Below are 72,089 nucleotides of genomic sequence, written 5' to 3' on the forward strand. Positions count from 1 at the left end.
CCAATATATCTCCTCTGTAAAAGCTAACAAGAAGAAAACACAGGACTTCTGCCTTCTAAAGTTTCCTTTAGAAATACAGCTGTTTATGATTCCACTATCAGTCCATGATAGGTAAGATTCGACCAATCAGACTGATAATGTAAATTCTTAGACTAAGACACAGTAAAGAACTGGACCAGGTGTTGCCTTTGTCAGCAGGGTAAGAAGGAAGAACCAAAGACTCCTCAGGCCGATCCTTCTAAAGGAGGACATGACGGGTTTGTGAAATTGGAATATTCCTCTGAACAAAGTTAGACCCTGCAAGACTTGACAAAGGTGGTAGGATAGAGGACTCCTTCAGGCAAAACCAGGCATCATATAATACGAAAAGCAGGTTTCCTGTTCAACAACACAAACCTACACAGGGCTGGAACGAGATGAACCGCAGCAGCTACTGAAGACGAAGGCGGAAGAAGCAGTAATCCACAAAAACACTTGAGTGTTTCCTGTGAGACTCAAGGAGGTGAGCTGAGAGAAATACGAAATGAAAGTCAATCAGAGAATAATTGAATGAGAAAGAACACTCAACTCACACAAAAATGAGTGGCAGAGATGTCAAAACACAAGAATGGAAGTATCAACCTGCCTGCTCAGATTGATGACAACTTATTATTATGAATTAATCTCACAATTTAAAAGGAAAATTATTTACAATTATATATAATTTACACCCATATTCTATTATAAATGAGGGCATCAATACTCTTCGCCTGTATTTTATTAAACAACACTTATGTACAAATATATTCGTTACAGGACATCTCAACATGGTGTAAATGGCTTTGGGTGCATCTAGTACAAATATCCAAACTCCACTATGATACTGTAGGTATTCACACAACATTGAGTAAACACACTTGTGAATTTCAAGCATTTGCAATATTTTTTTTTTCCAAACAAATGTAACCGTTTGAGTGTTCATGGTTTCTGTGCTAATCTAACTGAACCATCAAGTGAGACATTTCATCATGACTTTAGTGAGGACCGTGCTCCTAATGCAGCCGTGTAAACCTTTAAACTGAGGCTTCAAACCCAACACATTCAAAGTACAATCATGCAGCTCCCTGAGAGGTTAAACCGCCGTAGAGTGTTGGCAGCCGGTCCTTGGTCAGAAGTAAAGGAGTCGAGTTCATGTATCACACCTTCTCACCGTGGACTCTCCTTTCCAAAGAGATCTCGCCGAGTGTTAGAAAAAAGTCTGCATCCACATGTCCTCCTCTAGTCATAGGCAGTCTCTGCACAGCGCCACCTGGCCGATGCGGTAGTCTCTGCAGGGGCAGAGGCGCCGGTATTTGGACCCGGAGCCGGCACAGCTGAACAGTAGTGGATCCTGCTGCAGACCACATTCTGCATGCTCCGCTGAGAAGGCAGGGAAGAGGTGGTTCATCTCCGACTCCACTCCGTCACACTGGAGGTCCAGTCTGGAGACAAAGACGGAGATTAGGACGCAACTATAAAGACTTTTAAAGGTTATTAGTTAGTATTCCACTAACACATCACAGTAGTATAATTAATATTAATGTGACAGAGCTGCCCCTTTAACCTGAAGGAATGAAGAGAAGGAGAGATACGAGAGGAAGAGGGCGAGCTGGTGTCTTCCTCATCATTTTGAAACTAGAAGTGCCAACGAGCCGTGACACTGTGTGTGGAGGGAAAGTTACTTAAACCAATGTATTATTTAGCAGAATGAGCAATTCAAGAAGTCCAGAACTAATCAAGAAGTAATCAACAGTGTGGATAGTGCATTGGGCAAGTTCAGAGTTAAAGTTTCATTTTGTATTTGAAGCGAGTCAATGTTCTGTAAATCACAATCACGGCTTTTAAGTTAAGTTGAAAATGGCAAATGGACTTTTTCACTCTCTCCACCGTTCACACATCCACTCACACACTGATGGCAGAGGCTCTAATCTATATGCTAAATTCACACACACACACACACACACACACACACACACACACACACACACACACACACACACACACACACACACACACACACACACACACACACACACACACACACACACACACACACACACACACACAGAAGGACTTCAGGCAGCAATTTGGGGTCCAGTATTTTACCCAAGTACTCTACGACATGCTGTATGGAGAAGCCTGGGATCGAACCGCCGATCTTCTGATTAATAGATGACCCACTCTACCTCTTAAAAAAAGAGCTGCCTCATGTACATCCAAAGATCACGGGCAAGTTTTTCTCATGTCATTCAAAAAAAACTTTATCAGCACATTTTACTAACTTTTCATTTCAAGTATTTTGTCTTAAAGTACAATTTTTTTAAAACTCTGATACATACTGATTACTTTAAATGATGTTCAGTGTTATTTACCACATGCATTAACAGGAGCAAATTAATATAGGCTATATATATAATAAGAAATATTTTTGGGCCAAATTGTCAGTTAATAAATTCTCCCTCCTCTTACGCGTTGAAGGCCTCCTTAATGTTGATGAAGCGATACAGGGCAGGTTCACACATGAGTCCTGCGCTCTGACACGCCTCCACACACGACTGGCCCTCCAGCGAGGCCAGAAGACGCAGAGCGCTGAGTGGCGGCCAGGACGAGTAGGAGCTGGCGTTGGCGGCCCACGCTAGGACGCTGGAGTTAGGAAGGAGGACGAAAGGACCGGCAGCACCGCTCAGCCAGGACGAGTTCACCGCAGGAAACGGAGCTTCAGGGGAACAGAAGTCCTGCAGGGGAAAAGATAAAGTGACATCAGAAATATCATCAGTGTTGCATTGCAAATGCTTTGACCGGTCAGCTGCAATAAACTCTACACTCTGACAAATTATGCATTCAGCTCTGGTACACGGTCTGGAAATAATAAAAGAACCAATGTGACACAGAGCTGTTTATCACAGCTGACAAGTCCTCGTCAATCTTCCAGGAAACGATATGAATGCAGTTATGCCACCCAGTAACAGATGATGTTTGGAGGCAGAATTAGGCTCTGGTGAGGGGTCTGATTAGATCCCCCCCTCAAGCTGGGGCTATTCATAAGACCCAGGTAATAACATTTCTCTGACATGTCCCACTGGCCTCCAGACCCGTTTATTAAAACAGGCTCCCAGGGCCCGCAGGCAATAACCAGGCCTCCGATCTCTCAATCTCTGCTGCTCTTCCACTCCTAAACACAGACGGCATCTGTGACACACACACACACACACACACACACACACACACACACACACACACACACACACACACACACACACACACACACACACACACACACACACACACACACACACACACACACACACACACACACACACAGTGACACACACACATAGTGACACACACACACTCACACAGCTCATCAGGAATTTAACGAGGCATTGAGAGGGCCAAGGTTAAGAGACAGAGATGGATAGCAGGGGAGTTTAGAGGTACTGCTATTTGTAATTATCTTTCCTTTTTAATTAAAATAGTTAATTTTTCTTTTTTTTTGTGGTGCTTGTATGAAAATTCCCACAGTTCTTAGGATTTTATCTTTCTGGTAATCATTGACAAAGTTCTTGTTTATGTGATGAGAGCAACTTTAGAATTATATCTTTTTAACACCACCACTCTGAGTCATAAAGTCTATATAAAGTATTTTTGTAGATCTGAAGGGTATATGTTTTAGCTGAGGTCTGTGCTTTGTGCATAATATGACAATGTGCAGGTGAGTCTGTTTTAATCACACATGAGACCTTGTTACTTAATTCTGCACACTCTATAATGCGATTGATGACTATAATGGACATTTTATTGACAGGCTTTTTTCACAGCAGACATCTTGACTGGTCAAAGTAGCAAAAGTACAAATGCTCATTAAAGATAGCTCTGTTTGATTCAAGTGACCCAGTAAGACGTGACAGTAAGCCAGCTTGCACAACACCCTGAAGCAGCTAAATGGAATTCAGCCATCACTAGGTGACCTCATCAGTAGGTTTCATGTTCATCCAATCAGGTGTCTCAGATCTATGATGTCTAGTTGGATCAATCTCCTGCTGGGTCAGCGGGTCATTGTCTCCATAAAAATGGACGACGCCACAAGAAATCATCCTCACCTATTGTTTTTTCACAAACATCTCTTAATGTGTGTGTTTGACCTCCACCAGTGTGTCTCTGGAGCTAAATGAAGATGATTTTTCAGTTGAATGCCTTCTCCCCGGCTACAGCGACACAACCAAACAAATGTGTGTCATCATCACATGCACTCATCCAGACAATGTTTACAGAGGAGGAGACTGAGCTGTCATAAGAGTCGATTGTATAAAGGGTAAGAGTGTGACGGGAGGTGAGAGGATTATTGGGGGAGATAACGAGGAGGAAAAGTTCAGACACACGCTAGAAAAATGAGGGTAAGAAGATGTTAGTGACTTGAGTCTGACTGAGTGACATAAAACTTGAAAGGTTGAAAATAGTGGAAGAGAAGGTTAAGAAAAGTGTAGGAAAAGAGAAAGAGGAAAGTCTGATGGGAGTCTAAGAATACATGCAAGACAGGTGTGTGTGTGCGTGCGTGCGTGTGTGTGTGCGTGTGTGTGTGTGTGTGTGTGTGTGTGTGTGTGTGTGTGTGTGTGTGTGTGTGTGTGTGTGTGTGTGTGACAGCCCGTGAAGAGATGGTGTCATAGCAGAGGTCACTTTCCTCCAACCTGCCACGGTCGGACACTACACCAACCATCACATGACGGATGTACAAAGAAGAGACAACAACATCCGTAAAAAGACAGTAAAGAACTGTGTGTGTGTGTGTGTGTGTGTGTGTGTGTGTGTGTGTGTGTGTGTGTGTGTGTGTGTGTGTGTGTGTGTGTGTGTGTGTGTGTGTTTAAATGAACAGGAAGTGATACAGATGGACAGGTGAGTCGTTGATACATATGGTCTTAAATATAGATCAATACCATTACTTCCTGAACAGATTATCTATTCAGCAGATGGATTTTGAAATCTCAAAATCTTGCTAAAGACTTTGGATTTCATTAAAACACACAATCATTTATATCTTATCTCTGATTGATTCATTCACATTGCCATTTGCATAAAAGATTGGATAACTAGTCCATTTTTATATAGGAGTATTATTTTTCCCTTCCATCGACATCCTAGAGGACCATCATCGCGAAATATGAGTCACGTGTTCGTCTATTGAACTCACAGCTGCCGCATGCAAAGACTTTAATAGCAGGCAGAGTGGCCGAGGAATACATATTGTGGCTAACCAAATAAGAAATCTCAGAAAGGAACTCCCTAAATAGAAGTTCAGTTAATTGGTTGAATATAATGAGTCTATGAATGCTTCAAAATCATTTTGCTGTTTCTGTTCTTAAAGCTACTATCACTCATTTATCCTTCCCACATTTCTTGGAACTTGTGAAAACGTTTGCTTGAATCCCTCCAAACAGGCGGAAATAAATACAGACACACATTTGGACCAAAAAAAACCCGCAACCATGAAGGTAAGCAGGAGGACAAAAGGTGTGGTGTGTATCTGCTCCTAGAGATGCCTCACAAACACTTTGCTGAGGAACAAGAAACCAACACGTCAGAGAAAATCTATTTCTCTCTCCCGTCGACAAAGAAGCCGAGGCGCCTCACAATGAACACTGACCTAATGAGCAGAGGTGAACACACATTTCCTTTTGTCTCCAATGGCAGTGCTTGGATGCAATGGCTTCCTTCCCTCATTCATATTCCGTCCTAGTGTTGTGTTTACTACCATCTAGACACATCTCTTGAAAATGGGGACGCTGTGGGTGTTTGGAAAAGCTGATGTTAGGCCTGTTCAAATTCTAGAAATGCACCCAAACCACTGCCAACCCGTTGCTTAGTAACCGATTCACATTTATCTGTAATCAGCTAATCAGATAATTGTCAATTATTATGTATGTTCTGTTCTGTAGTTTATTAAAGTTATACTCAGTACTATTATTAGATTTGCACAGTAATGATTATCTCCGCCATGAGAATCATACGTTTGTGTTTGTGTGTAAGTGAGTGAGTGAGTGAGTGTGCAGCTCTGTGTCCATCCACACAATAATTATTCTGTCTGTATATATAATATTTTATAATATTTTAGTTATTGTGGATTTTTTACTTACTTATTTAATATTCTTTACTGTGTAATTACTTATTTAAAATACTTGTTTTGATCTTGTTTTTTACTCTCTGCTGCTGTAATCCTGCAAATTTCCCCGCTGCGGGACTAATAAAGGATTATCTTATCTTATCTTATCTTATCTTATCTTATCTTATCTTATCTTAGATAGCCTCGTAGTCTGGTGCCCAGCTTTGGCTGCATGCTCAAGGACCTCTCATGGTCGTGGTGACTCACCCTTTCTCAAAACAACTTTTACAGCCTGTGTTGTACTTCCATGGACTGCCTGCTGAGCCCTCACTCACTACTCTGAACCGGCCGATAGCGATGAAACAGCTGAGTGAACCGCTGAATGCCTGCTGCTGCTGCTGCTCTGCACCCAGAGACTCAGTGGGGGGGAAACAGTTTGTTCACTTTTACTGTTTTGGACTGCACGTAACGGAACTACTCACAGCTGACTGCATCAATGCCACTCAGACATCTGCATATTTATAAAACCAGAGCGTATCTTTTGTGTGAGACGTGCGAGTGAGAAACACCTCACGTACACTTGTGGTCTTGAGGAGCAGTCAGTCGGTTGTGGTGTGTGTTCGTTCAAACATTGCAGCAGCAGCAGCGTTCGTTGCAAAGACGTCTGGCTGATATCTACAAACGACTGAGTGCACCTTTGTAGATTGAAAAGTCTTTGAAACTGTCAATAACATTTTGTGTCTGTGTCTTTACTTGATATTCAGGTCATACATATACAAACGTCAAAAAGATGGTAATCTGCATGACAAATACAGCTAAATATAATTTTTTTAATGAAAAATGATTCTGCTTATAGTGATCAATTTGACCTAGACAGCTCACTATAAGTAGTTTCCACTGTATTAAAGATATATACTGAATAAAACACACATATTAGGACACTCTGCCTACTACTACTTCTACCACTACTGGTATTTAACCTAAACTCCCTTTGTAGCAATGATTACAATGGTAATTTAGTAACATTATTCATTAACTAAGCTGTTATATTTTCAGTAAAACATTATTGCACTGCACTTCTTTTCTTCTTTTAATAAAGAGCCACATTGAGCCAGGCTCAAGCAGCTGAACAATTAATCTGGTTCCTATTTCTGTGTTTGATTCACACCACCAAACTGTGACCAACCTGATCTGCTTTAAAGGAACAAATACACCTAGAGATAATACTTATTCATTCATTATGACCTTTCCCAGCATGCTCGCTGACTTAGTTGAGTTTTGAGACCCACCTGGTTCTGAATGTAGGCGTGAACTCTTTCTAGCATCCCCTCACAGGTGTACTCGTACGGCAGGAAGGGCTCCACCTGCAGACACAGATGTTCACACAGATGAAGAAACAGTGGGGGAGTGTGTGTGTGTGTGTGTGTGTGTGTGTGTGTGTGTGTGTGTGTGTGTGTGTGTGTGTGTGTGTGTGTGTGTGTGTGTGTGTGTGTGTGTGTGTGTGTGTGTGTGTGTGTCCCAGAAGTAAGACATTATAATTAAAGGAACAGAGCATCTGATAGTTAATCACAGCTGACATATTCATTAGCATGATTGTGAGAGGCTTATATCATGCCACACATTAAAATCAATGGCCTAATACATCACAGGTGACAGCTCTGAAAACTGATTCCATTATGTTTAGTGACGACGACATCAATATGTCAAACAATGGATTAAACTGACGGCCGACCACAGGTCATCCAGGACTGAGGGGGCGGATGTTTTTGGGCATTCTTGGTCCTTTGGGTGCCGTTATCAGTGTCGCTCTTCAGGCCTGTCACTCATTTGTCTGACTCTCTGATGACAGGAAGTGGATTCTAATTCACTGAGACGCAGATCAATAGCTTTCTAGTGTTTTATGCACACAGTGTGGAGGAGAACGCAGCCGGAACAGGAAGACGTTCTGCTGGTGCTGTAGAAGAACGACTGCAGTTTGATGTCTTTGGATGTAAGGAGGTTTATATGACTGTAATCACTACATTTCAAAACCCATTGTGTTTTTATGATATCAATTATTATGAAATATATCAGGATGCATTCTCTCATGAGTCTCAGTGCAGGAAGTGACTGTGCAATGAGTATCTCCGTGGTCTTTAAAGTGAGATCTCATTGTTTACTATTGGGCCACTGAAGCACTCAGGCTTTAAAACTGATAAATGGTTCCTTTTAGTGTTGTGTTCCTTTTAGCACTTTCTTATTACTTTATTTCATCTGAGTTTAATGAAATGTATCTGGCACTTCATCAGATATTCCGCAATACAATTTGCCTTTTGGGCATATTTATATAATAGAATCTGAGCGAGAGAGAGAGAGAGAAAAGAAATGCTTCGACGAGGGTGATTTGAATTCAGCAGCGGAAAAAACATTTTTAAAATGACTGCATAAACTGATGGCATTGCTCTGCCACAACAAAAAACATTCATTTTTTCATGCCATCATCGATGTGTATAAATTTAAACTTGAGGTGGGTTATGCTCGGAGCAGCCATGTCCAGAAAAAAAAGGCACCAAACCCAGCTAGAGGTTAAGATCGGGCAGGTGTCTCAGACAGTTTAGTGCTTCTTTATCAGCCTGTCGCCTCATTTCCATCATGCACTGTTGCCATGGAGCCATTAGAATCTGAGGCAACAGTGTGTCAGACGGCTCTGGAGCTTGCTGACAGAAGACGGTATCTGACATCAACAACATGAGCAGCAGCAAGAACAAACATTATGTGCTTTAAGTATATATATATATATAATATCAGTAAACTAGGATGCATCTCATTAAACTTAAACATTGCATCACATATACCCAACTCCTAGTATCAAAACACGACAGAAGTTGAAGAAAAGCTTTGTTAATTTGGAAAAAATGCGCTTATAGGTTGTTTTAGTTATATGAGAAGATTGACCCCACATGTTTGTTCTGTAACTATAAAGCTACAGCCAGCAGTCCATTAGCTTAGCTTAGCACAAAGACTTATTTATATGATATATGATTATCTATACTATAGTTAACATACAACAGCGATTCCAAATCACAATTTTTTATTCAACTGTGTCTGAATCAAATATACATGTACTTAAATGCTCGTTAAGATGATTCATTTAATCCTTTACATAGAAGGTGAAAGGTGTGATTGCTATAGTTTTTCCTTCCACTAGGATCCACCTTTTAAGCACTTAGCAGCCTCACATGTGGTATTTCATTTTGCCTCTGTCAGCAGGACACACAGGGTATATTTAACACCCCTGGCATGTAGAGGCACACGTGCGTCGTGTCACCGCCGTGTTGCCTCGGTGTTGTTCTGGCGACAGATTGAGCACAGCGTGATTGATTAACGTGATCTGCTTCGGACAATGCTTTCTCTCTGCAGGGCCGGCCTCTGGAAGGCTGCCATGTAAACCCAGGTGTGGGCGCAGTTTACCTCCTGAGCCTCGTATTGTCTCAATCAATTAGCGGTTCGGAGAGCGGAGGGCGGGCCAGCTAAGCATTTTGATGAAGAAGAGGTCAATTAAAGGCTGAGGGCTTCAAAAGTGGGCCAAGCCGGAGAATAAAGCGTGTAAGAGCAAACTATCATCATCATTATGCAGCCGTGTACTCTGGTAGACTAATATTAGAAGGCCATTATTTTGTTGAATGAGTAGTGCTGAGCTTGAATGGTAAACACCAATAAATGAACATACATTGATCCTCATGATCTCACGGATGGTTGCATCAAACTCTTCGGAGTTATTGAAGTCGATAGTGATGACATGCGGCCTGCCAATGTACTGCTCTGCATACGGATGCTGAGAGGACACCTGGGGAGGAATGAATGGAATATATTATTCACAATCGCAATAAAACGATTGAAGTTGAGATCTGTGTAATCAATATTAATTAGTTTTTTAGAAGCGGCATCATCCTCATGCTTAAGATTAATTATAAGAGCGTGTACCTTCCTGGAGGTGGGCTTCCCTCTGAAGAAGTCATGATTGAGAGAGCTGTGAGAGGGATTAAACTTGGGTTGTAGGAAGATGCAGCCATTGGCTATGGCCTCCAGAGGGGCGGGACCTTCGTAGGGGAAGCCAAACCCGATGAACAGCTTGACGGGAAAATAAAAAGGAGGAGGAGATGATGAGTCTATACACTGAGCTGCTCATATCCAGGTCAACACACACCTTTTCTAAGCTCATGAAGGCCTCAGGGATGTTCCCACCTTGGCCTTTCTGAGGAGCTGCTGCAGCTCCTGCTGAGGCAGCAGACCGTGGTTCTTCACAAAGGCAGGCACCTCTGGAGGACGCTGGGTCTCGTAGTAGACCGTCCCGTGGATCTCCATGTAGCGATGCAGAATGGCCAGGAACTTTTCCTTTCCCTTTGACACATACAGGCACAAAATGAGATGCAAACTAAAACATGTTTGGTTACTGCTTTATCATCGCAAACACTGCTACAAGGGTGGGCCTATTTGTTTCAGTGCACCAGATCCGTATTGGTTGGTTTCAGCCTTTGATTGCTCACTTTGTGTTTGGCAATATGTTTGCAATGCCAATACTTTTGCCCTCAACGTATCAAATAATGATCCGACCGGCAGTTTGAGCAGATTATTTGGCAACTTTGTCGAGCTGTTGTTGTCTTATGTTGCTTTGAAAACTCACATATCAAGGAGCAGACGTCTATGATGTTCTTATTGGACTGAACAGGCATCCTCTTATTAGCTTTTTCTTGTTTTTATGTTGGACTGTTGACGTTACACACTGAAGTTTCCGCTGCTGCACCGACACCGCTATGACCGGTTAAATGATTTGAGTAGATTCATCAGTATTACACACGACCACTCTTTAAAGGGCAGAGGAGAAAAGCCCAAAGGTGTTGGGGAGGGCAGTAGTATCACTGCAACCTGAACAAAACTATCGGTTAATGGAAATGAGCCGAGCAGATCCAATGAGCTGAGTCAGCTGTTGTTAGCTCTAACGTCATCATTTTGGTAACTGGTAACTGTCCGGTGCCTGTAAAGTTCTAAAAGCTTAAATCAATGTTTATCTTCTTTGTTGCCCCGTGGAAACAATTTACTTGAATCATTTCACTGAGTTTATCTCAAAAAAAGTGTTTCTGGGGGAATGATATGAATTATTCACTAATTATGTGTCTTCAAGGCATAAATCATTTATAAATGTCATCTGAGTGTTATTCCTCATTTTTCATCCTGGGCCATTTTAATGTCTGCGAGAAACAATGAAATAAAAATCACACTTTCTTCTTCTTCTACCTACATTCTTGGATTCATGTGAGTCCCAATGAATTACAATTATGACCCATTTTATAGTGAAAAGGAACGTATGACAAACATTCTCAACCTTATTCCTTCATATATCCAAATCTGTTTTAACATTTTTATTTTTATGAAGCTCCTCTGTGCTACATTACAGAATTCATGTTTTAGTAACAGATCTAGATAATGGGAGATATTTTACATAATTGAAATACTTTTGAATGTCATTTCAGGAAACAGAACTGACATCCAAAAGTTGGGCTATGATAAATTCATGCGTTATGAAAAAAAGATTTTTTTTTTGCTATTCGAAAAATCAATAATGCCAGTGAAAAGCAGGTGTACTTACTTGAAGCTGTGGGAATGCATCAATGATGCATCATGGGATGATGAATGTAGAATAGTACAGGGTGAGAAGAGGGAGGGCAGCGCAGTAGTGAGAGGAAGGTGTAGAGGAAAAGACAGAATATGTATGTATCAAGTATTAGTCGTTTCTCCTCTCATAGGACCTTCACAGATCCCAAATCCCTCATATGAAACTCAGAACCATAAAAGGTGGAGGAAGAGACCGCTCTCATCGAGGGGGGGTTCATTGTCTGCAGAGACCCCGACACTACCGGCTTCATGGTGCAATCTGTCGGATGCACAAATGTTACACTGCAGCTCAAGTTGTTGTGAGAAACAGGGAATGTTGTGTTGGTGGAGGAACAAAGCTGCAGTCAGTGAAGAGAACCAAACCTTGTGGGAGGCTGCAACACACTTCAAAGATACAGCAAGAACGGGAAACCTTGCCAGCAGCTCGGAGGGAAAATTTACTCTCTAAACAAAAACGATTGTTCCTCTACCATCACACCTCAGGCCAGATTCCTGGAGGACAAACTTGTTTGGAGGAAATGTAACAGCCAGTGGGCGTCGTGCAGGTTTGATTAGGAAAGTGAGATTCAAAAGTTCTCCAAACTTTACATTTACCTTGATTTTATCAGAATCAGAGAACCTCATGAATGCAACAACTATAACGTTATGATCTCACCTTTGGGCTACAACTTGAGCTCTGTTTTTATCCTATATTTGTTCAAATTTAAGCAAATAGCAGTTCCTGTTTGCAATGAAACAATCAATGTACAGACGACTTTCACTGATACAGGAGAACATTTAAAAAAGTGAGGATTCTCAGGCATGTTATGGAGTTAAATGACTGGATTTTGTGTTTGATTTCTAAGCTGATTTCTTTTATAATTTAATATCGATAGTGGTAATATCGTAGGTTGTAGGTGACACTGAATCACTGTAAGTATCGTGTGAGTGTTCTGAGTTAAGACTCCCAGGAGGAGGATCATTTTTGACTCAAACTCCCTTCATGCAGTGTCTTTGCGTCACGCTTCTCCTTCCCCACCTCCCCTTCATCTCTCCTGAGCCCCACTCACAGTTTGAAAACCTCTGCCCTTAATCATGGTTCTATTAATACTTTGTTGGTGTCGCTACCCAACGGGTGCCCTAGATCGTGGCCTACTGCACATTTAAACATTAAGTTTGTCCTAAAATGATTTTGTTTACTATAAAGTAGTGTATTTGAAGCTGAGGGATTTGATTTCTAAGGAGAATGTACAAAAACAACCAAACACTACATTGTTAAACATAATCGGAACAAAAGTACAGTGTTTTGTATTTGTGGGAGCCGTCTGAGAAATCACTCAATATGATAGACGATGTATTGTTACCCTCTGAGGCACATGGCATCTAGCAAGAGGAATGGGACTCAATATGTCATTTTTCTGTGCGTTTAGACGGCATTATCCAAAATGGAACCTGATAAAAATCACTTCTTCTCCCAGCATTTTGCATCAAACAAAGTCAACATTACAGAGATTCCTGATTGCAGAACCGCTTGTGTATGTATGAAAGATCAGACAGTAGTGATTGTGATCATGTTCGGTTCTTTGTTTTTCTATGTGTGCCTATTAAATTTATTTGTAATTTTTCATTAGAAAGCCACAAAGTAAACATTTTAAAGTTACCAAATAACACAAAGCATGATAGATTACAGGTTCTCTTTTTACATTTTTGCAACTAAACAGCCTCATCGCACAAATGAAAAAACGTGCAACAAAAAACAGATGATTTGTTGACAGTGTTGCAGGGGTTACTGTGTGCTACTGACCTTCCACATGCTGGCTTCTTTGCCGTACACAACGGCCATATTGTTAACCTTGTTCCGCTGAATGTTCAGTCTCTCCGTCTCATTCAGCTCCTCCGCCACAAAACCCATAAAGGAGTTATCTGGAGTGTGGGCTGCCAAGGACAAACAAAGCAATTGGCAACACAACTGTTAAAGTCCAATTTCATGTCTCCAAAACATACGACTGAACTAAAGGACCTAAAGTGGAGATCCGGGCTGCTGTGCATGCAGAGAATACCGAACGAAAGGAGAACTGTGCGGACTCTGAGAAGCTGCAATTTATAGTGTTTTATTATGAATAATTGTTCCATTCATTTTTGAATCAGTTAAATAAACAATACAGTGTATTTGCAATCACATCGATTGGCTGGTTGACTTGTGTCGCAAATCAAGAATGAGGTGAAACAACTTTACAGAACACTTCCTTCTCCGTCATCTTTGCTGTAGTTTTAACCTTCAAAGATTTTTGGGATTGCAGCTTTAAAGTGCCGCAGTTTACAACTCTCAGGATAGGAGACAGCCAGATGAACGGTAACACACAAAGGAGGTCTACTACAGCAGGGAGACATCAAGTGGGAGGGAGAAAGAAACAGTATTTTCAGTCAATGTTCAGGCCCAAGATGAAAGCTTTCACAGCGTCGGGCTTTGTGATGAAAGTATTGTGGAAGCAGCGGGGCTGCCGATTGTCGCTGAATTAATCGGAGGTTACACAAACAGAGGAAGTTTCTCCTGTCACCAATTTCAAAAATGCGCCATGAATGCTTATGTTTGTTCCAGAGTTCTCTTCTTAGTCTGACTGGTGGTGCTTGGCCTCGCTGTTACAGTCTGAAGACTTTATAAACTCGCAATCTGCTCGCACTTACAGTCACATAGACACATGCACAAAGTTTTTGAGATCATCTGTGAGAATTATGCAGATCATTTCACTTCAGCAAAGAGACAGTCTGTCTGAGAGAAATGAAAGCCCACATACGGAACATGGTCATGTACTGCTGGCCGTGGAGGTTCCAGTAGCCCCAGTTGGTCCGGTAGCCGTGCAGAGTGGCGTACTCCTCGTGGTTGTAAGCAGGCTCCGTGCCGAAGGTGTCAATCACTCGGATGTGGCACCTGAGACAAAATAAGAATTACGCTAAATTAAGCTGAAATGAGATCAAAGTTTCTTTCAAATAATCCCCTGATTTAGTGAGACAAATACTTGCTAAAGCTTGTTTTCTTCCACCTAATGAAGCACATAAATGCTTTCTTGGAAACCAGGCGAAACATTGGAAATTGATACATCCATCTGTTTCGGAACACGACTAGCTGCCCCTCTGGTGTGATTTCTTCCACGAGTGTGTTTCGCTGATGGTTCAGATGGTGAGTAGCTGCGACTTGGGTGTGTGACACAACTATGTCACAGCAGGTGTTTTGCTCAGGAGCCAAAGAAGCGCAGTGTCGATTGTGAAGTCGTATAAGCGGTTCTCAAGAAACCTGAGGCAGCAATACCACAGGCCCAGCCATCGGTCCTTTTCCGAAGAGGCATATTGTTGCACTAGTTCTGCTACAAGAAGAACAATCAACTGCACCTAAAGGTTTTCTTCAGAAGAAAATGTGTTGTCTGTACTTCCAACAGGATTTTGCAAGTACCAGCTCATCTCTTCTTACTGTAGTACGTTTACATTTTTCTGTCGCTCAGGCCTATTTTCTTCCACCCTACTCCACCCAAGTTCCGCCCTAATGCGCTGTCATTGCCTGCTACTAAACGGCTGTGATTGGTCATCTACATCGAGCGGACCTGGTCACTAAGTGCTACAGTAGGTCACATGTTTATCCCGTTGATAACGCTTCTTGAAAATGGAAAATGAGCTGAGAGTTTTCCAGAGTATTTCACATGTGAGGTTTGGGCTGTAGACGTCGTTCTACATAAACAGGATGTAAAAAAAACTGTCAACAACATGACAGCCATGAAAAATGCTTTTCTCATTTTGAGCTATGAGAGTTCATTTCAGCACGATAACTGTCTTGCTGTCAGACTGTTGGTTTGCAAAGCTGTCAGTGGTGATGGATATCAAAGTCCCCCCCCCCTCACTGAGCCGAGCCTACGAGCCTCAAGGTGAGACGTCAGAGGCTTAAATCACAGCCTTGTTTCACAGTCACCACAAGGCCCTCTGCTGGAACAGATCATGACACAAACTGGACAAATCTGAGATGAATTTGAGTCAAACACTTGGACGAATCTCTGAAATACATTTGAAGGAGATGCAAAGCTTTCTTTCCGCGAGTGAGTCTCTTTGGATAGACTGGAAAATGCTTAAAATTCCCTCTGATAATGTGAAGGCTACGCTTCAACAGGGAATAGATTACATTCCTTTGACAGCATCAACACTAAAACATCTTGAAACATGTTGTGTAAATGTCCTCCCAAATCAAAATCACACAGAAAAACCAAGGAGGAACAGAGGAGAATTGATGCTTTAAGTTTACAACCAGAGAAGAAGAAAATTACATTAGCACTTTATCAACAGTGAATATTCACACTGACAAGTCAAAAAATCGATTGATGTAATCCGATCTGAGATTTATCAATGCCTTGCCTCTCTAATCAGTGTCAGGGCAGGAGAGGGAATTAAAGCATTGGTCTTTCACTCAGGGACAGCTGAGGAGTGCTGGTCGATCAGCTGACCTTGGACTGATGCTGAGTGGAATCAGAGGAGGTTTCCACTGCCGCTCTGCCAGGACCTCGTCTTACAGAGCTCAGAAAGCAGGAGAATCACCATGAAATATTGTGAAGCACCTTTCTCGTCTCATGAGTAAAATGTGGAATAAAAACAAACCGCAATCCAGCTCCATAATACCGTCTAGCAACATGACACCCAACATGATTATCATTATTTACACACTGCTGTGACCTCTTTCCTTCTCCGTAAATACATTTTCTTCCCAGAGTTGTTTTTCTGTGTTTGGATAAAACTGAGGATTTGCTTTTTACACTGCTCAGCTGGAGCTAAAGATCAAAAACTGAATTTACAGAAAGAAACAAGCCTAGAACCAGCTTAGAATTGTGGATTGTTTTTTGTTTAAACATTTACAAATATATGATCTATATTTTAATGTAGTTCATATCTGTGTAGTTTGTGTACAGGCTTCTTCAACTTTCCTAAGTGATGCATATAAAGAGCAGAGTTAGTGATGAAGCCTGCACCTGGTTGATTGATCACTGTGTAAAGAGGCCAAATTGGATCCTCCATAAGGGAGAATTCTGCTGATGCACAGTGAAGCTACCGGCCCAGTGTCCACCAGCCTGCAACACCAGCCAGTCAATAAGCCAATGCTTAAGTATTTCAGCATTAAGGCAATTACTGGTAACGAAAATGAATGCAACAAACAAGCACTGCAAATGGGAATGAAAAGACACACTTATATAAACGAGAGAGAGCGAGAGAGGGAGAAAGAGATAGAGAGAGACTGACTTGTGCTTCCTCAGTGACAGACCCATGTGCTGCTTCATCTGCTGTAAGCCGTGGTAGTCGGTGTAGATGAGGTCAAAGGGCAGAGGTCCCGTCAGAGGGCAGCTTCCTCTTCCTGGAGGGACACCCAAAAACCTGCAGACAGGTCGGGTGAGGTTTAACCGTTGAACTGAGCCAAACAGTGTGCACAACAACAACAACAATCACTGTAATCCAACAGAAGAGATGAAGAACACAAAACTTAAATAACCATTGTACAGTATCGATAGAGGCTGATCCATGTGTGGACAATTTCAAGTTGTTTTGGGATTTATAAAAGGAAATTGCACACACGTACGTTAGGTTAAATTAAACATTTGTAGTACTTACATTTCCTCATTTGTATGGATGCAAACATATAGTGTGAAATCTAAGAATCCAAGGTTTTTACTGCTGTACTGAGACATTTCTCCCATTTCTCCGTGTGTGTGTGGGTGCTTGTATCACTTCTCGCTTGCATTGTTAGCTTTTTTTTTTCTTGCTAGTGGCATAGCTATGGATGACATTGTCACTCTGTTGGTCGGTTGATCTATTGCCTATGGACTGAAATATCTCAGCAACTATGACTGCCATGAAATTAGTGCACATATTATTGCTCCCCATAGATTGATCCGTAATAACTTTCATCCTCAGATTCTTCATCGTGCACCACCATCGTGTCTAAATTTCAATGTGTCAAATACTTTGGTTTATAAAAAATGGCAAAAAAGTGAGGGATTTTGGACACAGCACTGCTTACAACATGTATTAATCCAGCCTGAGTATTATTTATTTTGTTGTGTTTTCTGATATAATTTGCCCTGTGCTGGTTTTCTGTTACTACAGTGAACGAGACGGGTTTGATCAGTCGCGATAAAGCAGCTGCAGCCTGAAGAAATAAGACATGAATAACACCCAGACGAGAGCGGTTACAAAAGAGCCTTATCTTACCAAAACCAGGAGAGACAGAAGATATAAATGTATCGTCCGCTATGACAAAGTACGGCGCGGCTTCAGAGCGCTCTGCTTTCAGTTGGGATAAAGGTAAAGTGCTTTGTTTGAGGAAAAACCCAATCAAGTGTGTCTGTTTTTATTACAAGAGGAAGAGCCGCTTTGTCAAACTTCAGTATTCCTTCAGAGACACATACCAGTACAGCAGAGGAAGAGTAAGTGGATGTGCAGATCTGTAAAATACTCTGCGGTGTGCTAAATGTAGTTTACTGGAAGTCAAGATAATGTAACATGAGGCAGTTTGTAAAAGCATTTGTTTAGACATGATAATAGAGCTCTGGGGGACCACTAAACACACACAAACAGACTGGTACTACAATATTTTTCCATTTACTTTGACCGAAAACGTAATAAAAACGTGAGAAACTTTAAGCTCAATATCTAGACACATGTACTGCAGCTTTCTACATGTGTAACCGAACAAATTAAAGGCAATAGAAAAGGTACTTGAGGTTAAATATCTAAAAAAATAACAAAATGTAAACTTTCTTTCATCAAAGCTCTGTCAAGGCTTCGTATTATGTCTCATATTTCAAAGAAAAGCAAACCAAAAGCATTGAAAGCATCTCTGTAAAGGATAAAGTATTCAAACATTGTCTTCAGTCACTGTTTGCTGGAAAATATGAAAGCGTTCAGTGTTTTCAAAGTGCATGTAGTCCATGAAAGTTTTCGCAGTGGTAGTCACAGACCTATGACCTCACACTGCACTCCCTCTTTCTCTCACTACCTGGCTCAGAAACACATCCTGCGCAACCCAGCGTCCACACACACACACACACACACACACACACACACACACACACACACACCTACAAAACAAAAACCTGTATCGATCCTTCTTTGGACAGTGAACATATTCAGTCAGCACCGCAGCCTTTGGAAACAGGCATAGCGGCCGGTTCCCCTACAGTAGACGGGATAATGAGAGAGTGTGTCAGCCGACGGGGCTTAAAGCTGCGGTTTCATCAGTCAAAAGGTGCACACTCTGGCAATTCAGCGCTTACACAAACAAACCTGCTCTTCACTTCTTCACGCTGTTTTTCTGTTCTATATATTGTGTGAAGTACGCAGTCAGGTGGATACAAAACAGTCCAGATTCCAGGTTCTGACCACAGTAAGGTCACATAATACAGGAAACTGCAGCAACTTTGATCTGCTTTAGTATGAACCGTGTTTTAGGGCTATTTCAGAAAAAAATGATAATTTCATAGCTGGGGAGGGGGAAAATTGAATTGTTGTTTTTTTAATTTAAAAAAATAAATAAAATAAAAAATAAAAAAATCTTTTTTTCTTTTAAAATTCAGAGATTAAAGTTGTACCTTTACGTGAGAAAAATCTGAAATTTCCATATATTTCCAAATCCCATATTTTTAGAAAGAATTCTGTAAGAATTGTGCTGTTATTGTCATAAGGATGACATCTGAGAGAGGTGATGGTCCTCACTTCTGTGTTCTTTTATGAACATGGATAAATACATATATATTGTTAAAGTCACACGAGAGTAGAAACAAACAACATGTATCTTTGACTGAACTTTACTTCAACACATTTACCACTAAAAACCAAACCTTGAGAAGACATAACCCTGAACACACTGCTTTACTATAGTTAAAAAGTACATAGCAGATGAAGCTCTTAAGCGTCTGTACCCAACTGTCTCTGTGTCCATGTGAAGAGAAAACAGCACAGAAAAAGGCAGATAACATAACTACTCTAGTTGAGCCACAGATTACGGTGAATTATGTCCTTAGAGTTTGAGGAGAGGGATGTTCAGAATACCCTGTCGATCCTGCTGCTGCGACTCATCCCTGGATAAGTGGATGAGAATAGAGGATGGATAACGAGAGTCTGATCCAATATAATATTTTCCACTCTTTAACGGAGGCATCTGTGGTGTGATGAGGTTGATCCATGTTTGCAAAGTGAAGAAATGTGCTTCCTTAACAAGCTCTCCCACTATTTATTATTACCACAGTTTTGCACTCTTCATTTTACACAACAATGTTTTTTGTCTACAGTTTTTTTAAATAAAAACTGTATGACTTTATAATCTCCAATATTATTATTTTTTTGTAAATTAATTTAATTTATTTATTAATATTATTATTATAACCTACAAAGTCCCTAATACTCTGTTGTAAAAGGATTCAGACAATTTTAAATCTTATTTTATACATTTTTACACCCTAATTTAGACCTTTTCTCCAGATGACAATGCTAACATGCTGATGTTTATCTGGTATAATGTTTACCATGTTGAACATCTCCCTTTAGTGTGCTAGCATGCTGGCAATTGCTAGCAGTAAACACAAAGTACAGCTGAGGATGATGGGAATGTCATAAGATTTTAGTTGTTCATAAATCCAAGTATAAGACAAATAGTGATTTTGACTTTATGATGGGACGAAACCAAAAGATAAAGAAAAACCAAAGTGTTTACAATTCATTCTGAGGTGAACATGATTGTCTGTACCAAATTACATGAAGATGGATCCAATATTTCTTGAGAAATTTCAGTCTGCACCAAAGTGTGTGTGTGTGTGTGTGTGTGTGTGTGTGTGTGTGTGTGTGTGTGTGTGTGTGTGTGTGTGTGTGTGTGTGTGTGTGTGTGTGCGTGTGTGTGTGTGTGTATGTGTGTGTTTAAGGTTGAATTATGGCCTGTATAGCCTCTCATGGTTGAATGGGAGAGCAGATGTATTACAGTGACTCTACGTGACTCTGCTCCTCACAGATCCACTGAAGCTGCTGCCGTTCAGAGGTTTAATTGGATATATGCAAATCCGGGCAAACTTTAAGGGAAGAGTAAAGGGATTAAAGTGCATTAAGGAGCCCTGAGTCTGGAAACGGGAGCACACACATACTGTAACACACAAGCACACATACATTATACAGTTCGCACACACAAGCCCGGACAAAAAACTCCATCTCTCGTTCTCTCTTTCTCTCCGTCACAGATGCACACGCAGGCTGGCTTTATTTAATCTTTTTATCACTATCAACAAATCCCATGAAGAGAACACAAGCAGCAGTGAATGCATCCCACTAACAAGAACCTGACACAGCCTCAATGATTTACAGCTCCAAACACACATAAAAGAGCCATACTGTGGGTGATATGTATTGATATACGGTATAGTGGTGTATAGTGGTGTATAGTGGTGTATAGTGGTGTATAGTGGTGAAAATGTAGCATAAACATGTCCAGAGTTGCTCTCTTTAAATATTAAAAGATGAAAAAGAGGCCATTTTATCACTGTGTACAAATATGTTTCTAAATGTGTTTTTTAAAAGTATGAAAGTGAGCCCAACGGAAGACCAACATCTGTTTTAATGACCTAAAAATGGAGAAATAAGTTTCGAGAGACGGATTGCAAAAGAGAAAGACTGCAAAAAGAACAACAAAAGGCGCAAGACCTGCATATTTCTCGACACCATTTGACAACCATTGGGCCTAATTTCTCTGTTTCACAGCTGGGCACTGGAACCATGGCAACCCAGCAGTTTGGGGGAAAAGGGAGAGAGTCAGACAAAAGAGTCAAACTGCATGACAGGGCGCATATGTCCAACAGTGAGGGGAATTGGCTGAGGCAGAGCCACAGGTGCATATGAGGGCTGAGGCGGAGGCTGTGGGGTTTACTGAGGGCTGCAGGCCGGCCTCGCAGTGTGAGCTGATGTGCTACTGTGTGTGAAACCAGCCTGCAAGAGGAGACAGAGTCTGGCATGCTAATCGACCACTTGAGACTGCAACTCACTTACTTTTGAACCGCTCCGTTAATGTACAAAGAAACTTGGAATATAACTGCATTCATGAGGAAAAGAAAAGATCAGATTTCTTTTGTTGTTTTTGTGTTGTTTTTTTACTTCCTAAAAAAGGGACTGCAGTGCAAAATCAGCAGCTCATTTGTGTTTGCTCCCCATTATTCTCTTCAGTTTCGATTCTGCAAGCACTTTATGAGCTGTCAACATCGCAAGAGAGCATCATTTTCTTTAAGAGCGGTAAACAAAGTCCTAATGCTGCAAAAAAAATTCACAATTTTTGGGTGCGTAGGGAATCTGTGGGAGAATTGGTTTAAGCTGATCTTGTCATTTAAAAGAAACTAGTGTTTTTCTGTGAAAATCTGTAGAAACAAAAAAATCTAAGCCTTAAAGGCAACATATAATCAGAAACACTGACCACAGTTGCACACTAAAAGCTCTATTGTAAACGTAAGGACTATCACTCAAGCACTGCACTATTAACCTCAATTAGTCACCACGTAACACGGTGCTGAAGAATGATCCTGAAGATGTTACCTAACGGACGGCCTACACTGGCTATTTTTATCAATGCTGCTGTTTTTGCATTTAATCTCAAAGTGTAGAAACAAAGGCACATCAATCAGAAGGCTGCAGGGCGAGAGAGCATCAGCACTTATGGAAAGGCTCAAGCTGAGACTGGCAGCACAATAAGGCTCTTTGTCGGAGCTTCGAGGGAAATGACAGCTTTGATTTCAAGTTTTTTTTTTAACACTTCAGAAACCTCTGCACATGCCTGTCATTACTCCCACTGTTCTGGCTGGTGGATTACAGACACAATTGACCACCTCCAATTTGTTAAATCATTTCTGAGGATTACTCATCACGCAATTTCAGGCGCGTCTGTATGTTTGCAGGGAGAAACCAGGAGAAATCACCTGGTGTTACATTACATTACATTGATGTCATTTGAAGACGCTTTTAGACACAATTGATCAACTGAAGCCTGCTAGACACAATTGATAAAGAAACGCCATCGGCGAAATGTCTACGCACACAGCAGCACTCACATGTTGCATGTTAAACCAGAGCCAGAGATACAATCGTGTGTAAAGACAGTGGCGTTAGATGAGCATGAGTGAGAGAGAGAGAAGGTGGACAGAGTGTGACAACCATCTGGGGATAACAACACGACTAGGTGGCAGAGTGTTCCAAATTGCTTCTCCACTCTGCTGACAGAATTGGCTAAACCTGAGAGGCTGCAGCTACCTCCACCCTCCTTATCCTCTCCCTCTGTTTTCTTACTCCATCCTCCCCCTCATCCACTGCTCCTCAGGTGTTTAGATGCCATGCTCTGTCGCCGGCTAATTACCCACGTCCCTCTGGGAGAGGATGAGATCCCCAAGCGGAGGTGACAGCTGTCTTAGTCGCCCCGCAAACTGCCGAAGGGCCTCCCTCCTCAGTGTGCTGGTGTTCCTGTGATGTCACAGCCACTTCAGCCTCCACCTCAATTACAGCGAAACAGGACTGTGCTTCTGCTCTTGATCCTGTTACCGCTCTCTCTCTTTGCATGGATCTTCCTTCTTCCCTTCACGACTGAATATCCTGTCAACCAGTTTCTAGTTTCTCATACCTCAATGCTACCATTTCTCTTTTTATGGATGATGCTTTTAGTTTAAGAATTACACAGAGGATGAATGATGGTGCAATAAAATCTAAATTGTATTATGGTTACATCATAAAATGTTTTATGTTTTCCACATTCAAGTGAGATGTATTTACTTTGGCAGGAAATATGATGAAGCTGTCAGAGTATATCAAGACTAGGACAGCCATGCTAGCACCTCTGTGAGGCACAGTTGAGCTAACATCAGCATGCTAACACGCTCACTGATAATGCTAACATGGTGATGCTAAACAGGTGCAATGTTTACCATGTACGCCATTTAGATTTAGCGTGTTAGCATGCTAATATTTGTTAATTAGCAGTAAACACAGAGCAAAGCTGAGGCTGATGGGAGTTTTGTTAGTTTTGCAAACATTAAGATTTGCTAATATAGATTTTGACCTGATGGTAGCCCGATATGAAAAGTTAAGGGATCACAAGAGTTATTAAAATCATTATATTATCACATAAATGTGAACATCTTGTTGAGGAAATGTCAGGGGATATATATAGTACATTATGTATGAACCTTGAATCTCTGAACAACATTTCTTGGCTGTTCAACCAAAAGTTGTTTACACTTTTCAATGTGGACCAACTGAACGTCATTGCCAACCAAACAGTGTATCATTTATTGTGTTACCATCAGCAACAGGAGAGTAAGGTCACCATTCATCAAGGAGACATCACGGTTTATAGACAGCTATGCAATCTGCTATGTTGCTTCTGCTTGTTTGAGAGAAGTCTATGATTGTCATCGGCTATGTTAACTCTGCAAAATCATGATTTCTATAAACTGGTCAAGGTCCTAAACAGGAAAATATCAAAGAAGTGACATGAAGCACGCTGTTGTACAGACATAAACATGGAGGCCACTGAGGTCTTCGTTTAGAGTTGAAACCAGCAGAGTCGGAAAAAAGGCATTCATTCAGTCATGGCTCTTTATGTGGCAGAGCCAGAGGTAGTGGGATTGTGACATTAATGGCTTCACAGCGCAGAATTGTGACAAATGTTGATCTAGAGTGACATAAAAGTCACATTATTCCGTTAACTGCTCAGACTCACGTTGCAAAAAAAGAGTGTGTGGGAAAAGGAAAAGACTGTTGCGTGGTGGTTCAAAGACGACACCTCAGTGGAGCATCTGCAGGATCTTGAACGGACAAGACGGGCTTGAAGGAGGGATATGTGAGCATAACTGATTTGAAAGACGCCGGCCAATGTGACTTCTCAGTGAAGCCACCGGAGAGAATGACGGATGCCAATTAGAGGCAATTATGTGATGCAAACCAACAGCTTGACTCCCACCACAGCTAAGCTCCCGTTGCGACTAATCAGTCTGTCGAACGCTAAACATATCAACTATCCTGTCCACATAAGAAGCACAGCAGGCCGTTCAGTGATATTAAACTCCTTTCGAAAGCCTGGGTAGGAAAGTGAAGAGCAGGAAATGTAAATAGATACAAGCCTGAGGGAATCTGTAGGAGCACAACCCACATAATGATCTGTCAATTTGATAGCGCGTGGGAGAGTAAGGGATGGAGAGAAATGTTCCCTTTTTTATATTCGTTAATAGTCACAGAAAGGGGATTTATGGATGTTCAGCATCTGCCATTAACTGGCCAATTCAAGATATCCATAAAAAAAAGAGTAGGATATGTACACTGGGTTGCGTTTCGTGGGGGGAGTGAATTTGGTCTGAGCCTGATAATAAATCCAGCCTTCCATTTCAGCTTTCCATCATATTTTTCTCCAAGGCTGAACATTTCATTTCATGATGAATAAAGACCAATATCAGCCCTAATGGAACGCCACAGCACACTTATATACATGTACATAAACCATAAGAATCTCTCAATAAAGCATATCTCTCTGACCTAAATGCACACACACCCACACACACAAACGCATACGTCTATATTCATCTGTTGGAAAGTATTAGCCCTAACCATGGCCGATGTTTCTTTGTGAGTCTTTTGCAATTTTTGAAACATTTCTGATGTTATTCCCAATGGAGACAGTCTGCAGTGATTCAATACACCATGACACCAATTAGTGGGGTAAATAATAGCACGGCTAGCGGAAGCATTCCCACTGCGGCGTCTTACCCCCCTAACTGATCTCCATGGTCCATTCTTATCAAGGCAGCTTTTCTTCACACATTTCAGATCAAAGGGCCGCTCTCGCTCGTCAATGCCCTTACCTCTCGCCTACAGCAATGGATACGGTGCTCAACAACAAGCGCACATTATAATCAGCCTGTCTGCTTCGGCTTCACGTCACCCACTGGCAGAAAAGAATCAACAGAAAACTTTCTAAACGGTCATTTTCCTTGACCAGCCAGCGTGAAGCCCGAGCCGCTCTGAAAGATCACAACGGCGAGAAAATGTCCTAGACAGGACTGGACCCGTCTGAACTGCACCTCGGCAGCGTGACAATCAATAGACTTTTATTTTTAGATGGAACCGTCTCGTCTGCCTGACTGGATGGCACTTTTGTGTAAACATATGTGTGAGTGTGTGTCAGCTGCTATGAGCACTTGTGTTTGTGAGGATGAGCAACAAGCCCGTTATCGCTCTGCAGCCGGCGAGCTGCGGTAGGAAGGAGGTGCACAAACTGTAGAGATGCTATCAAGCCCTCGGGCTGGAACAGCACTCTGCAGAAGGAGAGATAGCTTATCTGTGCGGCCAAAGGTGATCGGAAACAATGTGTGAGCAGCGGTGCCGTGATTGGGCAGCCGATCCCTAACAGAGCGCACAGAATGGACAATAAAGCATTTTGATTCAACGCATAAGAATAATAAGAATAAATCATAAACCAACGGATGGTTCCTGCACTGATGCCCCACAGAAACTCACATTAAATATGGATGTGAGAAACATCACCACACAAAGCTGAGTATTGTACAATGACTGCAGAAGCTCTGCTGACAGCTCGAAAAATATCGAAAAATAACACGATCAGAGAGGAATAAATCAAATCTAAACTCACCCGTGCAGCTCCTTGAGAGAAACCGAGATCTTGAGGTTGTGTCCCAGCACATGGAGGGCTGTGAGGATGTCGGCCCATTGCACCATCTCACCCAGAGGTCCCCCCTTCAGCACTTTGGGACTGAAGACATCCCCAGACTCCTCTGTCAGAAAGCCTACATGAACTAGAATCTGAACGCATAATGAAAAGGAGAAAAGTCAAGGCAAGAGAAGAGTGCAGCGAACTCCAGCATTGTGTTTCATTAAGCAACGTTTGAACTATTTCTGCACTATTGTAGAGAAGTCTATATTTCCATAATTCTTTTCGATTTCATTATTCGGATAATCTCGAGTTTTGGTGACTAACTGAGGTTTTGTGGGAGCAATTTTCACAAATTCTTTAAAGGATACACATGGGAATAATTTCATATGTTTGGCATGAATCAGTGATGGCACATTTTAAATATAATTGAGTGTTTAATGAAAGCGAGAAAGCAGAGCGGCAGCAAAGTCACACTACGCGCCTCCTAAGAAATACAATCAACTGTGCATGGAGCTGAAATGAAAATTGACCTGCAGAGAGCTAATTAATATGCAGAACGATGCACGGGTGGTTTAATTGCTGATGGGGAAGGATAGAATTTCCAGGCTGTTAAATATGTAATGAAATTAGATTTTTTTTCTCAATCATTTTTCTCTTGAAAAAACTTTCCATTTAATTCATCTATTTGACACACATTTATTCATTCCGTGACAGTGAGTTATCTCCACCTCTTACTCTAGATATCAACATGAACCCCTTTGACACCTGTTTAGACAGGCAGCCGTCCCTCTCTCCGTAGTCCAAATGGCAAACAGAAAAAAACTAATATGTTATCAAATTTCCACTGAACTATCCCCCAAAATCAATTTTTGAATAGAGCTGCATATTAATGTTAAGTTCTGTATCAACAAGGCCTGTTTGAAAAGACTTTCCCCATGTTTCACTGGCTGGTCTAGTGTGTATCGGACTGGGCTAAATTGGTTTTCAAATTGGTGTTTTTCAGATTTAAATCAAATCACTAGAAACATCTAAATACTTTGTTGTTCAGTTCTGATACCAATCCAATAGAAAGTGTGATCTCCACACTGCTGACACAATGGACTTCCCCGTGTGTGAGCCACAAAGCTGTTTAGCCTGCAGTGCTGTACACATGTGTGAGTCCCACGTGTCAGATGTAAAAGCCACCCCCCGAACCACCATGCCAAATGGGGTCGGGCAGAAATCTCCGTTTGGTGATTCAGGAAAGGGAATTCAAAGAGCATATTTATATATATATATATATATATGTTTGACAGCAGCTGGCAGGTTGGGAACAAGTCCTGTGTCGAAGGCTGTTTTACCCACAAATAGTGTCTTTCTTTGTCTTCTTTCCCACACCGGCACCAGACAAAGTAAACACACTTTGGTTGTAGCCTACAAGCCACGGGCAGACAGATTGTTGTTAGCGGTGGGACCAAAGAGTAAGGATTTATAGCTCCAGCATCTAAATGGATGGAAGTGAAGATTGCAGGTATCTTTACAGTAAATGCTGTTTAATAAACTGAGCAGCTAATTAGCTTCCTAGTCTGCAAACTGACATTCACAGTGCACTTTTCCCTGGCTTGGTACAACCTGATAAAACCAACACAACACTGATGATTCATACCTCAAACATCACTGATACCAAGTAAAGAGTAGAAGTTATTATGGGTAATTAAGTGCACACTAAGAACAGCAAGACCGAACAGGAAGTAAGAAAAACAGGCTGTCTCTCCTCTCTACAGATCTTTCTATTGATGTTTCAGCGATGGAAGCCCAGACTGCAGCGTCTGGTTAACGGACAGTAACTATTACTGTCAACCACACCATTACAATAGACAAAGCCCTCTCCCCAGTGGGGAAGAAGAAGGCATTTTGGAAGAGTGAATTGTTATTAACAGAACGGGCTTTGATTTATCCAACTGTTCAAAAGAAACGACACACACACACACACACACACACACACACACACACACACACACACACACACACACACACACACACACACACACACACACACACACACACACACACACACACACACACACACACACACACACAGCAGAATGCCAGGATACAAAAAGCAGAACACTACAAATGAATGTCTTTAATTCCTCTCGTTTCATTTAAGCTTTTGGAGTATTAAACAGCTTTCCAGCTACAGAGGGATCTGTACAATTTGGTGAAACTGATATCTACAGTCCTCTTCCTCTTCACTATTGGAAGAAAACACACATAATGACACTGGTGTTTATCAATATACTTTACTCCTTTGAGACACGCGTGTAAAAGAGTCGCAGATATCAGGGACGAATGTGGCTTCAGGCAAAAGAAACATGAAATGAGATAGTAGAAGTATAGATACTGTATATTGTCTCTTCTCTTTTCACCTGTTCAACAGATATGAAGGTCTATCTTTTCCATTGCTGAATGTCTCATTTACTGCTTATGGGTGGGTATACAGATAGTGTTGCTACGATGATGGTGTTGTGTGCGCCAAGATTTTATGGTTAGCCATATTAAGTTCAACAGCAGAAATGATCCCACATGTCAAGCAGTGTAAAGTACGTAGGGTAGAGAACGGCCATGAAAGCTGCACACATTTTGGTGGAGCTATAATATATACTCATAATCTCTGTGGGTCAGCCCGTTTAATATATTCTGGACAAGAAAACTAAGCAGCTCAAAGTAAAAGAAGACTGCCGGTACACCCACTGACAGCGTTCAGAACAAACAAATCAGTATGTGCCACCAACATATCAAAGAGCCCCTAAAGGCAAAAATAACTTGGAAATCAAGGGATGAAAGTGTAGCAGTTAGGAACACTGACTGTGTGAAGATCTGCAAAATACAGTATTTTTTAATGTTACATAAATCTCAGTGATAGAAAATGAAACATTTACTGTATGTTTCCCCTTTTTTTCTGGGTTAATCCCTTACAAGTCATAGTGTCTGATAAAGGTTTTAACATTTACCCCAGGAGGGGTCTAATGTCAGTTCATCAAACGTCTGTTCCAGCAGGCCGCGCTGCAGGGAGTTACTCTGCATCATCCACTATGTCTGTAAGTCAACATTCAGCCATTCACGCCAACTGGTTCAAGATAAAGGGAGATGTTAGTCCAACAAACTGATCACTTAGCAGCCTAGCATGTGGGCATTAATGGGCTGTCTGGCTTTCTGATGTTTGATGCAAAACATCCTGAGCTAAGAGTTGTTTTTTTTCTCTCTTTAATGCCTAAATTTGGAGCTGAGGAATATGTTTCCAGAGTTACAGAAAAAAATAAAAAAACAAGAAAGAAAATCTGTTGAAATTGAGAAAAGCACTTTTTACTGGCTCGTCCTCCGCAGTCTGTTTGCAACCACAAGGCTTTGAAAAGATGAAACCCGCAACACAGACTTGTTCTCTTATCCCACACTTTCATCCTCCAGCGTATTCGTGTGTGTGTGTGCCTCATAGTCACCCTTTTCTGCTCTCTCCAGTGGCTGCGGAGCTTGTCATCCAGCCGTCGAGCAGCGGAGGCCCACTGTGCTGCCATCCTGCGTATGCGTCTCTTCATGAAGCTCAGTGACTCTTTGCCGGTGCCCACCTGCTCCAGCAGAGCCCTGATGTCAGACTGGAAAACAGCCTGGATGACAGGAGAAGTAAAAATCACTGGAAAGAATCAGAAGCGGAGAGAACTTCTCATGTGTTTTTTCCATAAGCCAGTGCTTCATTTCTTTATTTAGACCTTGTAGAGAGGAGCTACACTAGAAAAATACTAAAGAACAGGTGATTATAAATCTGAATATTACTGGATACTAAAGAAGTGTAACTCTTTTCATTAGAGGAGACTGTATAGAGCACCGAGAGCCTGTCACATCCTGTTATCTGCTGAGTCCTGGGGCTAGGCCTCTCAGACAGGTTGCCCGAGGGATTCCTGGATCATCCTCATAAATAGTCTGCTCTCATTTTTACATCTCCTCCTCTACCCGCTGTAATCACTGCATCACAGCCCAGCACCAGCATGCGAGTGTTAATCAATCGAGTAACTGCATGTGGGAGCACAGACGACTTAAAAATGAACTGACGCTCACAAACACACACCGTCTGCCTCTCTCAAACGCATACACACCTTAAAGGAGGCGGAGATTCTCTCAAAGATAAAAATCAATATGCAGATCTGAACTGTACTCTCTCAATGCAGGTGAATAATCGCTCTCAAGAGCAAGTTGTGTGCGGCACAGCAAAATGCAGAGTACTCAGGGGAAGCCCTGGGATTAGTGTCAGTGAATGCAGGCTGGCAATTAGAGCAGGAGGTAGAACTGCAGAGTGACTTCACATCAGGGCTCGTACTGCCGGCGGCACATTACTCTGGGGAGAAGGGAGGGAGGAGGCGAGCGATGGGACGGACCTTCAGGAGTGATTGTAAGCAGTACAATGCATCATGTGTTGATGCAGAAAATAAAAAAGCAAATGATGCCCGAAGGTAAACAGTAATGAAAACTGGGAATGACAGCCAGCGCCCTGTGAGAGACGGTGTGCAGTTGGGTGTTCATATTCTCCCGGGAGCTATTGATCTAAAAAAAAGGAAGTCATAAATGCTCTCTTTGAACTTGTGGAATAAGTTAAAAGCATTCTGTAGCATCAGCGTCAAGCTACTAAAAGTTATAGTAGAAGTTTCTCAACAGCACCTTGGTGTCAATCATTGTTCGTTGTCATTCTAAATTCTCAACCAACTATGATTTATTTTGTCAATTAAGTTACAAATCTGAGTTCACGAGTCTGTGTGTCTCCTCAGACGTCTCTGATGTCGTCTTCTCACTGCCAGCTGATATTTTAAGTTTCATTCATTGAACAGGTGTGAAACTAACCAGCCGTCTCTCGTGCAGAGACGAGGTCATGCTCCTCCCTGTGGAGAAACAGGCTGTTGTGCTCCAGGCTACCTGTGCTTTCGAGGAACTTGGACTTAAATCTCTGGAGTATTAATTTGACCTTTATATCAAACTGTTGCCCTGTGTTCTGTTCCTATTTTTCCCTTCAGCTAGCTGCAGGACAAATGACTGATAAGGAGATGTTTTGTTACCTCTCTCTTGGGTGGAGGCTTCAAGGTGGGTGTGGCAGTCTGGTTCCTCCAGGCCAGCGGGGGGCAGAACCACTCCACCTCGCTCAGGTAGACCAGGAAGGAGCAGTCTGAGCCGTCCACACCATAAAAGGCATAGCAAGGGTCTGAGGTCCAACGAGCCCGCATCCACTGGAAGACAAAAACACCAAAAATAATGATTTGTATATAAGCAAACCCTTACATTTGACAAAAAGCTGGTTTAAAATTGAACTCTTGTGTTCTCTTATCGTTTTGAAACTGACTGGGCAGCTGTCATTCTTACTCACTCTGTCATTTTAATTTCAATTTAATGCCTCCGGTCCTTTATTGTGAGGTAATGCACAGAAGAAAAAGCAACGTATTAATAAGATGTTATCTGGGTTAAGCTGAATACATGAACCTTTGAGGCTCTGTGGTCAATTACCCCCCAAAATTGGCAGAGTTATCGTGGCTTCATGCTCACAAGTGGAGTCAATAAAAACAGCGGCACCACCCAGCGCTGTAACGTGATATGGATGTTAAACAGGGGGCAGAATTTGTTTGTGGCGCTCAGGTCAAATCATTTTCCGACATGCACTGCAGGCTGCAAAGAGTGGACATCCGAGGTGAGGAAGCAGGCAGAATGCTTAAATAGTGCAAACGACTGGTTTTGTTATGAGGCTGAATGGTTTACATAAGATAGTTGGGAGCTAAAGGAAAATCTCCCCCTCCAGGGGAGAGGGTCTTCTGCTTTCTGCTGAAGGAACAGTTATGTGCGTATAGAGCATTCACACATTCATATGGTGAGGAACGGACTGGCATATTTATGGAGGCATACTTCATGCATAAACATGATTGTGATACTTAGAATGAACAACACTGCTCCTTTTTATTTATATGTATGCTTTGTTTTAGCTACAGCTATATATATTGAATAGAAGGTGCATCACTTTCACACATTTCCTCATTAAATCGTGAGCTTTTCTTTTAATAACACAGAAATAGTTTGGACTTAAGTGAGATACAGCGTGAAGACTTACATCCATCTTGCCGGGGCAGTCTGGATAACGGGGATCTTTAGGAGTCTCACATTGTCCTAATGTCCCTTCCCTGACTGCATGGAGAAAAGAAAATAAACGCAGGGTATTTATCAAAGCCTAAACACACACGCTCCAACAAAAGAACACACACTTATCAGACACCGGAACAAATAAGCAGAAATGCTGCAATCGTTTAAATGCATAAACACGAACACAAAGAGGAAGGTGATAACAACAAGTCTGCAAGATACATCCAAAATATATGCAGTGTTTTTTATTCTATTATCTAGAAATTCTGTCACTATATTATAGAATATATATTATAGATTTTATGAAAGGTTTAATTTTCTAATAGGACACCCAGCTGCATAAAGTGTATATGTATAATTATCGCTCGTCTTGGAGCTCAGGAGACTGAACGTGGGCTCGTATTGATCAAACGGGGATAACAGAGCTCCCCCTGGGCATTAGGTCTGTTTGTCTTTTACATTAGAGCACATATCCTCCAGCCTTTGGGAATAACACAGATAAAGTGGAGAAAGCTAACTAGCTCCTGTAAGAGCTTGGTGTCCTCTGCTGAATGGCCGAGTCTCTGCTCCATCCCACTCACTGGATTCACTATACATAGCCTCCCCCACCATGTCTCCCTTGCTGCCTTTTCCTTCTCATCCCATCTTTCCTGTCTCCTCTTGCTGCTCTTACTCTACGCTTTTTCTCTCTCTCTCTCTCTTCCTCTCCTCTCCTTCCTTTTCCCTCCTTTCTTCCCCCTTCTAAGCACAGCACTAGTGAGCCTAATTAAAGGAGCGGTTGCAGCTCCTCCGCCAGCATCCTGCCAAGCGTCCAAGAGCACAATCACAGACGAATAATTGCCAGCCATTCTGTCTGATTATCATGACGACGGCAGAACTCTCAAGATGAACAGTGCTACTGCCTGCTGCTGTCAAAACGTAGCCAGGTTTCACATAAGCCTTATTTAAATGATAGCAGACATTATGACAACAGGCAAATTATCTGATACATTTTAATGAGACAGTGAGGCAAATGGCTTTCAGTCATAAAGTGCAATGTAGCGGATACAGGAGTGGAATTGATTCGGGAATTAAATCGTGCTGTCCGATTTCTATTCTGCGCCCAATAAAGAAATTGAGAGTGCAGGCTAATAAAGAAGGCTGACAGGCCCGGATCCCATTAACTAGGCAGTAATTCATCATCATGATTTAAACATCCTGTAGTCGTGTTGTTATGATCTGGCAGCTACAATGGAGCCCCGTACTGTGCTGCACAGGAGCTCCTCGATGCAAACAGTGTCTTGCCATTTGAACGGGTAATGTGCTGTGAATAATGCCTGTCATGTTCTATATGATCAACCAGCGAGTGCATGTTAGACATTAATTGTGCATTCAAGTGTTATACAGGATCAAGGCTTGACAGTCGGGCTTATGTGGGGGTAAGTGTCTTCAGATTGGATGGATTTGAAATGGACAGGGGGATTCATCTGAGGGGTTACGGCTCTATTTGCTATTCTCCAGGTGTGTGAGTTTGCAGGAAGCGTCTGTGTGTTTTAAATCCTACCTCTGTTGCTGGCCATGCTGCGCTGCAGGATCTGCTCCACCCTCACCGCCATGTCAGACATGTTCTGGGCTATGGCCTGAATCCGCTCCACCAGCCCTACAGGCTGAATCCTGATCACACACAAAGAGAACGAGAATATCTCAAATGATTCTTTCAGCAAACATTTTGTTATAACTTGAATTCTCTTCAACCTGCAAGCAAGACACTATTTCTTCTTTTATAGCTCCCTTTCATTCGTCTGTATTTGTTGTTTTCCCACTGATGCTAATTCTCTAAAACTTCAGGCGTGAAATCAAAAGCAGCTTTTAAAACACTGACAGATAATTAATTTGTTAAGATGAAAAAGTATCTTGGCATATTAAAGCAGGTCCTTGGGCGAGATGAAAACAGAAGGCAATTAGGTCGTTAGCAAATATGTTTCAAAGCACTTGACCTCTGTGACCTAAAAGCTGTTGGCAATAGTTTTGCAATATACTGTTTATACAGTGTTATAGATCTGAGAGATTTTGGAAATATGTACCATGTGTATGAGAAGCAGAGAAACAGCAAATGATCATAAACTTTGTTAAGCCCCTGACCTCAGTCTTAGTTAAGGTCTCATCTTACCCCAGAGCCTAAGTTCATCAAAAATATATTCAAAGACCAGCTACTATATCTGCTCTATGAGCTGCAAACACCAAAGGAGGAGAGACATCATCCCACCAAATGTTCTATTTCTGTGGAACAATGAAACTTCCAAAGAAAGAGCTTTAGAGAGTTTTCACATTTGCTGCAACGTCTTATGAATGCACTGCAACACCTCCATTAATGGTTAATGGATTTATGCAATGAATTATTAAATGTTCTTGAGAACAACCTCAAGAGAAATAAAATGTTTTTTCCTATTGGTGTCCGAAAGAGAGAAAAAAAGAACAGTTTGAAAGTCAGGTTGACTTGTCAGATATCTGCTGTATGTGCAGCGGTGTGAAGTTGGTGCAACTCATTATGAAGCTAGTAGGAGTAAAAGAAAACTAAGGGAACCAGAAAGGGTTTATATTTGAGAACATGGAACCAGCAAATTTTCTGCCAGATTTGCTTGAAATATTACTTGAATCGATTTTTTTTGTTGCAGCTCCAGCCACAAAATAACAACTTTTCTGATTATCCATTGATCTATCAATTATTTCATTATAGAGAATAAAGATAGTATTCGTCACAATCTCCCAGAGCAAATTATTTCAAATGACTTGTTTTGTCTGACATGCGTCATTAATTTACAAACAAATATAATCATCTTACGTTTGTCATTTTTTATTTGAATTAAAATATCTGGCAATTCATTTTTCTCTCAGCTCACTAATCCATCAATCACCTTATTGTTTCAGCACCACCTATTAGAGTTATAAGCTTCTGTAAAATCCTTCAGTGCCTGCCGAAGACTTTTCTTTTGGTTGTATTGTTCAGCCTGTATGCATATACACTCGCTAATTAAGAATATTTTGCATGAGAAAAGTCTTGAACATACTTTATAACTTGCAGTAATTGGTGAAACCCATTCAAAGTCCTTTGCAGAGAGATCCTTTACGCTACATGACTAAACAACATCCAGCAAACCATTAAAAAAGTAAATCTCAACCTCAAATCTTTGCACTGCATCAAATGACTTTAATGGTGTGTGCTGCCTTTGTTATAATCAAACAACATTCATCATCATCATCATCATCATCATCGAACTACTGTATCGCCGGCCTGTTTTACATGAAAACAAACAAACAAATGAGTTATTTTAATGAGCTCTCTTGCTCTGTAGAAGTATTTCTGGAATTTACACAAGTCATTAAAGAGCTTTGAACAGGGAAACGCACAGAACCTAATGTAACAGAGGTTCTGAGATCAGGCAGTAAAACGCTGATTTGATTGAGGCAGCATTCATTTCTGTGGATGTGCCAGGATAAAGCAATCAAACTGTGCTTATGTGCATGACTTAACATAATCCTAAACCACAATTTCATTTTTCCATGTGGTGCCCTGGAGGCAAGTGGTAGCCAAACCTTCTCTTCTATACTTTAGACTAGCAGGTCACCACAAATTAATTGCCAATTACACAGAAACACACTAGAGTAAAGTACCTCCCCCCCACACACACACACACACACACACACACACACACACACACACACACACACACACACACACACACACACACACACACACACACACACACACACACACACAGAGTTGTGATTATTATTCAGTGGCGTAGAATCTTTCTCAGAAATTAGTGGTCAGAACGATCCCATACTTGCACTGCAGAGACTCTGACCCAGGAGCAGCTATCAGCTGTTGAAGAGCAAGAGGACAACCTAATTACTTTTTTAACGACATACCAGGTGGGCAAAGTTTGTCCTGCTGTCAGATCCCACTCTAATCTCCAGGGTCAACACTCTGACCTTGAGCCATGCAAAGTTTTTTAATCACCTGAGTGAGGTAAAAACGAAGCCAGCATGAGATGCATCTCTACCACCAAGTTGGTTTTTAAACTATTTGGCCTTTGTCACTGTAACATTTCACAGTTTAGTCCCTGAGAGGCCAATTAAATGATTGTAAAACTCTATGACAGATTTAATCCACAGGGCATTTTGTGGAGAAGATTAAACACTGTGTAATATTAGACCTCCAATAAAAATAAATGAAGTGTTTTGGCCAGAGCACAATACATATTTCCCCCAGGCTTCTGAAAAGCAGGTCAGGTGAGGCGTCGCACCTCTTCTGTCATTGTTCATCATTTGCTGTCAGCAGCAGTTCCACCGTGGCCAGACATATTGTAAACTTCATATGTTATTACAATATCTTTCATATTATTATCAGAGGTGGTTTCATTATTATGTGAGGCAGTGCAGCCTCAACTGAAGTGCATTTCAGAAGAGATGTTTCCCCGTCTGTGAGGAGCAGGGAGGTGAAGTCCAGGAGCAAAATGAACAGCAAAGGAAGAAAACAGGAGGGAGCTTCCTCTCCTCAAACCCCGAGCAGGTGCGGTTATGAGGAAAGGTCTGTTGCTAAGGCAACGGCAGAGCACACACACACACACACACACACACACACACACACACACACACACACACACACACACACACACACACACACACACACACACACACAACTCAGCATTGGCAGCTTCAACTTGACCCCTGCTCTTCCCGTTTTTTATATATATATATATGTCTTCTTCATCACCAGGTTTCCGTAGAACGAGTCTCTTTTCTCCGCATGGACCTGCTCTACTGGGACGCCCCAGGGCTCCATACTTGGCCTTCTTCAGCCTCTATGTTTTTATCTTACCATTACTATGCCAATGAAATTCACCTTTGGCCCACATGTTGAGCTGGAGAACTAGACCGAATGTTCTGCAGATCATCTCAACTTTAACCTTGGCAGCTTTGAGATGCTGTTCTTTACCGGCCTATTACAGAATCTTTCTAAAAAAAAACAAAAAAACTGGAAGATCTTTTTCTTTTTACTTTAAAAAAAAATTAGCAGCATTCAAAGTGTCCTTTTTGTAAGGCTGTGACAATAACAGTACCATCTGTATGAAGAATAGCACCTGGATATTCAATCCTCATCAGCAGATGGAGGTTTTCACAAACTTTAATTTGTTCAGCCTTTTTAAGTGCAATACAACCAGGCAAAGTCTGCCGATGAAAGCTCATCAGCAGCTAGAAAAAACGGACTTTGAAGCAACACATTTGGTCGTGGAATTTTACTGAGTGAACTCCTCGATCGGGGCCTGAGGTTCACGCTGACATTTCATCTAAATGCACCCTACCCTCACTCCTTTCCTCTAGTTTTTGACAAATGCTCCTTTGGCAGAGATGAGCTGAAACAGTGAGTTACTCATAAAGAAGAAGGAGAAGAACAATGTACTTTCAGGGGGCAGTAAACCAGCCAACGCCACGGCTTTACGACTGTCATTACTTTTAATCTTGTCATTTATTTTGTTGTTGTTTTCATTTTTTATTCTCCTTTGATTACTTTTGGATTTAATTGCGTCCCCACTGATTGCCTGTTTACCTCGGCACCATTTGAAGTTGAGCATTCTCCCAAACAAAACAAATAAATGAATGAAAAAATAGTTTCTCAAATGGTCGTTAGTTGAAGAACAATAGAAACCTAAGATGCTGTACCTGTCCAGGGCCGAGCTGAGCTCATCCAGCCTGTGGGTGTCTGTGGTGTTACCCAGTTTAGACAGAGCATCCATCCTCTTCATAATGACCTCCAGCATGTCACTGATTTTCCTCAGCACCCCGCGAGATTCATGTCCACCGAGCACTGAAAGACACAGACGGATAGTGTGAGACAAATATTACTCAAGTTAATCATAGAGAGGGGGGGAGAGAGTTAGAAGGCCATTCTAGACAAAAGGAGAAAGTGATAAATTAAGATTAAAAAAAAAGTAACTGTAGGCTACAAGGTGGCTTTATATTTGGAGAAAACAAGGTCGCAGGAACAAAAACATCTCAGCTACAATATATGTCTCTTCTCTGAATTGATTATGTGCAGCAGCAGTTTAAATCCACCAATTTAACACAGACTCACTCACCGGCACATTTTAAATCTATCCATTTCATGTTCCATTTTACTGATTACTTTAAAACATCACTTAGCTTCTACTTTATTTTGTCCTTCTTTAGTGAAGCAGCAGAGCCAGCTTTCCAGCAAAAACACAGGAACAGGAAAATTAGTTTTGTCTTCCTGCTCGGTTCAAATTCTTAACGACCTGACAGGTGGTAAAACAGAGTGATGCTGTTAGTGAACACCTAGTCAATTAATGAGCCTGCAGCTACAGACAATGAGGTCAAAGCAGGTCTCCAGACTGCGTCGCTTGGGAGTCAAGTTCCTGATCCTGCACCAATTTCTTTAATCACATTTAAGCTCTGCACTCAACACGGAGAGTAATTATTAACACAGTTCAAAATCACCAAAGGGTTAATGGGCGCCAAGGAAAACACAATTCTGAGCAGAAAAGTCATTTGTGATGGAGAAAATTCCAAAGAATCAAGATGAATAATGACACTCTTGGGACTGGGGAGTGAATTACTGTGGTTTGAACCGGAGAAAATACTAGCAGCCGACAACAGCCTCATATTGTTCTCGGAGGCTGTGAGTGAAAATAAAGCCTCACCTCTCAGTGTTCCCTCATCAATTGCATTAGGCTTTAGAAACTGCAATGTGTGCACACTCACTTCTGCTGTCAGAGTTCATTTATCAGTGGCCAAGCCAAAGTCACCTTTCTCTGAAAAAGAAATTGTATTACATCACCAGTAAATAAAATAAGGACCAAGAGGAAAAACCACCCACGTCTATCGGTCTGTGTGCATGTGTGTCTATCCGTCCGTCTATCTATCCGTCTATCCATCTATCTACCTATTTATCTATCCATCTATCTATCTATCTATCTATCTATCTATCTATCTATCTATCTATCTATCTATCTATCTATCTATCTATCTATCTATCTATCTATCTATCTATCTATCTATCTATCTATCTATCTATCTATCTATCTATCTATCTATCTATCTATCTATCTATCTATCTATCTATCTATCCATCCATCCATCCATCTATCTATCTATCTATCTATCTATCTATCTATCTATCATCCATCATATCTATATCTATCTATCTATCTATCTATCTATCTATCTATCTATCTATCTATCTATCCATCCATCCATCCATCCATCCATCCATCCATCCATCCATCCATCTAACCATCTATCTATCTATCCGTCTAACCATTCATCTATTTATCTATCCGTCTATATTTGCACTTGGCATCACAAACCAGAACTACCAGAACAGAAGATGCTGCAGTCCAGAGCCAAGACATCCCCCTGATTCTCTTCCCTTTATTGCCTCTACCTAATTCTTCTTTGGCTTAGCACTGTTGCCATCATTTTCTAGAATATTTCCACACAAACTGGCCTAAAGACGTCTCGCTTTGAATAATTCAGCAGTTAGACAACATTTTTTTTTTCTCTCGACAGACAGAAAGAGACTAAATAAATTCCCTTTCAGATTCACAGCAGTTTAACAATACATTTTAAAAGAAGAAGGACACAGGAGAGGAAAGGAGATGAGATTTAGGAGGGAGTAAAGCACATTATAACACTATATTGTCCAACTGAATACATTCTGCAAATCTGTCTGAAACCTGTTGCACGTAAACGCAAGACCAAACCTTGAGCACCAAAACAACTATTGTGCTATTCTTATTGTACATTTAGTATTGTGTGAGGCTCAGAAGATCCACTTTCAGCTCCTGTGTTCTCGCAGCACTAAATCTAAACTAAGCCTCTGGGTTAAAGTGTGGGAAGAATTCGCATTTATTCACAGTAATGCTCCTCGCACACATTGTGCCCGTAAATCACCATTACCGAGACCCAAAAGCCTTCCTACGCAGTACTTTTTTAGAACTGAGCCTTATATATGTTTGCAATCAACTGTTCATCAGACTGCTTTTTTTCCCTCTTGCTTCCTGCTGCCTCTTGGGAAACATTGGCTAATGTGTTTTATTCTCCGATGCACAGTCTGGCAGGCTGACAGCGGTGCAGCAGGACCTGATGGTATCTATGTGCTAATGTAGAGCCTCCTGTGTCATTCCTCATCTGCTGGTTAATAAAAGGCCGATTTAGCAGCAGCTAATCTCCTTTAACGACTCAATTTCGGAAGTGCCACAGCACAATCGATATCATGAACAAATTCCAATTAGATGGCCATTTGTACTGTAGCCTGCTGTGTGCACCACGAAACACTGGCCATCCAGCTATAAACAACCTTGGAAAGGACTGTCTACATGCATTGACACACAGAGAGATGTTTGACTTTAACAAGCTGCTAAAATCACAACTATATGTTGCTGACAAGAATGAAGAATGTTAATTAATGTTGAATACGACTGTAAGCAGGATCTAATGTCCCTCCCTCACACATCTCCTGTCTTCTTAGACTCCGACATTCTCCATCATCTGATCTCCACTCGGAGACTCTGATCGTCTCACCTGCTCCTACCTTTCTCATCAGCCCCGCAGTAAACAGTATCTGTTGTTCAAATACCCGTACTACCATAGTATTTAGTATGCTGGAAAAAAAGATTCAGAATGTCCCATTACATAGTGTGTCAAATGCAATATGCCAAAAATATCAGGCTGTCCTCCTGCATCAGGTCGCATTTCGCAGCATGCAAGCCAGCATGCTTTTCTGTCTATTCTCCATAATCCTGTGCACAATGAATACATAATCAAGATGTTCAAAGTTCAATGTTAAGACGGAGTAGTATGTCCCAATTGAATGCATACTGCAGGCAACTGTATGTTATTTGTAAGGGCAGCTGTACTAAAAGTAAAAAGAAAAGGTGAGGGATTTGGAAGGCAGTTTTTGTAGCTCTGCACCAGATCATCTGTTGTGTCAAAACTGTCACAAGTGTGGATGTGAGGCAACAAGCGATGCAGAAAGTGTCGGAACCGAGAAAGAAGTCCGAACAGGCAAACAAATCCTGAGAGGAAGCAGCAGGTCAGTGACAGGTGGAAGTCCAGGAACAGGTAACAAGAGTTATGCGGTGAAAGGTAGAGAATGGAAATGAATGGGTTTGGGGGATGGGCTGAATGGAGCCACATAGAGCCAGAATGTGACAATCTCAGCTCTGATCGTCAACCTCACCTGTTCTGTCTGTGAGTCACGCTTTAACGTCCTCACCTTTTCCCTGAGCCATCGCAGCTTAAGCATTTTACATTACTGACAGATTAGTTATTGGTTCTGCTTCAAAAGCTCCCCAGAGAACATCTGCTAGCATATACGTGTTACAGGTCCAAGTCAAACAGCGAGAGAGGCGGAGTGCTTTTATTGATCAGTCTGTCTGTGGTTCATTTAGAATTCACTTTAAAAACAACACTTCACACTATCGTTCTTAGTGGTTCGGTATGTTTCGTTGAAATCCCCAGCCAAAGTCAGAAGTCCTTCATTGGAGGCTATATAGATATAGCAGGGACACTCAATTGATTTATGAACACAGCGTCTCATAACACCAGGAGGATTCTGCCGCCAGCAACTCCCACATTCAGACGATGTGTGTGTGTAACTCTGCACAAAGTGTGTCTGATAACAATAAACAAAAGATGCAAAAAAATGTTAAGATAAAATACCTGAATACTTACAGAGTATGGGTGACTTTGCATGTTGCTTTAAAGAACATTTTCTTTAAAAAAAGGGCAATTCGACAGCACTTGCCTTGCATACACAAACACATAAACCTAAGTACACGTACACACACACACACACACACACACACACACACACACACACACACACACACACACACACACACACACGCACACACACACACAAATGCAAAATGCACAAGGAAATAATGGATGCAACTTGCAAGAAAAAAGCAATAAAGTTGCTGCAATTAAACCAGTCCCACTTTCGTTCTGCAGAAAGGTGACTCATTTAAATCTTTGTTTTGTCTAATGTTGAGTGAAAGAGACAATTTGTACAACATCAACAGAAGCCAGTAAAATATATACTGTAGCTTTATAACATCTTGGTGTTTTTTTTTACAACTCAATAAAATGTAAATACAGCATATCTGCATTTAATATTTTATTCATCAACCATTGATTATAGCTGTGTGTCATGTTTGATTCATATGAAATACACATTTCTCCTCCCCGTCAGCATTATTGAGAACCACATAAATAAGCCTGTCATCCCTGCTGATATGCATGCTGGCTGGTGAGACCTCTCCATCTCACCCGTCAGCGGGATGAATTCATGTATTCCCTCCTGATCTGAGCTCTAACACGTGCACAGATGTCCGCTCACTCCCAATTCAAATATTCATTACAGAAAAGGCTGATTGAAATTGAGGTTTTTCTTCCATTCTTTGTGGAACGGGGGCAACTGACATCCAGACGCTATTAGAGCAGAAAACCTGTCACTTATCCTCTGTGCAGCTCCGGCCTCTTATTGAACCTGACAGCCTGGAAACTACCTCCACTTTTCTTTCTTTCTATTGCTTCAATTAAAACCTGAATCTGTCTCTTTCCTCAGTTATGTCCTCTGACCCTCCCAGTCCTCCCAGTATGCAGAGGAAGACAAAGAGGTCTAGTGAGAAGTATGGTGGTGTTTTAATAAACTACACACAGGAAACACTGCAGTCTCACGGTTATTGATTTTCCACAGCTTTCAGCTATCATTTGGTGTTTGAAACAAGCACACCTGGCAACGTAGAAGGTGAGGAAAGGCTGACTCAGACACAGAGCTCTAATATTCTCTTATTAAAAACACACACTCCTCGATTCACCCAGAAAGACACCGCTGTCACTGCATACAATCATTTCCCAGGATGGGAGGTTGGTTTTATTCTCTTTTATGCTCTCTCTGTTTAGATTGTATGGAACCATAAAAATATGATGAACATTTGCATAAACATATTTCTTGTTTTCACACTGACAATTCTTGCATGAATGCAAAAGAAGAGACAAGAATAGAAAATGCTACCTAAACCAAGTCTGGGAGTGAACTTCCTGACCCAGTTTGCAGCTCGCCCAATAATACATATGCCCCAAAAGAGACTGAAATAAACCTGCACACCACCTTCACTTTAACAGAGTTTTAGACAATGACAGAGCACATGACAGAGTGTTGTTACTTTTTTAATTAGTCGCTCTTTTGTGCGTGCATTAATTACTTTTAAAAATGAATGTGTGTCTGTGTGTACTGCATGTCCACGTGACGTGCACACACTTCATGACCACACTCAGATAAAGGTAATAACGTTGCAGCATCGAATTCACAAAAACAATCAAAACTGTAGTATTTAATTTCCCACTGGTTCCCCCAGGAGACAATTTAATCAAAAGAGTTAAATACCACACAACTCATTTATTGTATTGTTTTTCTTAAAAGTCAATTCTACAAAAGACTAATGCGCAGCAGTGGTGACAACCAGCAAAAACACATTAGCATAATCTGTTTTAAAATGTGTCTATTGCAAAGCCAAACAATAACACCAAGAGCTAAAAAACATGTTGCGGACCAGTCTCAAGCCTTAAATTCCTCTCAGATGATGCTTTGAATTCCACAAAGCCGTGAACAATGAAGCAATCTGAGACACAGAAAACATGTTTGCAGTTGAATCTAGTAACTGCCCAATCTTGGCAAAAAAACAATCAGTAAAGCCTCTGTTGTCGTACCTGCCTCACAATCAAAGAGACAATCACTGGTATCTCCTCCAGGTGACAGGTGCTTGTGAGAGAGCGAACTACATCTTTTATTCACACTTCTTCTCTTCTTTGTCGAACACAGAGCCAGGCAGTCAGCTGAACATTGCCAGTTCTTAACTATTGGTGAAGTAGTGAAAATATGTTTGTTTTATTCATAACATTTACATTAACCTCTATTTCAAGCGGACTACTTATCATATTTTTCATTGAAACCAAGCGCTAAAGTCGACAGCTTTGATAGACCTGCGAATGTTTACGCCCTTACAAGGAGCGGTGTCAGGAAATTACGTAGAGAGGACTGCTGAGCCATGAAATTAAAAAAAAAGTCCTGTCAGTCTGTGAAAAGAATGGCAGAGAACAGGATACCGAACATGACGCTGCTTCCAAACGTGACGCTCCGCTGTGTGACTCAGTGATGGATTAAAACCTTGTGGAAAAGGCAGAGTTTCAGCAGTCCAGCCCAAAAAATATGCTGTGTTTTTGTGCAATATTCATACAGCATAATACATTAAGGGACAAATATAACGGTTCAGATGCAGAAGAAAACATCTTCTTTTGTTGAATGATGCAAGAATCTGTTTTAATGATACAAAATGTGTTTTTTCATTCACTTAAGAGGACGGTGGATATAAATAGCTCAGGTAATGGAGCTTACAGTTAGGAATAAAAAAAACGCATTAAATTGTGAACCATTTAGTCTTGCTCTGACCGAGGTAAAACCTGAAATCGTCCTCGGCCTATTTCTCCCTTTGTGGCAAAGCTGCAGTAAGACCCCTGTGGTGAAAGGACACACTGTGAAGGTGGTCTTCAAAGAGCTTATTAGGGAGCTACAGTAGACCTCTGGAGCCTTTAAGATATCTAGGATCAAACGCTTCCCACTTTCATGCTCCCTACTCTAGTAAAAAACCCTCCCATCTGCCCCCCTCCCCTCCAACCTTTTTCCCTTTTTCTCCACATCATTAGCTTCCTGTACCTTCAAAAGCAAGTAGAGAAGGAAAAGCATGCATCTTAAAACTGGATTTATGATTTGGGATCCAAATGCAAAGCTCAATGGGTCTCTGGCTCTGGAGTGTCAGAGAGTGCAACACTATCTTATACTTTATTAGTACATCGAGAAATATATAAACGCAGGAAATAGCACATTGTTTTGTCCGTGCAAACCTGAAAAGCAGGTGTAAGAGTCTTTGTGCAGCTTATGGAATATTCTTGACAAAAGAAATATTACAGAAACAGGTAAGAGCTAAGTGAGCTGGAGAGAAACATAAGGAAAGGAGGCAGAGAGAGAGAGAGAGAGAGGAGAGAGAGAAACAGAAGGTGGCAAGACAATAATTATTTTTTTTTCCTCACTCCTTTCGCACTTCAGGCATTTCACAAGAGGAGCAATAAACGAGGTAGAGGGTTCTCTCAGCACAGCCCAACCAGTGTTTACCCTTTCAGACTCAAAACACAGCGCATGTTAACCTGCCTATGACATTTCCTGCATGAATGTATGTCTCACACACACACACACACACACACACACACACACACACACACACACACACACACACACATGTTGACCGACACTGACTCTACAGTGTCCAGCAGCAGAGGCTAGGTATTATCAAGTTGCTGCTCCACTGAACAACTCATCCCGGCTCATTCATTACACAAACTCCCCGTTCTGTTAATCCTCATTCCCAAAACATTTGCATGAACACAAACACTCGCACACAGTGGGTGAGAATTTACATAGCGAGGCTCTCCCTGGTTTGCAGCGAGGCAGCGTTTAATGAGTTGGAGGCCGAATGCCTTCCCTTGACTGCAGCCTGCAAGTGGTTAATTAATCAGACAGCTCTCCTGTCTTCCATCCCCCTGTCTCTTTCTCTCTCCCGAACCAGCCCTGCATTTACTATTTCTTCAACGCGTGATAGGCTGACCACCTGATGCACCTCCCTACAACATCCTATTCATTACTACACTTTAAGATTCTCACTGATTGTCCAGGGGAAGTGCTCCAGGTACGCAGCCATTATTCTAATAGCACAACCATTCAAGTCAGTCAGTCAAAAACATTTCAACACTTCAACATCTTGCACAACAAGCAACCTCAGGGTGACAAGCAGCTCCCTGATTGGCCCAAACGATGGACCGTATCATCCAAGAGGGATGAAATGATTACCGTCTCCTCATTTGCATTGCTTCTTCTCTGTGCCAGCTGGTATCGGTCACGGAGGATGAGACGCAGTGTCAACACTGTGCCAGGCGGATATGAAAAGGTGAGAGACAAAAGAGTCCAAGCGCTAACACTGACTCCCCCACATGGAGTGTTGTAGTGGTTTATATGCAGAGGCACATAGTGCAAACACAGAGAACGTGCTGAGAAGGATAACAAGTTTTTCTCAGGGATGGCACCTCGGACATTTGGGGATTTTTTTTGCGAAGGCAAAGTAAATGTAGCTAGCGTCTTTGGAGCATTTGTTTTTTGTTGTCAAAAGGAAGTTGTTAATCACCTTTTTATGACCCAAACATGATGACTTGTGCTTTGTGATACATGAATCATACAGCCAGCACTAAGAAACTAATGCACCACAGTCTCATGATTACGTCACATTCAACAGCTCTAGTACAAGTTCACTATCTTATAAACATACACTATTACTAGTTTTAGTATTTGTAATTTCACTTTTAAATCTTCACTGCCAGAGTAAATCCGATTTGCAATTATTTCTTTTTGCTCCAGTGAGCTCACAAGCAAAGAGTAATTCCTCTGGTGAACAACTTCCTCTACATGATAATTTAAGTGTATCTGCACTACATGAATACATAAAAGGTCACGTAAAATATAAAGATTCATAAAAGGGTAACATAAAATCCCTCTTCAGGCTCCAAAATGTTTCAGCTAGTAGAACTACTACTCCTAAAATGAGTTAACGTGGGTCAGAACAAGGTCATGTGGCCACCGAGTAAAGATGAAAGCAGGTGTTATGAACGAGATGGAGCCTCTCCGGGGGACATGTACCCCCCCGATGCATTCACGATGAGCAAAGTGAGCAAAGTGAGCAGGTCTGTCAGCCCCCCGGCAGCAATCAAGAAGCCCCACGAAGCTCCCAGCGTGTTCCCAGCTTGTTCATTACCAGCACAGGCAGGACGCAGCCGCTACAGTCAGAGGAGACCAGGCAGCAATGACGTGGGACTGTAAGCTTACCTTCAGCTCGGACCGTGAAGGGGGAATCTCCGGATCTCTTGGCCGAGAACTGGCCCCCGAGAGAGGTCATTAGAAAGCACAGGCTGAAGAAGCCGATCCCCACCACAAAGATCCTGCAGGAGACGGACAGAGACATGAGGGGCAATCAAGTGACAGAAGAGCATGACGGGGGGTTAAAGCTCAGGAGAAAAAGAGCTCAGAGGACGGACATGGACAAGAAAGTAGAAGAAGAAAACTGGAAACAAGACAGTTCACGTCAACAAAGGGTTGGAGGATTATTCAATATGATAGCTTATCATCTTTTAATGGAATCGCAGAGATATTTGATACACGATTGTGTTGCCTAAAAATAACAAGCACATACTGAGATTTCTCATAGAATCTGATCAAACTCACTTAAATCAAACTATAGTCTTTAATGCTCGTGAATTCATGTAAATATAGTCAGTGTGTACATAGAAATAGTGTTTTTTCTTTCTATAGTTTCACTTGAAACTGTTAACGTTCTTTAGTAAATCATTTTTTTAACTATTAATCATAATACAAAACAAAAAACTCCCACACACTGTCTTCTTCACTTGCATGAAGGTATATTTCAGTCACAACGTTTCGGTACGTAGACCTTCATCAGGCTACTTTTCAAGAAAATGAGGATGCATGTCTTAAATAGGTTGGTAGACCAATCAGGAATCGGTACCATCAATAAATCAAGAATCAAATTTGATCATATTATGGCACTAAAGGCCTACAAACTACATGAAAACATATACATAATACCATAATAGGAAGAGTGTCTTCAATAGTTCACATGGAGAAAATAATTAAAGAAAGGCTGTAATGCCAAGATCAATACTTTTCATTATAGGACAGAATTTCTTCTAGAGTCTGTCCCTAGAAAAAAAAAAAGGGAAAACTATTAAGTTATTTTATGAAGTGTATTTATTGATTTAACAACCAGTAAACATGCTGTGTCATGATATTCATAGTTATCGAGATATGAAATGAGCTGTGTTGTGATGGAGGATTTATCACAACACAGCCTCACATCAGCGTGAGCTCTTTGAGTGAACATCACTGTAAGTCCTTTGTCAGGCTTCATGGAGCGTGGACTTATTTTTGTAAAGTTCATATTGTACCAATCAGCCCACAGAAAAAGCATTGTGTACTCGCTTGAGTGTGTCATCTCAAACGAACCGTTACATGGATGGCTTTCCTGCCTCACACTACGCTCAGCGGGCTAACATCCGAAATAAAAGCATTCAATTACAGGAGAATGGTTGAATTTTTGGAGAAGAACAGCAAACATGTCTGAAGTCCTGAAGCTCAGAAAACAAATGCTCTGGACCGATTAGCTCTAAACGGGCTCGTCTGGGCATTCTCCAGTGTTCGTGCTGAGAAAACATTTAGAGACAATTCCTTTTTTAAAGAGGGACACCGCAGGACAGATTGTCACGCTTCCATTCTGTCCGCAGAGTGCCGTGTCGCTATGCAATTTGTGAGGTAATGGTGGAAAGAAAATGGCATTTGATGTTCAGAGAAGCATGAATGCTGTGTGGGGAAAAAACAAGTAAAGGACTTTGCAGTGAGCGCTGCGTGTTGGAACAGTTGTGGAGTCATGGCAGAGAGCAGAATGTGAACACCACTGTCTTCTCCCAGACAGCTGTGAAACATCAGGGACCTTCACCCCTGAAAGAGACACTCCTCACACATGCATGGACACCATCAGTGCCACATTACTGCTAGTGAGCCTTTGAGCTTGTGTACTAAAGCTCTCACCCAGTCAGACGTGTTTGTTTTAATGAGTTTATATCTGCTTGAGTTGCTTCCACTCCTCTCCAGCTGCTGCTGCTGGTGAAAGTTTTAGCTGTGTAAGCAAACGCTAATTAGAGCACAGCAGGCATTACGTTGTTCCAATTAATGCCAATGGCTCCAGTAAAAAAGAAAAAAAATATGAATGCCAAGAGTCTGAACGTGCAAGATTTGCTCTATTGCATTCAACAAAACAGCAGATTAAATGCATGAAAAAGAACATAAAATCTATATTGCTTTTATTTTCATTTTTATCATTTTTTTTGCTTTAATAATGCAGAATAAAAACAACAATCAATGTTTTAAACCAACTATTAGTAGCAGTAGTATTTAAGATGTGATTAAACAGAGTCTGAACGTGCAAGATTTGCTCTATTGCATTCAACAAAACAGCAGATTAAATGCATGAAATAATTTACATTTACATGAACATAAAATCTATATTGCTTTTATTTTCATTTTTATCATTTTTTTGCTTTTTTTTTTTATCATGCAGAATAAAAACAACAAACAGCAGTAGAGTCGACTGGTAGTATTTAAGATGTGATTAAACAGAGACAAAGGTTGGAAGCTGTCACAGATCCACTCCAACACCTTCTTACCTGAATGGTTTGAAGGTGAGCAGACATCTCCTCACCATAATGGAAAGGTCGCTGCTGGCTGCGATCATTTCCCACACAGGCAGACAGACAGCAGTCCTCTTAACATTGTGCGAGTCTGAGCGACCAGCAGCGTCCAGAACATAACTTTAAACCAGAGTCCAGAAGATCCACTGACACAGAAGCCACTTCCCAGTCCCACCAGTGCGGTTCTCTGTGCTGGTCGATAGTCCTCCTTCTCGGTTCTGCAGAGGAACAACATAAGAACCAAACTCTGTGAGAATCCTTTTGATCCTTCAGATGTGGTCGTTCCCCCTCACAGAGGTGGAGATGGAGCTCTCTCTTTCTGCTGAGGAGCGTTTACAGATAGCGCCATCTAACGACTCATAACAGAAAACGAAATCATTATTTTCTGTGTTTATTTATTAAAAAAAAAAGAAAAAGAAAAAAAGAAATCAGACGATGGATGAATACACTGACAATGTTTCTGTATTATGAAAACGTTTAGTAGTCTGTAGAGTGAAATGTTATTATATTAGAAAGCAGGAAAATCAATGTAATTGTATGATTCAGCATAATACTACAGGAATAAAATGGAATGAGTTTTTCTCAGTAGAGTAATACCACTAAACACTATCAATAACAATGACATAGTTGGCTCTAATAATACATTTAGCACCATTTATGAAACGTGATATGATACAGAAGCTGTTCTCTTTGAGCACCGTGGACAGCTCCCACTGTGACCTGCAGCTCAACAGCGACACCCAGCGGCCTGGACGCAGAACACACTGACAGCTATGATGAATTCAAAGGTGAGATAATAAACTAAATGTTCGTAGGCCTCTTTATTCTTTATCTATGGCTCTTAAAAGACATTGTAAAACGGTGGCATGTGTCTTTAAAGTGAAAAGACAGACTGTGATACCTTCCTCATGACATAAGTGGTGGGGTGGCTGTGGCGTAGTGGAGAGCAAGGTAGTTCTCCAATCAGAGGGTCGGTGGTTCGATACCCCAGTCGATGTGTCCTTGGGCAAGACGCTTAACCCCAAGTTGCTCCTGAAGGCTTGCCATCGGTGTGGACTGGATGTTGCATGAATGTTAGTTAGAGTCTGATGGTGGCACCTTGCATGGTAGCCTGTCATCAGTGTGTGAATGGGTGAATGATATGTAATATACTACTGACTGTAAGTCGCTTTGGATAAAAGCGTCTGCTAAATGACTGTAATGTAATAAAAACGTTGGTTTTTAATGTTGTTTAAAGGGATAGTTATTACAATATCAAAAAGTGAATCCATTATGAAATAAAGTGAATACGGTTGATCACAAAGGGGACATTTGTCTCGTCTCAGATGTTGCGGTTTTCAAATGTGTTGTTGTCTTTTGGTTCGTCTTTGTCTTTGTAGGAAATACAGATGACAAAAATACAAACAAAAATTGTGACATGACTTGGGGATAGCCTGCGTATCATCTGGAAGTCATCAAGAAAAAGTGACCATCAACGAGTTGTCCAAGGCCACATCCAGCAGTGGCCTAATGGACGGCAAGCGACAGCATCCTCTGTTGCCACGGACACGGGTTCCACTCTTAGGTTCTTGAGGTTTAAAATGCACCACCGGCCTGATCACTTTCACTTATTGTAAAATGACAACATGACAGGACTGCAGGGCTTTATTACAGGAGATATTGCAAGAGTGTCAGTGAAATGAAGCAGCTTATGTGTGTGTGCTACACATACTGACAGACAAAAATCATTTTCCTGATTTGTTTCCTTTATATTTAAAGGCAATATGAGTAAAAACAATCAGAGAAAAGCTTGTTTTCATTGAATCTGAGATAACCTCTCACACCCTTTTGATGAAAAGATCAATCACAATGCCACTTGGAGAGAGTTGAACCAAGGAAACTACCAGCAGCAGCATCCTGTCAGGATATCTCTCATACCTCATCTTTATCTGTTTGCTCTCCTCTTTTTCATTTCCTTTCCTCTGCCTTTCTCCAGTCCAGTCCTGAGTCTTATCCTCTATATGTTCTTATTCGTTATCTTGTTCTTAGTCGCTCTCCTTCTACTGCTTTATGTCGACCTCTTCACCACTGCATCATCCGCCAATATTTGTTATCTTACTGACATATGCTGCCTCTCTCTCTAAGCCTCTATAGCTTTGTCTCCGTCTGCCTACTTGTCTCTTGAGTGCAGTTTCTCTTTCCCTCCCACTGTTTGGTTTAAATTCCCAGTGCTTTACAGAGTATTCCCAGAAGCAGACGCCCAAGGACAAAGAACTCTTAAAAGCGTTCACTTTATACTAAACACTGTATGCAAGAAAATATACACGTGGGAAAAGCAAGTGTAAGTGCAAGCTTATGTGTTACAAAATTGGAGGAAAATGATATCCACTTAGCAGCATTGTAGCTTTGATCACAGTAGAAACTAGAAGGGCACTTAGAGAGTGCAGACATCCGCCAAGGCCAATCCCCTGCAACGTTTTATGAGCTCTTCCTCGGCCGATGCTACACCCGTAGCAAGTGTTATGAATGTGGCCAATAGTTTCCATAATCCCGCTGATAAACAAAACAAACAAAAACATATAAAAAACATACTGAATCTGTAGTTCAACCAGTGTTTTTACGATTGTTTGTCTGCCAGGAATGGGAAAGAAAATCAGTGAAAACAAACAGTAAAAGCGTTTTTCTTTGGAATAACATTAGCATACTAACATTTATTATTTCAGGGTTTATCTTCTGTTGTCTGATGTAATGTCCCTACAGCCCTTTGCTGAAGAAGCTACCAATTGTTGTTTGTATTGTTTGTTGTGCATATTTTATGTATATATGTATATATGCAACTGAACTTTGCCTCTTAACTAGGTTGGTTTGGTTAAGATTGTATATCTTCTAGCGACTAGTTACGACAGCAGCTGGACGTTTCAATCAAACAATTGAAACCAGTTAGTCATAACTTAAGCTAACTATTAGCCAAGTGGAACATATAAAAGACAAATTATTTATCAAACAAAGATGACTAAATGACTAAATACACATATTAATAGATAATACATTTGGACAAATGGAATGTGTGGATGAAACATTGAGTTATTAAATACCTACTCATTATCTGGTGCTAATTCCACCATGCTTCCCTTTTGAGGTTTTAATGGCGTCCTCATGTTCGACATCTATGTCTATATGAGATACATTCATTTTAATGTAGTAAATTCACAGAAAATGTTGTTGTTTTAATTAATTAATTGTATTTATTGTATTTTATGGGTCATGGGGAGAGTCAGAACAGACGGGTTTTGGGTCTGCGATGGAAGATGTTTAGAGTTTCTGCTGTCCTGATGTGAGTGAGGATTCCTTCCACCGTGTTGTTTTAGAGCGGCAGCCCCTCTGTTGTGAGGGAGCAGCATATTTAAACTCTTCATTCCTCTCTCTCCAGCCTGCTGCTCTCTCCAGCTACACATGACGAGTCATTCCTCACAGAGGAGCTCTGACTGCTCATAGACAGATCGCCTGCTCTACACTGCCATAAATATCCAAAGCACTCATTAACATTACTGGGAGTGATGACCCTGCACTTGTGATGCTTTAATAGAGTATAGGGTGTTCAAAACAGTCTTACTGTTTATTTAAAACAGCTCCATCAAGATTCAGATGCATAAAGGTCTAAATGGCGGCAGTGTCTCGCTCCATCCTCCCTCTGCGGAGGCTTTATCACCTACATCATAATGCAATAAAACACATACTGCCATACTTAGAAAGATGAATAATGTATATGATTCAGTAGACAGTTACACAGCGAGGGTAGAGATGGATGTCTGTCTACATCCTGAGTGAGGGTCTGTACCTGCAGTCATCTTCACACCACACTGCATGCAAAGAGGTGCATCCGTCAAAATGTGGGTGCAGGTATAGAAACAAGTATGAGATGTGTGAAGGTAAAAACCTTCCAGAAGAGCTGGAGATTTTCTGGGAGATCCCAGTCCAAGTTTCAGGGGACTTTTGGCTGCAGCACTTAGTTTCACTTATCTGACAGAGTCTGAGTCTGGCACTTTGCATGGTAGCCTGTCATCAGTGTGTGAGTGGGTGAATGATGTAATATAAGCTTTGAGCTACGGATTGTAAGTCGCTTTGGATAACAGCGTCTGCTAAATGACTGTAATGTAATTTAATGTAAATGAATATTACCCAGGCTATAACATATAAGCAATGCATCCCTCATAGTGCAAACAAAGGTAGAAGGGAGTCCGCTTCCTCTGTTCTCAATCATCATGACAACTGCAGCATTAGCTGTGATAAAAACGAAAGCAGAACACAAAAGTAACACGTTTAGGCTTTTAAGAAGCTCTTATCAAGTGTTTAGAGGAGACGTAAATGAAATTGTTTGTGGAGGAAATGCTTTCCCAGCATTGGCAGCGATTCCAGTAAATCACTGCAGCACAGCTCTGTTGGCAGATTATTGTCAAGAGAGACTTGTATATATAATCATGTGAGGCCTAAGGGTGTGCAGCATCTGTCTGCCTGTTGTGTGGCTTTCCTCCTCGAGGAACAGATTGACATGGACCTCACATTGATAACAAAACTTCTAAGCTCTCACACATTTCTGAAAAATTGTTTGGTAAATTTTCAGTTTTTTGCTGTTCTTGTTCTGCCATTCCTCATCTGTCCAGCAGGTGTCCTCAGTGTCATGGTGCTCACCACTAGTGCTTCTGTAAAGACCAGACAGTACTTCTTGGTTGTTGCCAGTGTGTTTTGAAAATGACCAATGACCTTCTAATAGCTTCAGACAAAGGACTTGTCTCTGTACTTGTATTGCTAGACCTTAGTGCTGCATTTGATACCATTGATCATCAAATCCTATTACAGAGATTGGAGCATCTAATAGGCATTAAAGGAACCGCACTTAGCTGGTTTAAGTCGTATTTATCAGACCGATCTCAGTTTGTATATGTTAACAATGAAAGCTCGATGAAAACCAGGGTCAGTCACGGAGTTCCACAGGGGTCTGTTCTTGGACCTATTTTATTTACCTTATATATGCTTCCCTTAGGGAATATTATCAGAAAACACCCAGTAAACTAACCAGTTCTCTAAACTTCAAGCACGTCTTACGGACATAAAAACCTGGATGACCTGTAACTTCTTAATGTTAAACTCCGAAAAAACAGAAGTTATCCTACTAGGCCCAGATCACCTTCGAAATCAATTATCTAACGATATAGTTTCTCTAGATGGCATTGCTCTAGCATCCAGAACCTTGGAGTTATCTTTGACCAGGATCTGTCTTTTAACTCTTATATAAAACAGATCTCAAGGACAGCCTTTTTTCATTTACGTAACATTGCGAAAATCAGGCAAATCCTGTCTCAAAGCGATGCAGAAAAACTAGTTCATGCATTTGTTACCTCTAGACTAGATTACTGTAACTCCTTATTATCAGGCTGCTCTAATAGGTCTCTTAGATCTTTACAGTTGATCCAGAATGCTGCAGCACGTGTTCTAACAAAAACTAAGAAAAGAGATCATATTACTCCAGTATTAGCTTCTCTGCACTGGCTCCCTGTTAAATCAAGAATAGAATTTAAAATTATTTTACTTACCTACAAAGCTCTAACTGGTCAGGCACCGTCTTATCTTAAGGAACTTATAGTTCCATATTACCCAACTAGAGAGCTGCGCTCAATCAATGCAGGGTTACTTGTGGTTCCTAGAGTATATAAAAGTAGGATGGGAGCCAGAGCCTTCAGTTATCAGGCTCCTCTTCTGTGGAACCAGGTTCCAGTTTCAGTCCGGGGGGCAGACACACTCACCACTTTTAAGAGCAGGCTTAAGACCTTCCTTTTTTGATAGTTCAGGTTTATAGTTAGGGCTGGTTCAGGTTCGCCTTGGTCCAGCCCCTAGATATGCTGCTATATGCCTAGACAGCCGGGGGACTACCTAGGATACGCTGAGCTCCTCTCTCCTCTTCTCTCCCTCCATCTTTATGTATTAATCTCCTATTTATGCACATTACTGATTTTGCTTCTTCCCCGGAGTTCTTGTGCTTTCTCGCCTCGCAGGTTCCCAGGAATCGGGGTTATATTTGGACTGTCATCGTGCCCCCTGCTGAGGCCCTGCTGACACATTACATTACATTACATTACAGTCATTTAGCAGACGCTTTTATCCAAAGCGACTTACAATCAGTAGTATATTACATATCATTCACCCATTCACACACTGATGACAGGCTACCATGCAAGGTGCCACCATCAGACTCTAACTAACATTCATCATCCAGTCCACACCGATGGCAAGCCTTCAGGAGCAACTTGGGGTTAAGTGTCTTGCCCAAGGACACATCGACTGCCGAGGCCGGGTATTGAACCACTGACCTTCTGATTGGAGAACTACCTTGCTCTCCACTACGCACACCCACTACTACCCACTACTACTACCACTATCATTATTAGTCACATTACTATTATTATTGCCTGTACTATTACGCTTATTGACTTGCTTGTACCCTGGAGTCTTTGTGCTTTCTCGCTTCGCAGGCTTCTATAAATCGTGGCTGTACCTGGACCGTGGTCGTGCATCCTGCTACGGCCCTGCTGACACCGACTGCTACCACCATTATTATTACTAGTCACATTACTATTACTATTACCTGTACCATTAAGCATTTTAGCTTTACTTCCACCCTGAAGCCCTTTTTGCTTTCTCGTTCTGCAGGTTTCCATGAATCGTTGTGGTACCTGGACCGTAGTCGTGCCTCCTGCTGTGACCCGGCTGACACCCACTGCTACTTCGATTATATTATTATCACATTACTATCCCTATTTTCATAATTATAATTCTACTATAATAATTGCTGCTGTTATTATAAGTAGTCTTATTATATGAATCATTTATGTCATATACATTGAATGAGTTGTATCTCTGTTATGCTGTTCATTCTGTACACATGACATTTATTGCATTCTGTCCATCCTGGGAGAAGGATCCCTCCTCTGTCGTTCCATAAGTTTCTTCCTTTTTTCTCCCTGTTAAAGGGGTTTTTTAGGGGAGTTTTTCCTGTGCCGATGTGAGGGAAGGACAGAGGATGTCACAAGTGCACAGATTGTAAAGCCCTCTGAGGCAAATTTGTAATTTGTGATTCTGGGCTATACAAAATAAACTGAATTGAATTGAATTGAATTTTATTGTTACACAACGTTCCAACATGTTACTGTTTGGCATTTAATGTGCTTATTCTTAATCTAATAAAACTTCTTCTGTGTGTTTGCCTCTATCTGCAAATGTTTTAATATTCGTGTATTCGTGTTTGGGCGGCTGTGGCTCAGTGGAGAGCAGGGTCGTCCTCCAATCAGAGGATCGGCGGTTCGATACCTGCACCCGGCAGTCCATGTCGATGTGTCCTTGGGCAAGACACTTAACCCCAAATTGCTCCCGCAGGCTGTTCCTGCGGTGTATGTATGTGTATGAATGTTAGTTAGGGTCCTGATGGGCAGGTGGCACCTTGCATGGTAGCTCCTGTCATCAGTGTATGAATGGGTGTGAATGGTTGATTGATTAGTAATGTCAAAGCGCTTTGAGTGGTCGGAAGACTAGAAAAGCGCTATACAAGTACAATCAATTATTATTATTATTATTATTATTATTATTATTATGTATGATACTGTGTTTCAGGTAATCAGCTGCTTAAAAGTCGATGCAATAATACCGCACACTACCAAAGAATGGATTCTTAACAGGAGATCTGCAGAACAAACACCTGAACACTTAAATCAGTTTACATTGATTTCAATCTATTAGCATAATGCTACCAAGGAACTGCTTCAAGACTGTAGTATTTACTGAAGTATTAACTCTTCTCATCTCATGGCAATTTTTACATCGTACTTTGAGGTGTCACATTGTGTAAAACCACAAGGTGCTCCATATGAATCTGTCCATTGTGTAAAATAATACATTATCCTCATTATCCACATGTTGATGTGTTTGACATTGGGGTAATATTACAGAAATCTGGTTACATTTAGTCTATTTATGTGATTTATGTGATGTTATTTGATATTTATCCTTACACATGTTTATAGAACACACTGACACCTGGCATTACAATATAAGCTGTTACTGGAAATGTTTATAAAGCAACTTGTTATTTCATGCCTGCCTTACCTTCTCACACAGGATCTCTGAGGTATTTGGAGCTGTCTGAACAGATTTCTTTGCTACGGTGTTTGCCACCAGTGTTTAGCTGATGCAAGCATATTGCTTGTTTTCATCTTTGCAGCCAGGCCCCGCCTTCTCCACACAGTCATTGAGTCATTCTGAGGTTTTCCCAGCTTTGCCCTGCAGAGAAAAACACCTTATTTCTCCCTGAGAAAAGTGGTTTGAGTGAGTCAGAGTGTAATGAAGTGTGACAAAAACCTTCACCAAACCATAAACAAATAAACTGGTGAACAAAAGGCTGCTTCTAATGTGACTAGAGAGGTGTGGCTCATTCTGAAGAGTCTTTTTGTTTCATACCGCTGGCCACTTGAAGGTGCCTTATACAGGATTGGGAGCATTTCCATTGCTCTCAATGGCTCTCAATGGCTCTCAACGTGGCGACAACTGAACTAGCGGCTCGCAGCTAACGGTGCTAACAGTGCAAACTATGGCAAAAGTGCTGAGAGCTAACAGTGTTCACCTGATAACTCTGCTAACAACACACAAAGGGAGAGGGACTCTATTCTCTGCTCAGACAGACTTTACTCTTCTACACATTTATAGATGTCTCTCTTTAATGCATTGTCTAGTGAGAGTTAGAGAGGCTCTTACTATAACTAGGTGATTCAAACAAAGCATTTTTAATACAGAAGTCCAAATGCCCAAATTAAGGATGTTTTTGTTTGAAAATATAAATAATTAACCATGGCTTAAGGCACCTTAAACTGACCACAACCTGGTGCACCTCCGGCCTGTGTACAAACCTCTTGTGCACAGGCAGCCAGCTGTGACCCGCACAGTCAAACGATGGTCCGATGAAGCCGAGGAGGCTCTTAAGGACTGTTTGGACTCGACTGTGTGGGAAGTGTTCAGTGATGCCCATGGGGAGGACATCGACGGTCTCACAGACACCATAACGGACTACATTAACTTTTGTGTGGAGAACACCGTACCCACCAGGACTGTACGCTGTTTTTCCAACAGCAAACCCTGGATCAATCCGGATATAAAGACCCTCCTCAAGGAGAAGAGGAGGGTCTTTAGATCAGGAAACAAGGAGGAGCTGAGGACTGTGCAGAGGGAGCTGAGGAGGAAGATCAGGGAAGGGAAAACAGTCTACAGGACGAAGATGGAGGATCAGCTGCAGCAGAACAACATCAGCGGAGTCTGGAAGAGCCTCAAGGCCATGTCTGGCCACAAGGGGCCCAACCAACAGCCTGTGGGGGACCAACAGTGGGTGAATGATCTGAACCTGTTCTTTAACAGATTTGATCAGCTCCTTCACCACCGGCTGCTTCACCCCCGGTGTGTGAAGGAGAGGTACCGCAGGTCCTTCCTTCCAGCTGCTGTCAGGTTACACAACCAGCTCTGCTCCCAGTAGACCACATGGCAATAAAAACCTGTGCAATACATTACACTGTGCAATAATAGTTAAAATAGTTTTTTCTGTCTGTAAATATAATATTTCAGTTATTGTTGATTTTCTACTGTTTTTTATTGCTTATTTATAAAAAAAAATTATTTCATTTTTTATTTGTATCTTGTCTTTCTTTTACTATGTCTCTTGTGTGCACTTTACTCTATGCTGCTGTAAGCCTGCAAATGTCCCCGCTGCGGGACTAATAAAGGATTATCTTATCTTAAAATCTTCTGAAGAAAGTACAATGCTCTTATTTTGGGAAAATTTCAAATTGAACTGCATGGCACACACTGCACATTGGCAGGGTCTGATGGAAAACCAAGGCAATGTTTTCACACAGCCTCTTTGCTTTTGATACTAAGGAACAAAGAATGGTTGAATGGTGAATAAATATGTGTGACAACTTCTCTCTAGAGTAAAGCAAACTGGTTAAGAACAGTAGTATTAAACATATGAAATTGACAAATGTTTCATGTTTCATGTTTCATGTTTCAATAATACATACATATTTGCTAGAATAAATGTTCTATGAAATAATAATGTGTTGAGCCAGAATTGAATGAGAACTTAAGAAAATATCTAGATATTCATAAATCAGGAAAGAAGAGCACATGTTGTGGACTGTGAATATCAGATGAGGTTTCCTTTAAGAAGGGGTTTTATGGAGAAGGAAGGAGAGTTTCACTTTTACTCTTGTTCATTCCAGGGCAAGTCTGTTCAAGCGGGACTTGACACCACAGGTCTTGGTGTTCCCTTAAAATGCGGTGCAGACACAGTGAGCCTCCAGATAATAGATCCTCTGTATGGTGAGTACACACATTTCTTTTCTACCGTCAGCTCATTGTTTAACTGTTATCTGCCTCATTTAATGTGATGTTTATTGATTTTAACACAGATGACAGGGATGAGGTTCTCCTCGGCTGTGATGATTCGGCGTATTTTTGCCTGGGCATCTATGTTCACATTAGCAGTCAGCGTGGCTGGTGAGGATTTGTTTTATGCATGAGAAGACACATTAATAAAAACATTTGTTCTTGTAAACTGATTGAAATGTATCCAGCTTAGGCAGGGTGTTTTACTGAATATGTGCATCATTGTGTAATGTTTGTACACTGATTTATGATATGAGGAAACAAGAGACCTCCAGCTGTAACAGTCTAATAAACAAGTCTCTTGTGTATCCAGGAAACCCCCTATCCTAGTTTGAATTTGAAGGAAGAATTTAACTTATAATTTTGAGAAATACACAACTTGACTTCCTTGCTGAGCATTAGATGAGAAGATCAATATGTAGCCAAGCATAAATAATGGAAACAAATGGCTGGCATGGTTCTTCCTGATGATAGTCCAACACATAACCCTCTCTATCGTCGTTCTTAGCTAAGCTAACTGGCTGCTGGCTTTAGATACATATCTATCATCCAGTCTTGAGAGTGGTTTCAATCTTCTCATCTTGCTTTTGGCCGTACAGTGATTATGTGTATTTCCCCCAAAAAAGTCTTACTATTTCTTAAGATAGTCATAAAACTATTTTACCAAACATTAGTCTAACAGCAGCCCCAAATGAAGTATAACCAAGAGACTAAGTACTTTCACAAAACAATAATCATAATTTGAACCTTGTTCTGTAGTTGTACTTACCTGAAAAGAATATTGACAATTGAATGACAAATGATGATACAATGTCAGCAGACCGTGTTTTGTTTTAACGTCTAGTCATCCCTTTCTCTGATAACTCAGAAGGTCAAGGTGTGACGCTGAGGACCAGTTCCCGGGTGTTTGCCCGGTGTGGAGAGAATGTCACACTGGCATGTGAGGCCATCTCTTCAGGCCAGTTGGATATGAAGACCTTTTCCTGGGTGGCAAAAAAAAGGATTATGTGCCACTTTTCTGATGGACGAACTGACTCTGAGGTTCTGTGTGAAAGCAAGGCCGAGCCTACCAACCTCACACTCACTCTGACTCTCCTCAACGTGATGCCGGTCGACCAGGCGGAATACCTCTGCAAATTCCGCTCGACTTCTGGAGTAAAGGAGAAGACAACTGTAGTCACAGTACAAGGTGAGCTATAATTTAAAATGACACTAATCATTTATCGCTTTCTTCTTCTGTCTGTCTAAATGTCCTTGATCTTTACAGACTGTGTTGGAAGATCTGGCTCTTTCATCGATGATTCTCACGCTGGGTGCTGGTTCAGCGGCGTTTACCCCAGAGGCACCGTCCACTGGTTCCAGGGAGACGAAAACCTAACGCACTCTGCCAGCACACAGGAAGAGATGGAACCTCGTGGAAGCTACAATGTCTCCAGTACAATAGATGCACAGACAGGAAACCTGAGCCAGAGCTTTGACTGCTCACTGTGGATACCCTCTTCAGGGAAAGTGCTCTCTTTTCAATCGCTCCCTTTGGTTGGGAGACAGCTCAAGTCATCTGGAAGGACGGTCGAACTGCAGTGGATCTGTATTATGGTGGGAATCATGAAATGTATGATATGAAGCAAACAGTGGAGGTGGTGTTGTTCATACAAAAACAGAAATGACAGAAATGAAAAGGAGCCAAAACGTTGAGGCGTGGCATTAAAAAGGCCAAGGGCTATAATATTAATGTTGTTATGTTTGTAATTGTTGCTGAGTGCTGCCATTCAGTCAGCATAACGTTTGTCATCTAACATCTTGGATGTGAGAGCCGACGGGCAGCTATCTTCTCTGGAAAGATGAGAGTTTGTATGTTTTTTATCATGCCCCAACATTTTTTATGACTTCCATGTCTGTAATGTAATATCAAAATACTTATAATGCAATATAATCTGTTTATAGCATCGTATAATTAAACTCCTTAATGTTCATAATGGATAGAATAGAGCATTTAAATGACTTGTAAGATCAAATATCACAAGACTTCATAACTGCTGGTCACTCTCTGAATTGTTCTTGCAAAGATAAGAATGCATTAGAACATTAAAGTCTGTTATATAATGCATTTTAATCACTGTTATAATGTATTTTAATGTAATTAAATGGTACCCTAAGTGGTCATTGTTTGCTTTAGGTTAATTGGAAAAAAAATATTAAATCTATGCAAGAACAACAGACACTTACAGCACATTATGATTTATTCTGAAAAGATTAAATTGTTTTACAACTATGGGAATTTTAATACACTATGTCAGTGAGTGACCAGCAATCATGAAGTATTGTGATACTTGACCTTAAACACATTATAAAATGCTTCATAATGTGTTATGATTATTGTTATAAACCACTATGGATATTTGATTAAAATTATAAAGTGCCATGAACAGTTTATGACAAACTATAAGTATGTTTATTGTGCAATATAGACATGTGTGTCATAGAAAGCGTTACCAAACCTTAATATTTCACCGATTAGTGAATCCTTAACTGGAAATGAGGAAGTCAGCTGATTTAATGTTTGGTTTGGGTACAAATATGAAACCATATTTTAACTTCCCCTCTTGTTTGAATCAGAAGAGGAAGAGCTCACTGATTCACTGTTGGCACTCAAAACTAAAAACTATGAACTTTGAGAGGAAAGAGGACTTTGACTGATGGAAGTAGACTTTGCATAAACAGTATTTCTGTTTCTGAATGCCATAATCTGTTTTGTTACACTGGTAGTCGTATGCTCACTGTGACCAGGAAACTACTTTGTCAAACCTTCACTTCAACCTGTCGACCAGAAGAAGGCAGTCTCCCCATGGAGGAATAACAAGGGCAGCTGATTTACTGCCTCTACACACCTCTCGTTTATTGTAAATGCTGTAAAAAAAAAGAGCTCAATCAATATATTACAAATACATAGAAAGCAGATTCAATATACCAACTAATTGTCACAAAAATTGCAATGATCCTTACAGTCTAGCAAAAGAGCAATACAAATGATATGACATGAAATTGAATATTTCAAGGACACATTGAAATGTATACCGTGGAATCATTGAATCATTAAACAACTGTTTTTTACCCGTCAACTGTTTTCTTTCGCTGTTTTTAAGATGTGTTTTCCATTCACATTTGTGGATTAAGTGGACACTGATCTGAAACACAGATAAACTATTAATGGTGCAAATATATTGGATATTGTGTATTGAGGATTCTTTTTGAAATATTCTTTGCAGTTATGCTACATAAAAGTCCACGCCTCGTTGGAATCGCACAATGATTTGTTCATTGTGTTCCTCAAAGCTAAGTTTTCTGTTCCAACCGACCGTGTTTGCTCATCTGTCTGCGGAAAGGTTGTTTGGTTACGCGAGTTTAGACATCTGTACACTCCTCACTGAGCTTGGGTGCAAACATAGTGGCCTCAGAGATGTTTAGGTATGCGGGCCTTCACAGAAATGCTGTGTAGAGCAACAACAAAATTGGATTAATTGCAGATCAATAGTGTTTTAGCCTGTACACTCACAGAACAAAATCTATAACCTATCAATAGAATAATATCATAGGGGACTCATATAAAACTACACATTATATAAGTCTACATGTGGAAATAAATAACCAGTTTGTGTTTCTAACAAAGTTTCACAGCATGTTGAATGTGCTTGAGTTTGTAGACATTTGCTTGATTATGCAAGATTGAAATGGCACCCAGGTTTTGCTCGTGTTTGCTCATCATTCTGCTGAGGTCCAGTGGATTTACGTTCAGCAGGTATTCACATGCCTATGAGTCACTGAGGTAAGATTCCCATAAATATCAACAGTAAGTAAGCCCAGAGTGCAGGCGAGGACATGTGCAGGTATTGTGTTGCACAATTACTTTCCCTCATGTGTGGTTTTCATCACACCGTAACATAAACAGGGACATAGTGTACTAAGAGAAACTTCAGATTAACTTCAAGGCTCAAACTGAAGAACGTGAAAAAAAGCATCAGTGCAATAAAAGGTCAAGTAGAGCAACAACAAAATTGGATTAATTTCCGATCAATAGTGTTTTAGCCAGTTCACTCACAGAACAAAATCTATAACCTATCAATACAATAATATCATAGGGGACTCATATAAAACTACACACTATCTAAGTCTACATGTGGAAATAAGTATGATTATCATTATCAAGCCTTGAAGGAATACTTAGACATATTTGGAAATACTGTTTGCATATTCAGTGTGCTGATTGATAAAGTTGTTTTGATACAGTGGGATCATTCTTCTCATTTTACTCTCGGTAAGAAACTGAATATGTGCATCCCATAAATATTGAAGGTTGCCTTTCATAACAGCGGCAGTATTCATATGCTGTTATGAACAGAATACGTATTGTAAAAAATAGCGACTAGCATTTTGTAATGGGAACAAATAATATTCACCCACTGTTATGTTACAAAAAATCGAATCAGTATTATAAATATTCAAATGATGATAGAAAAAATATCATCCAGATGTTTGCAGGCAGAACCTTAACCTTTGGGTCAGCAAAAAGGGTTGAGTTGATGTTCTCTCATCTCGACAAAAGCCCTGTTGCCATGGTGAACTGAAGCTGCTGAAGCTTTCCATGAAGACAATATATTCTTTTGGTGCGGAAAATTGAGCCAAGCAATTAGATATGCTTGGCTTTGAAGAGCACCTCGGTAAGTTAAACTCCTGCTGAGGGGTTTTATGATATATACAGTATATATATATATATATATATATATATTTATCTGAGGGCTAGTTGCATTTGTTTTTATTTGTAGTTGCTGATTGTGGTTTCAAACAGAGCACATTGTGGAACTATAGGGAAGCATTAATCACAAAAGCAATTCAGCTTAATCACTGATTCTTTGGATTGATTCTTATTTCATCATGCATGATCTTAAGAGTAGACTTGTCACAGTAAGGACCAAGGACTCAAATGCAGATTAAAACAGGCAGACTGGTGCAGTTCAATGATTTATTTAAAGCTTACAATTACCAGCAGGCGGGTAACAGGCCGACAGGTAACTGCACTGAAACATGAAGAACTGAAACACTGATACAAATGGTGTGCATTGTTTCGCTACGATTTCAAGTTACACGAACAGGTGTGAAACTGCTAGCCACGGGCTCTGAGGTATGATTCCTCTTGTTCGGTGTGTGTCAGAGGTGTAACTCATTATAAAATAATAGCACGGTCTCGAAGGTAACAAGTGGATTATTGTTCACCTGATATTTTTTGCTTGTCCTCTTTTCTCATAACCCTTTTTCTCAAATGGGATGTTCTCTGCTATTATGGACGACAAGGGCAGCGACTCTGACATGTGCAGTGTGTAAGAGTGTGTTTTGTAGTGTTAAACACATATTTATACAGATTTCATGAGGATCCTAATATCATCTGAAAGGAATGAAAGAAAGGTCTGCTACGGGTCAGGACTGGTGTGATCCGTCTGTTGACTCTCACTCTCTGAAGAGGACACAGAGCGCAGCTGAACAATTCAAACTATGAAACACACACACACACACACACACACACACACACACACACACACACACACACACACACACACACACGCACACAAATACCTTTCCTTATACGTGACTGATAATTAAGCCAACTGTTTAAAGGCAGCCTCTTGACAAACACTATAACATAAATCCTGGGTGATGTTTTAGAGTCATGTAGCAGCTCATGTCCTGTACTAATAAGGTTAAAAAAAAGTAAGAAATAAGAAAGAATACAACATGCACACAATATATATTTGTTGTAAAGAGTCATTCCACAAATGGTGAGAGGACCCATGAACACAAACCTCGAAGAGCCCAGAAGCTGCTTTTTAGTTGTAGAAAACATCTGTACTTATATGTGCAACAAATTATTCAGATTTTAACTCCCACACCTTTTATTCTGTTGGCCAGATATTCTTGCATATATATATATATATATATATATATATATATATATATATATATATATATATATATATATATGCACAATGCAGGCTGCTCAGTGCTGCACATGTCTTCAGCTGCTTAAGAGCTGAGATGTTATATCATCCTAACGGCCACAGGACTGAATTCACAGCAGCTCCTCCTTAACCTTTTTGTCCGGAGTGGAAATGGTTTCTCAGAATAACACACTTTACTGGTCACCTATTTAGTTCCAGGAAAGTTGGATCTTCTTCTCCAATTAAGCCAAGCATCCCAAATTGGAGGGAAAAAGCAGACATGTACCTTTATGTGACTGTTGCTATATAAATATATATATATATATAAGTTCTGTCTCTTTGCTGCAGATGTCTGTTACTGACAGTTAATCAGCTGTTGGCTATGCTGTCCATAGTCCATAATTTTTTTTTTGCCTCATGTCATTCGCACAGATTGGAGTTTTGGACCATTTGTTTTATTCGCCAAGAGTGAGATAACAGTTCTCTCTGTAATTTCCCTTCAATTTATTTTCTTTTAGCCATTGTCTCTGTATGAAACAGATTCATAAAGCCCCGGGATAAGTGCAATTTTTTTACTCAACTTTAATTATTGTCAGATATTTACAATGTGTGCGTACGTGTCTTTGCGTCAATTCGCAGAGAGAGGACTTTTGCATGGTAGACGTTTGAATATGTAAAAGAAAAAGCACAGGTGAAAACAATGGCATTAATGATGGCTAGCTACTTTTAACAAGCTAAAGAGAATCGGATTGCAGCATTAAAACTCGATAAAAATGATAAAAGTTTTAGATAGTTAAGATTTTAGTAATGTGTAAAAAGGTTGCTAGGAAACATTTGTAATGGCATTCAAAGCAAACAGGAAGTCATTGCAGCACCGTGAACTAGCATAACAGTTTCAGAGGTGAAAAATATATATATCTTGTAAATGTAAATGTGTACTTTTCAGAGTAGTAGTATTAAGTAGGTCATACCGTATACAATGAGTGGGATATATACAATAACTAATATCATTAACCCATTCAATCAAATGTTTTTGGAATAACGTTTTGTAATTTTAGTTTTGTTTGTTTTAATCTCTTAATCTAATGGTCATTATTAAAGAGCATTAATCAAGTTTCAGGTCAGTAAAAAAGGCCTTCGTTAATAATGCCAACGTTTTTTCTTCAAACGCTGCATTGCTTGTTAATGAGCCTACTCCTTTTATGTATCCCCATTCAACAAAAATAATTCAGCATTTCACTTCAGCTTCTACCTGAACTACATTTGACCATCATTACCCTCAATCAGTAATGTTTCTAATTGACAGAAGGAGCACCATCAAAACCATCTTACATCTGACATTGAACAGTTATATAACCTTCCAATTATTTTATGTATCTGCTCTGATGTATTCTTCCATCTGTTGGTGAGCAGCGTCTCTATGTTCATCCACAACACTTCATGTACACACTCATAAGGTCTGCAGCGAGGTGGAAGATGTGGCAAAAGTAATAGGGAAAGTGTAGTCTTATACTTAAACAGTTGTATTAAACTAAATTAGAATAATTGTCTACAATTCATGCAGTGATGATACATAACAATACATCTATCACTTTGCTAAATTACCAATGTATTTATATTATAAGGCACAATTTGTGGGTTGAAAAGTATTTGTAAAGGAATACATTTCCATCAATTTCAAATGTTTTTTCTAACCTTCTTTGCAGTATTGGGCTTCCAAATTCAATTTCATGTTTTAGTGTCAATTGTTCTCTTTCACATCTTTTACTTATATGTATTTGTATTACGTTGGGTGAATAGGTGATTGTAACTGTACAAGTTAGTGCAATCATGTGCTGTTTGTGGTCAAAATGTTTGGTACAGACTCAAGGAAGCCTGGGCTATGTTGCCACGGTAACGGCTAATGAGGAACCACATATACAATTCAACGTCTATGAAAATAAATCTTATCTTCATTTCCTCTCAAGGGTCTACTGAGATGGAACTTCATATTCAAGGATTCAGGACCACAAATAAGAGAAAATTACTATTTTTTAAAAACATATCAGGGATCAAACCATTGGGATCCTATTCAAGTGCAAACGTTAATCAAACGGCTTCATGGACACTAGAGATATAGAGAAGTATGTTAAGAACAAGAATGGATATTCTAAAACAATTATGTCTAAAGAGATTTCATCAGTAAATTTGAATGTAGTAATAAGCTTTTGAGTTACGTGAGATATTTTATAATTGCAGTTGGCTAATTTCACATAAGGCCTGATTTTCTAAATCCTTCCAAAACTTTGATATTATTCTAGTTTAATCAAATTCGTACACACATTAATCCTAATGACAAACCAAAAAAAGTGAAAGAATCTTATTATTTTCTGCCCCTGATTAAGCTACTGTATATAAACTTGTTTTATTGTTATTGTTTATTTATCATGTACTAATACTTTATTATTTACTTTTCATATTTAATTTGACTGACATTTACTTTTTTTACACCCTGGAACTGTGTTAGAATGCGAATAACCTTCTTAATGTCATGTCAATGTTGTTCAGAATGTTAATAAAATAATTAAGAAAGCCTCATGGGTTATGACAGGTGGATTAAAAAATAGACAGGTAGGTTATTTACATTTATTAAGTTTGTCTGTTTGTTGAGCAGGAACAACACTTTTGTCTTCCTTAAAATGATGCATTTTATTGAAATATCAGCAACTACCAAACTGAGCTGCCCAGGTGTTCTGGGTCCTTTGGAGTCTACAGTCGTCCCACTGGTGGACATGGCTGATCACATTACTTCCCATTATCTCGCTGCATTAAACAGTCAAACAAAGGCTCGGCTCATGTGCCTGGGAACCCAAACACAGAAACCAGCCAACGACGCCTCATCGATGAGCTTCATGACACTCAAGAGATTTTACACTTCCGACTCACAGACAGAGTGGCGTGTGTGTGTGTGTGTGTGTGTGTGTGTGTGTGTGTGTGTGTGTGTGTGTGTGTGTGTGTGTGTGTGTGTGTGTGTGTGTGTGTGTGTGTGTGTGTGTGTGTGTGTGTGTGTGTGTGTGTGTGTTCTTTGTGTTTGCAGTCTGCAGCTGATAGCCCACTGGGAAATCAGGTGAAAGTTCACAGATGAACTCGCTGACTGCTGAGGAGGAGGATGTCACTGCTGATTCAACAAAAATCCGCTCTGTGTACAAAGAGTGGAGACCTCTGTGGCCACAAAGTGTTCAGTTTAAAACTATTTTAGGTTAAAAGTAATTCCAATTTTGGTCGTTGTGAAGATAAGGACTTTTTTTTAATAATAAAACAGCAATAAATATGTGAGAACATTTACAGCTAAATAAATAACATGAGAAGTTGGTTTATGTGCCTGTGTATTGTGTTCATTTAAAGTAGCAGTTATAAAGTTTTGTTTCAGAATTGACAGTGTCGTTGCTCCAATACCTAACAGGTTCTAAATGACTACATCTGGCAGCTTGCTTAAGAGGTAAGTTAGGAGCATTATATGAAATAAAACAAAAAAAAGATTTTTGTTTGAGCAATACTAATATATTAAATGATCTAATTTGTTATGAAAATAAGAATAATGAAATAACATCTTTAATAATGTGATGAGTTAAAATAATTACTTTAATTCACAAATTCTTGTTTCATGTATATATTTCACACAATTTATTTATTGTTTATCTTACAGTAACTCATTATTCATCCTCCTTTTAATTGAGCTGATGCAAATGTATTCTCGGTTGTTGCACAGCTGAAGATATACGGTGCTTGAAGCTTCGTTAACCTTGCAAAAACGTTTTAGAGGCACAAACCAAAGGACTTCAACATAACAGATGAGAGAATATGTTTATTTTGCACAGGGGGGAATTTGCTGGAGATGGAAAACCAACAGACATCTGTGCAAGCCAACAGGCAGACCGATTAAAGCTGCGCACCGGTTGGCTGCTGTGTCTCTGGGTGGCTTATACATATTTATTTTTAACTTATGGTGACTGGGAGAGTGGCAATGCTACCATGAACCAGCTGATGTGGTACTGTAGAATAATGTCCTTCATGCAGATGTATAAGAAACCAAACCTTCATTGTGTAGCTGGATTCTGTCAGCATCGTTTGTAGCTGAGGTGACTTCATTTGGCTTTTAAAAAAATGCATTGATGCTAAGATTTGTGATATTGTGTTTTTAAGCCGTTAAACCATCTTTCTTATTAATTACTGAAGCTTGAAAACACATTTAACTCTGCATGTACAGGGCTAGTTCATTTCCCGTTTAAAACTCAATGCTGAAATTGGTGCATGGAGGAGCCCAGGAGCAAGAGGAGGATACTGACTGAAACATCTACCTGCAGATCAGGTACACAAGAGAGACCGGTGCTGTGAAATATAAAGTAATAATATACATTGTAACATATTCTGGTTTTGTTTTATGTGTAACACTGATATTGGGAGGGGGTGACCTATATACAAGGTACCAACAGAGCATTTGGTTCTTTGTGGGTCTTCTTGGAACACCGTAGAATCCTCTCATATCCATAATGCTGAAGCCTGAATCCTTGAAAACCTTTGTTTGATACGTGACAAGAATAACTCGCATCAAACCAGCCCTACAGCCATATCTTTCCCTACGAGATCATATTCAATGCATGGTTCCTGAATATCAAGTACCTACACCTATACTGTACATGGTGAGCAATAATAACATGAATAACAAGAAAGACTGACAGGTGTAAGAGCCACCTTTAAAAATAATTCATAAATGCCCGACAGGTGTACGAGCTCAATCTCTGTGAAGGGATCTGAAGGGAATAATACAGATTGAAGGATCTTTTGACTGGTAGAGTGACTTTAAATATTAACATTTAAATAAGAAAGTAGAAATCTTTTATTTCTTACAGTCAAACATAATACACAACTGTCAAAAATGTTGTCAACCACAAAAAAAACATGTTTCCCATTTAAACTGGATGTTTTAATAGGACTTAAGAATGTTCAACAAATACACACCATCTGTCTCACACACACACACACACACACACACACACACACACACACACACACACACACACACACACACACACACACACACACACACACACACACACACATTTGTGAGGACCTGATAAGCTCACACCACACACTAGCAGTGGAAGGTCTTCTATATGTCACAGCAGCAGGTTAATCTCCCCCCGGCTTCCATCTTATTTTATGCTAATTCAAAGTTGATTCATTTGCATACGCTGTTCATGTTGTTTCATGGGTGTCCAGTAACAGAGATGAAACTGAAAAAAAAGGTTGAATGCGTGGATTCAACCGTCTTTCATTACATGCAAGACTAATTGTTCATTTTACTAACTGCTTAACCCCTGAACCCAATTTAATTTCAATCCAGTGTACAGAGTACATTAAGGTGTTAATTCTATTAAACTTTATCATAATAATTAAATGTGACATTAATGTTTTGGGGCTAATCGAAAGGCAGAGAGAGAACTACTGGGAATACCGTGCAGCTGCCTCAGTTATCACACAAATATGCATCAAAATAAATGAACATACAAAATAATATCATCACAGAAAACAGCTTTGATATGTGCTTGTTATGTAGCCGTAGACCGCAGGTTTGATT

The 72,089-nt window shown here is 40.6% G+C and overlaps 1 protein-coding gene across 2 annotated transcripts; it reads right to left on the reverse strand.

Moving 5' to 3' along the window:
- Positions 1-1,105: 1,105 nt before the first annotated feature.
- LOC129098776 (alpha-1,6-mannosylglycoprotein 6-beta-N-acetylglucosaminyltransferase B) lies at positions 1,106-50,071 on the reverse strand. Of its 2 annotated transcripts, XM_054607880.1 has the most exons (18): positions 50,004-50,071; positions 47,593-47,705; positions 38,301-38,445; positions 34,141-34,250; positions 32,569-32,642; positions 31,532-31,699; positions 29,930-30,094; positions 26,430-26,599; positions 17,015-17,146; positions 14,539-14,672; positions 13,548-13,678; positions 11,739-11,744; positions 10,337-10,492; positions 10,076-10,222; positions 9,822-9,938; positions 7,402-7,476; positions 2,488-2,753; positions 1,106-1,460 (listed from the first exon to the last, which is right to left on the reverse strand). In XM_054607880.1, exons 1-18 carry the CDS (start codon positions 50,069-50,071, stop codon positions 1,262-1,264), a joined length of 2,376 nt encoding a protein of 791 aa, XP_054463855.1. In that variant the 3' UTR covers positions 1,106-1,261. The 2 variants fall into 2 exon arrangements, with proteins under 2 accessions (XP_054463855.1, XP_054463854.1); XM_054607879.1 differs by lacking the exon at positions 11,739-11,744.
- Between the last annotated feature and the right edge of the window lie 22,018 nt (positions 50,072-72,089).

This window comes from Anoplopoma fimbria, chromosome 11 (genome assembly GCF_027596085.1).
Source record: "Anoplopoma fimbria isolate UVic2021 breed Golden Eagle Sablefish chromosome 11, Afim_UVic_2022, whole genome shotgun sequence".
NCBI classification, from domain to species: domain Eukaryota; kingdom Metazoa; phylum Chordata; class Actinopteri; order Perciformes; family Anoplopomatidae; genus Anoplopoma; species Anoplopoma fimbria.

Bases quoted from the DNA above. Each gene is read 5' to 3' on its own strand.
- LOC129098776 (XM_054607880.1), bottom strand. From the start codon at position 50,071: ATGATCGCAGCCAGCAGCGACCTTTCCATTATGGTGAGGAGATGTCTG. The intron at 47,706-50,003 runs GTAAGAAGGTGT...CGTCTCCTGCAG, and splicing joins CTCACCTTCAAACCATTCAG to GATCTTTGTGGTGGGGATCG. The intron at 32,643-34,140 runs GTAGGATTTAAA...TTCTCCATGCAG, and splicing joins CAGCATGGCCAGCAACAGAG to TCAGGGAAGGGACATTAGGA.